The 61,652-nt window shown below is 45.8% G+C and overlaps 2 protein-coding genes and 2 long non-coding RNA genes across 4 annotated transcripts in view; 2 read left to right on the top strand and 2 right to left on the bottom strand.

Annotated features, from left to right (window-relative positions):
* Positions 1-1,024: 1,024 nt before the first annotated feature.
* Positions 1,025-40,892, bottom strand: LOC309686093 (alpha-2-macroglobulin-like; the record flags this gene model as incomplete). Its single annotated transcript, XM_082498633.1, has 36 exons — positions 1,025-1,566; positions 3,751-3,792; positions 4,648-4,750; positions 5,160-5,234; positions 5,803-5,893; positions 6,269-6,396; positions 6,753-6,971; positions 7,209-7,432; positions 8,434-8,599; positions 10,831-10,905; positions 11,207-11,363; positions 11,918-12,002; positions 12,895-13,071; positions 13,200-13,283; positions 13,893-13,944; positions 16,506-16,627; positions 17,231-17,357; positions 18,435-18,663; positions 18,949-19,075; positions 20,513-20,612; positions 21,321-21,491; positions 21,713-21,862; positions 22,184-22,326; positions 23,593-23,656; positions 25,188-25,415; positions 25,690-25,851; positions 26,732-26,841; positions 26,966-27,080; positions 27,677-27,800; positions 28,517-28,601; positions 29,818-29,986; positions 32,939-32,959; positions 33,668-33,720; positions 34,281-34,437; positions 35,301-35,484; positions 40,633-40,892. 36 exons carry the CDS (start codon positions 40,890-40,892, stop codon positions 1,541-1,543), a joined length of 4,605 nt encoding a protein of 1,534 aa, XP_082354759.1. The 3' UTR covers positions 1,025-1,540.
* Positions 40,225-44,378, top strand: LOC309686094. Its single transcript, XR_014270518.1, has 3 exons — positions 40,225-40,267; positions 43,598-43,630; positions 44,305-44,378. It is a non-coding gene; the product is annotated as an uncharacterized lncRNA (long non-coding RNA).
* Positions 44,379-49,140: 4,762 nt separating this feature from the next.
* Positions 49,141-49,545, top strand: LOC309686095. The gene is made up of 3 exons (XR_014270519.1): positions 49,141-49,262; positions 49,360-49,440; positions 49,525-49,545. It is a non-coding gene; the product is annotated as an uncharacterized lncRNA (long non-coding RNA).
* A 4,248-nt stretch (positions 49,546-53,793) lies between these two features.
* Positions 53,794-61,652, bottom strand: part of LOC309671776 (ovostatin-like) — a gene marked incomplete at both ends in the record, with an annotated part of 27,066 nt that continues 19,207 nt past the window's right edge. Inside the window, 12 exons of the mRNA XM_082483072.1 lie at positions 53,794-53,855; positions 54,209-54,314; positions 55,231-55,299; positions 55,879-55,969; positions 56,316-56,440; positions 56,886-57,101; positions 57,712-57,932; positions 58,204-58,369; positions 59,576-59,650; positions 60,066-60,222; positions 60,708-60,789; positions 61,293-61,469. Coding sequence (XP_082339198.1) covers positions 53,794-53,855; positions 54,209-54,314; positions 55,231-55,299; positions 55,879-55,969; positions 56,316-56,440; positions 56,886-57,101; positions 57,712-57,932; positions 58,204-58,369; positions 59,576-59,650; positions 60,066-60,222; positions 60,708-60,789; positions 61,293-61,469 — 1,547 coding nt within the window. The remainder of the gene's footprint in view (positions 53,856-54,208; positions 54,315-55,230; positions 55,300-55,878; positions 55,970-56,315; positions 56,441-56,885; positions 57,102-57,711; positions 57,933-58,203; positions 58,370-59,575; positions 59,651-60,065; positions 60,223-60,707; positions 60,790-61,292; positions 61,470-61,652) is intronic.

The raw sequence follows: 61,652 nt of genomic DNA, 5'->3' as shown, positions 1-61,652 counted from the left end.
AAACTTTAGCAAGGCTAAACTTAAGGCTGTACTTAAGGAAGTACAGGAATGTCTGAACATTGAATTTCTATCCACATAGAGCATGCATTGCATGCTTCGAAGGCAAATCACAATGGTCTAAAATCAAAACTGTTTCATTCATTTCGTTCATGTTGCTTTGAGAACTTGGAAAAGTAATTGGCTCATGGTAGGAAGTCAGAAGGGTTTACTATTTCTAAATCAAAACAAAATGCAATTAGTATTCATGCTTGATTAGAAATTTTGCTCAGCTTTCACTGAAGCCCGTTCATTCCATAGACTTCTCTGAATATGAGGTGTCAAAAAGGTCTTGAATAAATGCCAAACACCACAGGAGACAAAGTGACATAATATTAATATCTAGCAAAATAGATGAAGAACTTTATTTGTTCTCAATAACACTGTTTGGATAGGCACATTAAAAAAATTGGATGGAACAACTAGCTGTGCATACTTTGGACACACAGTAAGCCATGATACCTAGCAATAAGCATTTCATGAGAATAAACAGCCACATAAGAAGATCTTTCTGCCATTCAAAAGTTAAACCCAGAAATGAATGGGACAAAACCAAGAAAAAGGGAGCATTCCTGGAGGTATCTAAGAGGAGTAGGACAGTTTCACCAAAGCAACTCTATGATTTAAATAAATGTGCCATTTAAACTAGACTTAGGTAGGTAGGTTACTGCCAAGTGCCATTAGCTTCTAGGCTTGGCCGAAAGAGTGTTTACCCACAACTCCTTGGGAATCTCCCAGAAGCAGCAGGCACAAGATATGGAAGTTTCCACAAGAAGGCCCAAGCTTCAACTGGAGAACAGGCCATTATAAGTTAGCAGCTGCAGGCATAATGCATGCACACATCCCTCCTGCCCCCCCTCCCCCCCCGCACACTCTAACCTTAGAAGAAGGCAGACTGTGTATCTCCTCCCGCTGTTCTACAAACAAGAAACAATCCTGGAAGAGGTGTCTACGAGGCACATCACAGAGGTTGAATTTCATGTAACATTAGCTGACCATCCAGGCTGCCTACCTGTAGGAGGCATGGATAGGCACCTGCAGAGACCAATTCAATCAAGGTTATGGTTTCTAAGTCAGGAGAGAGAATTGTTCTCAGGAAGTACCTGTCTTTCTCCATTTATTAGAGAGGATCTCAGATGACAACTTCAGAGTATATAACACTGAAAGGGCTACATTAAAAAGGCTGACCCCGATTTATATCATGCTGTCCTATTTTTTTTTTTTTTCCATCACTTGTCAGCCTTATTTGCCCTGCACACAGACATGGCCGGATGGGATGCTCTTCAACCTAAGAAGCCAAGGAGATTAAAGCTGTGACTGGAGGCTGAGCAGAAAAAAACAGAATTGGGAATAATCTGTTCAGAAATCATTGGTGAGTGCAGTTAATTTATTTTTAAAGTTCATTTCCCGTTACTTGCAGGCACTATTCATCTGTCACTCCATCCTCTCCATAGGTGGTGGTGGTGATAGGGAGGCAGGCAGGTTCCAGCAGCTTGGAGTATTTTCATGCATTGCCCTGGTCTACTTCCTCTGCAAGGATGAAAGAAGATGGGAGGGTACAGGAGTTAAGAGAGATATGCCAGTTCCCTCTCTTGGGCTGAGAGACAGAGAGAGCAAGATGTGGGTTTGGGAAGCCAGGTTGTGTACGAAGCACGATACAGGAGACTGAGTTGCTGTTTGACCAGGGTTGAGGGTTGTCCATGGCACTCAACACTCACATCACCTTCAAAGCCATGTGAGGTTGAGAGAGGGCTGAGACTTTCTGACCCACTGGGAGAGATAAGCAGAATGGAATTTGTTACAACTGGAATGGACACAGGAGCACAGTGCAAACGGGCAGCAAGGATGTTCACTGCACCAAGGAATCTGCTGCATCAGTACTATTCAGGGCAGGGAAGGAAGCTTTCTGCTTTGCAACTGAGATCTGCCTTTTAGTCAGCGCAGACCACCTTTGGGCACCTAGACCAGTGGATGGACCTCTTGACTAGCAATGTCCCATCATCCTTTCCAAGGAAGATAAAATCTCTACCTTTTAATGGACAAGAGGAAGAGTAGCCTGAAATCTAAAGCCTCCCCACTAGTCTCAGACTGGATAACCCGATCACACCAATATAACCTTGGAAATGTTTTACTGTCCACTCAGTGTCTGTCTTAGGACTTATGCACTTTTTTTCATGAAGGGAGGCTGTTGACCCAGAATCAGCAGAACACAGCTGCACCTATGGACACAGCCTAGGTTAGCAAGCAGTATGGAGTAAAAGTATGGGAGCTTGGGCTCTTTTCCAACACACCAGATAAGAACACAAAAGGAGATACATTTCACCAGTTATTACCAGCAAGAGGCAAAACTTTTGCCTTCCTCAAGTCCGAATCACCTTTTCTCTGTTCTCAGATGCCACAGTCAGGCCCTGTGAAAAATCACTTCCCAGGGTCTCAGTGCTTTCCAGAAGCCTCCATATTCCAAACACCTGAAACTGGGCAACTGATGGGAAGCCAGACCTGCCAGTCTTCATATTGGAAGACTCCATATAAGACAGGAGAAGTATTGCCTTCCACAGAAGCTCCTATATTACCTGTGCTCCTAAGCCAACCACACATGGCCCTGCACTGCAGAGAACCCCCCAAAGATCATAGCCTCTCTGTCCCACTAGCTCAGACTCCAAACAAAGACCGAGAGCTGGCTGCCTAGGGTTATGAGGAATAAATACCTGCCTCCTGAGAGCCCCCCTCCTGTTTGGGCAGCAGAGTAGGTGAGCAGGAGGCAGCTCTTCCTCCAGATAGTAGATACCAAAGGCAAACTTGCCATCTCTCGGGATCCAAGGAGAATGGCCTTACATAAAGGCATGTTGCAATGTGCCAGCACTGTGGGATTTGCCATATACAGTTGCTAAGCAGGCTAGGGTGCCATATTGGACAACTATGACCCCCACACAGATGAGTGATGTGGCTGTGTGTACAGGTGGGGGTCTACCACCAGGGCAGTTTTCTGTCACCGTACCTGACAGGCAAGCCCAAGTTCCTATAAGAGCCAAAAACTCACCTCTTCAATAGCAAGGGTTGGGAGGGAGTCCTCTGTAATGAGGACTCCCTGCTGCAGGTATGGCTCCATGCTCAGAGTAGGAAGCGAGGGGCTAAGAGCAGCACTGCATTACAGCTTTAGTGAAAAGGTATGCCAAGCTACGGCAGGAGGTTCTGGAGCATGGCATGAAATCATGGTAGGTCAGACCATGTGCTGCTTTATGGGATATCTTTTGCTGGCCTTGATTTGCTCTATTGCTCTAGACAGAGTGCTTTTGGGGAGGAGTGTGCTAGGTGGTTTGAAAGTGCCAAGTCCCTTCAGCATGGTCCCAACAGCTACATTAGCTGGAGCTCTCAGGAAGGACCAGAAGATGCCTCAAATCTGAGTCAACAAGAATGATGTAAGAAACTTGAACTCAAAGAAAAAGTCCAAGGGGCAGTAACAGAACAATAGGGACACAACCTTCATTCAAGCCAGGAGAAGCTGACAATGGAAACCGGTATGAGGATTCAGGGATAGTAGATTTTGAATAAGTCAACAATATTATGCCTCCTGTTCTCTCAGTTTTGCATACAAAATCTGTGTCTCTGAGTTGGGCTAATCTCATCCAAATTACCCATCAAGCAGAAGGAGACAAGCGCCAGCTGGAAAACAAAAAACACAATGAAGAAAGGCAAAGGTTCCCAGTACCCTACCTGTGGTGCAGGGAGCGCCGTACTCCTGCGTGGCAAATTCATCTGGAAAAGAGAAGGGAAGGGAGAGCGCGGGCTGTCAGGGCCCCTCGGCACTGCTGACAGGGGGACGGGAACCAGAGGGACGCTGCCCCCAGGCCCCACAGCAGCCCACTTCCACCCCCCCGGCTCCCCCCCAGAGATCCCCGTTGGGTGGGGGCAGCCCCAGGCAGGGCCCCGTCTGGAGGCTGCAGCAACAGCCAGGCAGAGCCACCCGGCTCGGGCAGCCCCAGCAGCTCTCCACCCCCGTTGTGCCCCGGGGCTGCTCAGGCACCTCCTTCCCCCAGCACACAGGAGCGGGGTGGCGGGACGGGACGGCACGCCAGACACGGCTGCGCCGTCGCTGCCACCCTGGCGCAGCAGCCGGGACAGCAGAGGCACAGGGAGCGGCGGGTCCGCCTGGAAGCGCGGCGCGGCCGTGCTCCGGGGCCGGGCCTGACCTCGGGACCCCCAGCGCCCGCGGCTCTGCCCCGCGGGACGGCTCCTCTCCCCGGGCAGGCGGGCCCGGCCCTGCGGGCGCCGCGCTCGGAGGGCTGTGGGGGTGGCCTCCTCCGCCCGCTCCCTCAGGGCAGGACGGCTGCGCGGCAGCTGCCGGTGAGCGGGGCGGCCGTGCGGGGATGCCGCACCGTCGCCGCCGCCCGCCTCGTTCCCTGGGGCCCGCCCGGCCGGAGCAGGAGGGAGCGGGGCCGGGTGGCGGCCTGCAGCGCTCCGAGCCCCCCCTGCGCTGAGAGGGCTGAGGCAGCGCGGGGGCGAGGAAGGGCCCAGGTCGGGGGCAGCCGCGGGGTCCCGCAGCTCCCCCGGCCCTCCCTGCGTCCCGCCGCCCGCCCCCGCTGCCGCGGGCGCCCCCCGCGCCGCACTCACCGGTCTCGTAGTAGTCGTAGACCTTCACCTGGGCTGGCTTCAGGCCCCGCACGGGGACGTCCCGCTCCACCGCGAAGGAGAAGCTGAGGGTGTCGCTGCTCAGCTGGGGAAGGGAAGCGTCGGAGGCTGAGGGGCGGCTCGGCGCTGCCCCGCGCTGCCCGGTGCCTCCTGGGCGCTGCCCGCGGGCGGCCCCGCTGTCCCCTGCCACCCGTGCCCGGGCCCCGGGGGGTGCGGGGGCTGCAGGCCGGGCTGAGGGAGGAGGGGCAACGCCGGGGGCTTTCCCCAGGCCTGGGGAGCCTCTGGCTGGTGGGGATGTGCGTGGGGCGGAAGAAAGGATGCTGAGGGCTGGGACAGAGGTGTCTCCTATGAGACAGAGACAACGTCCGTGTCAGAGAGGTTTATGTTTTGTGTTTACAAGCCCAGAGATGCTCAGCATTGCTCTCCATCTCGGTGCATGCTATTGCCAGTGTGCTGCAGAGCTCACTGTGTCCCCCATGGCAGTCTGCCCTTACCTGCTCAATGTACAGCAGAACATGGTTTGTGCTCACTTCTGTCCGTTGGATCTGGTGAAACCAAGGGTTTGAGAGCTGGAAAGAGGAGATATGGAAGAGGTTGCTGATCTGAAGGGAAGTTAGTCAACCATCCTTCAACTCATCAAAGCTTCCTCCCATCCCTAGAATCTCAGCAGGTGGATGCTGTGCTGAGAAGTTAAGCACAGGGCAAATACTTCTGAGGGGACTCAGAAAACCCTCTTGTGAGAAGCCCCGCACAGCAGGGCTTCCCCCCAGTTGCCACCATCTAACGTTCTTGCACCTCCTTGAAACAAAAATGGAGTTGTCACAGCTGTCGTATGTCTCCAAAGACACCTGTGTCCCCTAAATTAGACCTAATGGTCTTCTTCCAGCTCTCGGTATCAGGGACAAAGTGTGCATACATTTGAGCTACTGCAAACTACCACAAGGGTGGGAAGGGAGTGCTGCTGCTGGTATCCCTTGTTCACCTCTCCTCGTCAGCTGAGGGGTAGAAGAACTGGAGGAAAAGAGGGACAAGTCTAACAGTGGAGAAGGTACCAGGAGGAGAATTAGATGCCCTTTTAAATAAGGAAATTGATGTAGAGCAGACATACTGAAAGATGTCCTTCACACAGGCTCCTACCTTCCTCACGGAGGACTTCACAGGGATGAATCCCGACAGCATCTTCACATCAACAATCACCATGTTGGAGCCGTTGCGGTCCCCAGTGTAACTAAGGAGCCAACCAACAAAGATTCAGTGCACCTCAAGTCAAAGTTGGGGGCACTTCCACTTTTTCCATAAAGCTTGGTACCCCACCACATCCTGGCAGTCCAGCACCTTCTTCTCCAGCTATGCCAGGGGCTTCTAGTCATGTATGCAGCCTCTCACTAGCCCAGCCCTGGGTGGCCCACACAGTTCCATCACTGCAGGACTTGTCCTTCCTCCACAGCCTCTCCTCACAGCCCGACTGCTTCCTGCCCACTTTTCCAGGGGATGCACTGCCCTTCCAGGCCTTCCAGACTGGCTCCCCCTGGACCACCAGACCTCCTCCAGCTCCCAGCTCCCATGGCTTCTCAGGAAGGCTCAGACCCAAACGCAGACTCACCTGACATTTATGCCTATGTCAAAGCCCCTGTGAGCCTTGGAGTCTGCACATGTCTCTGGGATCGTGTACACGTGGAGCATGAAGGGTGCATCCTCCTGCGTGGGCTGCACGTTGTACCTCAGGCTTGTCTAGGGGAGAGCCAGCAGCTCTGGGTGAGTGTGTGTGCATGCATGCTCAGTACGTGAGAGAGACCATCCTCTCCCCATCCAGCCTCTCCACTTCTCCCATTCTCATAGCTCCTCCACACTGCTGGATCCTTCCCTCTTTTCCTCACACTCTTTCTCCTCCACATTGCTGGATCCTACACTCCTTTCCTCCCACTCTTTTTCCTCCACATAGCTCTGCTCTTCTTCTCCTCCTTGTCCCCCTCCCAGAGCCTTCCCTCCCACTCTTCCCCTCTCCGCTGTCCCTTCTGCGCTCTCCCTGGCTCCTGCCTGGCAAGGGGCTCCCTTCCCAGGGTGCCCCCTGCCCCCATCACCCTCACCTGCAGGTAGACGCATCCTTCGCCAGACACCTCCGTGCTGTACTCCCCCGGCACCTGGGGCAGGGGCACGCGCTGGAGCAGCAGCCGGTTTGTGGGATCCACTTGGAAGTCTTGCTGGAAGTCCCCTCCAGATCGCAGGGTCACTTTGGAAGCTGCACCGCTCTTGGCATAGGTGATGGCCCCATACAGGGACAGGGCTTGGAGAGCCACCACTGTGTCCTGCAAGAGACGGGCCCCGGCAGCCAGGGGGATACAGTCAGTCTTTCCACAGCCTGTCCTCCCCCAGCCTCCTCTTTGCAGGCACGCTGCCCTCCACTCTGTTGGGAACTTGGCAACCGTGGTAGACACTGCGGGCATGCACTGCCCTGGCAAACCTTCCTGTGCTCCCACCTGGGTCTCTGACACTTGCCATCTTGTGACATTGATGTGTGAGGTGGCAGGAGGGAAGCGGCTCACCTGGGTGGAGGAGAAGCCTCCATTGGGGTTCTGCTGAGCGCTGATCCACTTTGCAATAAGAGATGCGAATGACAGCTCCTCCTGGGAAGGTGCCGGCTGCGTGGTGAGGTGAGCAAGGAGCACGTAGGCCGTCATCTCCACTTCAGCAGAGGGAGCTCGGTAGCGATAGTATGGGAGATCAACCTCTGGCTCTTTCCCCGGCCGCTGCCAATGAACAGACCCCTCTTCACAGGAGGCAGAGAGAGTGGAGACAAGCACACAAGCCATTATTAGTCGTTATTGCACGGCGGTTCTTGACCTGCTGCTGGTGCAGTTGAGAGGACAGAGCCTCCACAACGCATGTGTCATGTAGGATGAAGTGGAAGGGCGAGGTTTACACTTGCTGCAGGTTTACAACGGGTCTGAGACTGCTGAGGCTCAGTCCTCAGGCCTGGGTACCACTTTGGCCTAGACCCCAGGTTCACAGAGACATTTATGGGCTTGAGCCCCAGCAGAGCAGCAGGCTGGCCCTCCTTCCCTTGGTGAGTAGAGATGCGGGGTTGGGCAGTGACAAGCTCTGTGAGGCAAAATGACCCACAGAAAGTGACCCGGGCTTGATCGTCACCCGCAGGTGGAAAAGGCAAAAGGTGCTGGGGACACTTCCTTCACAACCCTGCTGCCTAATGCTTGGGCAAAGCCACTGTCCAGCCTGACTTTACCAGAATGCTTCCGAGCCGTTACGCGATATCCTGGAAGGCTCAGAGCGTATGCTGTGGCCTCTGAAATGACCTGTATGTTCGTTTTCTCTCTCGGCACATCCAGCTCTTCTCTGATTTATCCTCCCTTGTGCTGTGCAAGGTCAGCTTTGTTCTATGTTGCGCACGTGCACTGGGAGGAAGGAGTGGCCATAAACATCGCTAAGCCTTTGCTAAGCTGTGCCTGCTGTGGCAAGAGGAGCGGACTGAGGAGAGACACTGGCAGAGCTACCCTTTGGCTCAGCACCGACAGGGATGGTGCGTGCTGCTCCCTGACAAACGCCCTCGGAGCAGAGAAGTAGGACCGGGCACTGAGAGGGAGTTCTCAAAAATGCACCCCCTTTGCACAAGCCCTTCCTCTCCCTCCACCTTTCCCCACCCACAGAAGCCATTTCCTGCAGTCATTGCCCCACCAACAAAAGGCATTTTATCAAGGGAAGATGTAAGGCCAGTGGGTTGGAAGACAGACGTGTCCCACCAGGAGCACTCACCCTTTTTCACAGCTTCCTTTTCAAGTGAGGCAAGCAATGCCTTCCGCTTGTCTTGCTTCCCTGCCAGGGCGAAGGCGTACGCCATCAGTGCCTTGGTGTACACATGGTTTTCTTTCTCATTTGCTGCTGTTTCCAGGCAGAACAGAGCATTGCGCACCACTGAGTGCTGGGAGGATAAAGAGACTGAGCTGGAGCAGCCAGAGATCACACTGAGGTTCATCTTAGAACAACAGAAATCAGATGGTACCTATGCACCCTTGACATCCCCACTGTCCTGTCTGACAAAGATTGTACTATTGTGTATCCCTTCCCCTCCAGGTCCAATACTGCCTGTAACGAATGAGCAGCCAGAGCCTGTTCCTTATCTTGTATATGCTTTTCTGTAATACGTCTTGTTGCAATGTTTATTTTCCCAGGTTGATTTAAAGACTGTGAAGCAAGGCCTTGAGAAGAATTACTGTCCTGATTATGTCTCAGGGCAAGGGGAGTTCTCTGACCTACTTCCTCTCTGTAGATGTAGTAGATACTTACTTTCCTCCTCTAGCGATCACCCTGAGTCTGTTCTGTGCTTTCACCCACTGCTCTAGCCTTTTCTTTTTATTGTTTAATTCCCCTTTTCCAGGGCCTTCTGGAATGATTTCATTTTGCAGAAACTTGATAACATAGCTTCTAGCTTGGATGTAAAGTCTGTCTCTGCACAAGAAAGAATAGCTTTTTTCTATTTTCTGGAGCATTTTTCGTGATGTGTTAACATCAACAATGCATGCTTTTTTGAAGCCAGAATCTCAAGGATGGCTTAAGAGCACAATCCCTACAGCAAAACAAGATGTAGCTACTTTACATAGTGTTAAGTAACAGACGCTGTGACCCCATGACCTTTCAGCAAGACACATGACTATTCCTCATCTGTGATGGAAAAACTGGTATAAAATTGAAGCAATAACACTGCAGGGGGGCATGCCATGATCTGAAGCCTAACAGCACATTTACAGCTTAATCAGTGGTCTAGAGGGAAAAGCCTTTTTTTTTTTTCAGTGTCTTTTTACTTTGTAGTTTGCCTTCACTGGGTGTGTACTGGAAGATTAAATCTTTTGTGGTCACTTTTGGAGAAGCAATTCAGCTGCTTTTGAGAAAGCAAAGAATAAAAATAAAATTGGTTGGGTCTGTGCCTCAACTAAGATTTCCTACGCTTACTGCTATGTATAAGGTAAGTGTTGGGGAGGAGTTCAGTCAAATGACAGGATGTGGCAGTAGATACACGTGCTCAGGACAGTGCTAGTAAGTTTTTTATGAGGGGTCTAATATGGCTTATTTTACTCACAGTAATACTCCGTATACCTAAGGGCTGTGCTATGCTCATGAGTTCATGCAGCTTAACTTGAAATGCACCCATATCCCCATCAGATTCTGACAAATCCCTCCACATTCAGTGGCACTTTTAGGCTCAGACAGATAAATGAAAAACGTCCTTGCTATCCAACACAGTTCTGCCTGAGAACTTGCCTTCTAAACACAAAACATACCAAAGAAATAATACGCTTCTGTTGAATTTAATGTCATCCATGTCCACCCTACTGACAAAATAATTCCTTCTGCTGGTTCTCACTATACAGGAAAAAACTTTCAACACAAAGTAGTCTCTACTACACCTGGAGCAGAGGGATTATAGCAGCCCAGCAACCATGCTGGTTCACCAATCCTTCTACCGCAATTCACACCCCAATTTTACCTGCACCAGAGGCTTGTCTCACAGTGAGGGGATCACAGACTCAGCGATCAGAATGACTAAACCCACATTGCTTTTAAATAGGCTGCAGGTTTTTCACAGACTACTGTTGATGGTATTCCCTATAGGTATACTTTATTACCTATAGGTAGACCTTATTCCCCAAGCCTTAAGGATGGGGATTTCCCATAAAACAATCTAGAAGAGGCAGAGAAAATGAGAATGAATCACTGAGTATGCCACCTTTTTTTTACAGACCTGTGCTGTTGTGTCAACACAATGGGCCCATACAAGTGGTTCAACAGAAATGTACTATTCCAACAAACAAAAGGAGATTTTTTTGTGGGTGTAGAAACCCTATTTGGCTCATTTCAGAGATTTAAATATTATTTAACTCACTGTTAATCCAAGCTGTACTCTTTTAAAGGAGCAAAAGCTTGATTCTCCACAAAAGAACTCAGGAAAAGATTAAGTGAAATGTGTATATGGGAGACAGGATTGAACAGGGGAGGAAAATGGAGGACAAAATGTTATTCCAGTCTAGGTTGAATAGAAACAATATTCAGACAGGATTTCTTCTTTCAAAAGGTAAAGGGACCTGATAATCTGGGGGGCCACTAGTAGGGCAGGTTAGTACCATCTGTGGCTCGGGTTGGGGTGCAGACACATACGGTTACAGGTAGAGGAATCTCCAGCAATGCGATACTGATGTAGGCTGTCAGCGTGACCTCGTCATTCACTCCACCCTGCAGGGAACCACAAAAGTAGATGTTGATCCCACACAGCACCACTACCTTCTCCACTGTCTTCTCCCTGTGCTACACATCTACATCCTCCGGGGACAAATTCTTCCTAGCCTTCTTCTCATGCTAAGTCCTTCAGAAGCTGCTGTTGGCTTCTTCCTGGTTCTGTGATAGCTCACATATTTAACCCCCCCTCCATCCCAGCCCCCAAGGGTGGGAATACTTCTTTTGGTCTCAGAGTGACTCATGGTCGAGACATGAGCCTGACAAAACCCATGTGGAGCCAACCAGGCAGATATATTACCTTAATGGCATTGTTCAGGAGTGTCCCAGAACTGCGGAAACAGCCGTTCTCCTTCTGCTTTTGAGTAAGCCAGACCAAAGCATCCTGGATGTGCTTCTCATCTATGAAGATATGAGACCGGGCCCGGGCAAAGGACTTGAGGACAAAGGCTGTGAGCCTGAAAGTGACAGAGGGAACTGAGACATCCTGAGCAGGCCCTGTATCCGCCATAGGCCATAGGGCCCACGTGGGCATTACTGTTCTGGAGGAAAGCAGTAGAAGCTACAGAACTGGATCACGGGGGGCTGGTTGGATACTGTGAACTGGCTTAGTGACTTGGTGAGATAGGGACCAATGGTAAATGAAGCCTGCCATTCATTGCCCTGAGGGCTGCGGGTAGGTGGGCAATGGTGCTCTGGGGATTCATCTGCATTCATAGCATCTTCGGCTAACAAGAACTAGCCAGGGCATCCTGCAGGTCACTCTCACTTGAGCTGAAGAAGGGTGGCAAGGGAGGTAAGTAGCTATCAGTGCAGCACTCCAAACCTAAAAGGCGTCTCCCTTAGCATCCTTCTCTGTTGCATTATCCCACATGACTGTCCTATGATGCCATGATGATCATTTTGTCTCCACCTCCATTTCAACCTCCACAGTGATGAAACACAAGAAAACACTGAGGAAAGAGGGGGCATGAAAAGCAGAAATGAAAGGCCAGTGGCACTGAAGTCTTACCAGGTATTCCCAACTTGCCCATAACGGGGCCCAAAGGTGCTATAAGAACCGTCCCAGTGTTTGTAGTTCAATTGCCTTTGATACCCTGAAATAGAGAGTGGAAGAATATTTTAGTTGTCACAGTACTTTTCAAGGAGCCGTGCAAAGGAAATGTAGCAGACATGGGACACAGCGTCCCCCTTCTAATGGCACAAGCATGAGCTACACTACTTGGTGTTACAATGGAAGATGAGGCAAACCCACAGCTCTGACGACCTCCATCCTTGTACTCTTCCTCTCCTAAAAGACCTAGAAACTGGGTATCTGCAGTCATTGCCACTCTCTGCCCTAGACTTGATGAGGAGAAGTAAATGTATCTTGGACTTCAAAGAAATGGGAAAACAGTTCCCAGAGGAGAACTGAATACAAAGGTGAGCCCCACATAGGATAAGGATGCAGCAAACAGGATAGTTTTCATTGGAGGAAATGCAGTTTTTCTGCAAAATAACTGAGTAAAACCAATCCCTCGTTAGTCAGCAGATATCCACCATCTCCACGTGTACCGGTGTTATGTCTGCCAACATGTCCTAGCTAGTGTGTTAAAATTCTGGCCTAGTTGAAGGTGTGTGACACTATCTAAATCTTAATCTTAAGGAGGGTCCAAGATCTACATAAGCAGCTGCCATGATTAATGGTTACAGCCCGATTTATGGATTTCATATATCCCTTTTCTTATGAAGAGAACTCTTGAGTTATTGCCAGTCCTGGACTTTTTCTGTGTTCCTGTTTGGATGTTGTCCTCTCTCACCCTGCACCTCCACCTGAGTGCAGGATTCTCTCTTACAGCTATTGTGTTATATACTCCTGACCCACCACATGTTCCCATAATGCACCAGGACAACTTCCCCCAGATCATACATGCCAGTGGCCAATAGTGTCCTTATCCAGAAGTCAAGGGAAGGAATAAACTGAGAAGCAAAAGCCATGTCCCAGCTCACCGCTCACTAAGTATCCGATGGCCTTGGATTTGACCTCCTCACTCAGCTGCCCTGTCTTGTTCAGATAGTCCAGGACGTAGATGTTGGGTGCAAAGAGGACCATGTTCTGCTCCCCACAGCCGAATGGCATCTGGAGGAGCTGGTGCAGGTTCTGCATGGCAGTGCCCATGATGTCGCCTGGGGAACGGGACAGTTTCCAGTGTAAATTAGTGCAGTTCAGGGCTTGCCAGTAGACTGAGCACAGCCTGAAGAAACATGGCAGTGTTTCAAAATGGCATTTGACACTTCAAGAATGCTTCACTTACCTAGCACTGAGAAATATGCTCTGGCTGAGCCATCCACCACAGTTTCTGGGAGAATCAGGGAGACTGGCTCTGACATTGACTTTTCTGGGATAAAAACCAGATCAATTTGGTTACAATTCCAGATATATCTACATGTATGGGTAGCAGCTAAGAGGTACCATTCCCTGCACAGGGCTTTCCTCTCTTCACCAAATCCATTTATCTGTAATTGTGTTGTGGAAGCTTCCCATCTTGCAGATTTTGTGTTGGGCCTGCAATACCTTCACCCAGAGACTGTCATGGACTTCTTCATGGGACTAGCAGCTGACCTTGACTGAAAAATACACTTTCCAGCCTATTTTTCTGGCCTCATGCTTTGGTAGGCAGACCTGGCTTACTGCAGAGTCAAGTTTGTGATTTTACACCTATTGTATGAAAGACGTTAGAGAGAACCCTATTAAATCCCAGATATTCTCTCCCTACAGGGACCTGGCCAGCCTAAGTTCCTAAGGCTTCTGCCTCTGTAATTGCAGGGACTATTACAGTCTCAGCTGTTCTCCTTTAGGAAGAATTAGTTTCTCTACCAGATTGTTCAATTTTATCTGACCCCTACACCTTTCTTCTCAGAGTGAAGCATTCACAAACATTGTCTTCTCAATGGTTGAGGTTGTCGTCTCAACCTCATCAAAGTCTTAGAAAGCAAAAGGCTCTTACCAGATGCACAGAGCACAGAGTTGTAGGTAGTTTCCACCTCAGTCCCTTCCGGCTTGGGGAAAATAGCAGGAAAAAAAAGCAAAAAATGAGAAAAAACAACAACAAAAAAGAAAAGGAAGACATATTAAGAAGGAAACTGAAAGGGATTCTGAGAAAATTATATACTTATAAATTGTCTTGTGGTAATAACTTCATTATACTGAAAAGTTTAGAAATTGCTTACAAAGTTTTTTTCCTCTGTGTGCTAAACTGAGGATAATTGAGGACTATAATATACTGGCTAATTACAAACATGAAATTTAATACATGTTCTTTCCTTTTTTATTACTGAAAGAAGCCCTACATCGTCACAGCTTATTGTGCAGGTAACATGCAAGATGATGTTACTGACAGTGCACAGGGCTCTGTCTTCCGAGGTGCTACCCACCTTGGCCCAGTGTAGCACAACTCTTCAGGCTGTGATGACAGCTGAGGGCTCGGGACACCAGTAGGATATGTACGCAAGAGCTGTGACAGGTGGCAACTAGAGCACTCCAATGCACCCATGAGTGAAACGTTACAACACCCAAAATTTAAATACATGCCACAGTCAACTGGTGATTGCATCCCTCTGTTTCAAAAACTTCTATCCTAATTTTTGAAGTCAGCAAAGGAGTCCTGTTTTCTGTTGAGCTAGTTGAAAACATTCTGCATAAAACTCGGGAATCAAATCTTTACTAGAAAAAATATTTTGTTGGAGTTTATTTCAGTGGGATCCCTGCACCATTTTTCTTTTAACTTCCGAATAGAAGAGTTCCCATTGCTTCATTACTGATTCCCAACTTTTGCCATCTGAAATTTTTTTCTGGCATGTAAACAACGGTATTACCTTCACTTTCTCACACAGTTAAAATACATTGTCTCTCATTGTTCAGTATGAAAAGACAGAGAAAGATTAAAGGCGGGGGGGGGGGGGTGGTGGAGAAAACCCTTTTAGGATAAACCATGAGAGAGCTAAATGCTTCTGTTTGAAAAAGCATTTTCTTATTTGTTTCAGTATGTCATTCTGAAATGGAACTAAATGAGAAATCCATTGTTTTGTTTTATTTTGAACATTTCAACAGGAAATTAAAACATACAAACTGTAACAATTTGAAAGATTTTCCTTTCCAGCTGAGAAATTCCTGGGTGAAAAAACATCCTGTTTCCCAACCACCTCTCAGCAAGGCTTGGTTTCCCAAGGGGCGAGAAGGCACCCCAGGGGCTCTGGCACGCTCCCTTCTCTCTCCCTTGGATGCAGTGCCAGTTGCAGGGGCTATTGACATCCATGCGCTTGGGACAATGCAGCTCCACCCCAAGCAAGTTACACTGTATCCACCCCTGCTAATTAATTGTTCAGCCTTGGATACTAATCTCTGATTCTATCCAGTCAGGGCTTGCTGTAGATTTATTACCTCATTACAATAACAGGATAAGACCAGTAATCTCTCAGACACCCTGACAGAAGTCATTTTAGTGCTCATTCAGTCATTTTCACTTCCCTGCCATCTGGGAGAAAAGACTTTACAGTTCTGATCTTCCAGTATCTTCAAAGAACAAAATAAACACTTTTTCCTGAAGGCATATATGAAACTGGGGAGTTTTCCTGAAAGGTTAAACAGTTATTTGTGCCCTGATACAAGAACTGCACTATACAATCAATACAGACTATACAATCATTTGTAAATAAGTGAAAAAAAAAAGAAAGAAAAAAAAGAAGCCTAACAGATACGAATGTTAGCAAAACATTTTCTGAAGTTACATATTACATAAGTCCTAGCTCTGCCTTACTGAAAATTGCAATGTCTGCAATGTAAGGAGGAGTTGCAATGTTGTATATTACTCCTGACTTAATTTTGTTAAATAGAATTATTCCTTCCTGTCACGATTGACGATATTATGAAATGTGATATTACATAGATTTCACTATACAACAAGCTAGTACTCTTTGTTTGCTATTAATATCACAGGGAGTCTTATACTGTGGATTAATTTTATGACTGGCTATTTATCATAGGGAAAGCTGTGGTTTTATCATTGCAAAACACTGCTTAAGAAAAAAAATGTACAAAAGAGTGCAAAAATAAAAAGTCATACTGTTTTGAACTTTAAAAGCATAATAAAAACAATGATGGCAGTTTTGTTTGGAAATATTTGTAGATTGTGGTGACTGTTCTATATTTCAGAGTACTGGCCATGTGCTGGAGGAGATGCATAAGGTTTCTGGCAAGTCTTCCATTTGCAATATATCCCTGTGATTTATATTACAGGTAAAACGAAGTAGTTCTCATTTATCTCCCTGATGATGTGTCTGGGACAAAACTGTCGTTATTGCCTGCCTTATTATTTCTGTCCTGCTGTGTAATGTAATACCCTGCTTTTACTATGATGTGGCAACATTATGAGTTACGGGCTCTATTGGCCTGTGTGAGATTTATCAATGCTACTTTTATAAAAGCGTGCAGAGCAAGAGTCACACAAGCCATTATTGCTGCTATCACGGCTAAAGCAGGAAACCTTTATCATACAGCAACTGTTGCTGTGGAGCATGAAATTATTAAATTTCTATGCCACCAAACTCAGCAGCCCACATACCTCCACCAGCAGCTGTCTGATGACCGTGTCCTTCCGCCCTTTCTCAGGGGTCTCCACAATGGCGTTCCCACAGGGCTCCTGGTTCTGCAGGGCCTCAGTGCTCACCGAGAACTCCACCTGCCCTGGAGGAAACAAGGGTCAGCCAGCCCTGCCAGGCAGTGCCAGGGAAATGTGGGTTTGTGTTTGTGCTGGGTACTCTCCAGTGTGTTACAGAGAAGCTATTCTGAAAGGAGAACTAAACTAGAGACAGTGTTGTGTCTTGATCCAGCTGCAGCCTTCCAGGCCACCTCCTTTGTGATGGCCACCTGAGCAGGTGTTAGTCCATCAGCAAGAGCAGTGGAGGGGCAGGTCTTGTAAATCAGTCTTGTTCTGGGAGGCTTCAGAGAAAGCAAGCTTTAATTAAAATATTTCGGACACAGTCACATTAAGCTAGGACATTCTCAGCTCCACAGCAGGAATGTCTGAGTGCTTTGCATGCATTAAGGGAATTTGTGATTTCTATTCAAATGTTAAGAAAACAATAGCCCGTAACACTTAAATAGTTTGTTTGGGACTTGGAAACTGCATCCCAGTGTAGTGTCTCAACCTCAGGGTTGGACTTCTCACTTCTGGCCTAGACAAGATCCTTCCAGACAGGTTTGGAGTCACCTAGCTCCTCACACCAAAGATCTGATGTCATCCACAGATACCTGATCCCAGTATTTTCTTGTTGTCCGGCCTCTTACCTAGAGATCTTGGTGTTACCGCCCAAGCCACAGTTTTCCTTTCATTCATGCAGATGCAGTAGGATTCTTCCCGTTTCTCTAGCGGTGCAGCCAGAAAATGAGTAGATTCAGCTAGAGACACACTGACCTGCCGGTTGTACAGAGAGGCATTTTGAGGGTTGGAATTGCAGAGAAGCTGGGGTACCTGGAGATGGTACACTACATGGAGATGGGTAGTGGAGCTGGTTATACTGTGAGATCGAGAAGCTTATGGATATTGCAGAGCAAGAACTGGGTGATAAAGTGGGAAAAGACTGAGATATGTACAACTGTAAGAGATTGGGGAGGTAAGTGTAGAGAACAGGACGTGTATCCTTAGAAAGGAAAATGGAGAGTGTGGACCAGTTATGTGAGTAAAGGCAAAGTGATGACTGCAAACTTATCCATGAATTAAAGACCCCCCTCATGATTAGTTAGGTGAAGATGCAAAACATTAGCTGTGGGAAAGCTAATAAGGGAACAAGGGAGAGTGGAATAAGGAACCTGAAAATAGCAAACAAAGCAGTAAAGACTGGGAAATAAATGACAATGCTTTGGAATGGCTGGATCAGTGCCCCTCCTTGTTTTGGCTTCATTCCTTTTAGAATAAAAATCTGTATTTATAAAAAACTGAGAAAAGGTGTTTGGAATTTTGTTTGAATCACCTCTCAAATTCTCTTGTCTTTTTTGTTGGTGAAAGAATACGGATAAGATTGGTGAAGTATATAGCTCTGCTCATTGTCTCAGGGGCAGATGCAATAAATCACAAAAAGGCTGCATATTCCAGCAAATCTGGCATGATAATTTGTGAGATGTTGATAAGAGATGAGACTAAAGGCTGAACACCGGTATCCACCCCGGTGAACCTAGAGTTTCCATGTGGGTATGCAATAATGTGGTGGTCTGCGCATAACCCAGGTTTCACAGGACAATGACATAAATCTGTCATGACAAGGCTGGGGGCCTGAGCAGCAGAGCTGTAGGTTCTGAATCAAACACAGCTTTCAAAACTTTGTTGGGAAAACATGTTTCCCCTTCATTAAATACACCAAGAATTCATACATCTGTACACATGTATGAAATTATAGTCAGAGATCAGTCATCTGGCTTGGGAAACTATGTATAAGTGGCCCATTGTAGACTTCCCTTAGCTGTCAAACTGAGCAAAGTTGTGAATGTCTCTTACCCTGATGCAGGTGGTCAGGTAGTTGAAAACGGTGGCTTTCAGCGTGAAGGACTCACCACGCACTACAGAGTAGGGCATGGTGAGCTCTACAAAGAAGGGCTGGAAGGCTCTGAGGGACACTGTCGGGGACAAGCCAAAGCCCGTGTCTGCTGAAGTGCAGAACGCATTAGCTTTCCACTCGGTGATGGTGTCAGGGATGGTCACATCTAGATCAGCGTTTCCCTCAGAGCTGGCGAGGGACAGGGAACAAGATTTCAGTTATATTCTGGTGATCATCTATGTTTTTCTCAGCCTACTGAACAACACCTGCTGACAGCAAACTCCTGAGCAGTTGGGATATGGGCACTGGCTTTTGCACATCCTCCCAAAGCATCCTATACTTGGTGACCTTGAAAAATCTCTCTGTCTACTAGAAATACCCCTCTCGTGGAAATACTGATACTTCCATTGAGGCATAAATGTCTTTGGAGGTTTTGCCCCAGTGACCGCACTCGACATTCCCATGTACACTTACTTCACTGAAACTATGTCCCAGATCCATGTCTCAGGGAAGTACTTCCGGATGGTCTCCACAGGATTACCAGCAACCATATGTTCTGTTATTTCATAGTCGAAATCATCAAGCAGATTCAATGCAGTGACTAGCAAATTTGTTCAAGGACAGGAAGAAAGGAAAAGATGTGTCAAACTCCACTGCAAATCAGGAAGATACTTTCCTTCCAGGTAGTGGTTATTCTTAGCTAAAATTTTGAAATTGAAAAAACAGCTTTGAAACCTTGACACTGGAAACAAATGTATTTCTCTGTTGTCATCTCAATACTTCATTTTTCCTAACATTACTGTTCTTCTTACAGAGAATGGATGGAGTTGAGCATTCTTCCCCCACTGCCAGCAAACCCAGCAGTGCCAGAAGAGCCACGTATGATGTTATTGAGGATACATTTCTATTGCAATACAGAGTCAAATGTGGAATTTACTGCCTCCAGATATTGTAGTTGCACATAGTTTATTAGATTTTGTTGAAGAATTGATTGTGTTTGTAGATGACCAGAAACAGAAGCCACACTTAGCCCTCCTCTCCTCTATCTAAGACTCTTTTGAGATGAATATGGGTCTTTACGTCTCTGGCCATTAGCAAATGAGTGGTTCCAGAAGAGAGAGATGCTTTCTAACAGTGTTGCATAGTGGTGTGCCTTATGAAATGTTTTACACCAGCCTTAGAAGACTTTTTATCTTCTCAAAGCAGCCATCTGACTCAGGCCATGCTCTGAAGACAAATCCTGCATTTCAAAACCAAAGATCTGATCTGTTATGAATAGAAGGCTAGAAGCTATCACAAGACCAAAAGCTACAATTTTTTAATAGGAGCTGGGAACTGCACCAGGAGAGCCAGTGACTGGAAGGGATATAGGTGAGAGTGTTTTATATAGCCTTTCTAATCTCAGAACTATTTAGAAAGAAAAAAAAAATGTTATATCATTATTCTATCTTCACAGTCACTGAAGCTGCAGAGAAGTGACATGACCTACCCAACCTTTTATAGTCATGTGAGCGGGAGAGCTGCGAACAAACCCAAATTTCTCATCCCCCTGTGGTAAAATATCTACCCACACAATTGTACCACCTTCTCATTTATCTTGGCCCACTTTTGCCCTAATTGTTCCTCTAGTTATTGCTAGAATGTGACTACCTAGCAGTAAAAATCCCTTTTTTAGGTTTCCACGGCTGGACTCAGATCTGATGGAAAAAAGCCTCTACTTTGTGCTGGCACAGTCCATCCAATGCAGGCAGACTGTCTTAGTGCCTACAGGATCCCTGCCGTAGGGGCTGGCATGGGAGTCACTGAGCACACACAGTTCTAGCCGGGCACATCTGTCTAGCTAGGGATAAGCAGGCAGAGATGTATCAGTTTCATATTTCAGGACTGAGACCAGAAGGGAGTGATCTTGAATTAGGACAGTGTTATGAAGAAAATCTGCTCTGCGTCATGTAATTAATATTGAAAAGAAGTAGAGGGAAGGAAAGAAGCAGGGTGGTAAATTTTAGGTAGTTGTATGTGAGGAAGCATGTATTCTTACTAGAACTAGTGTAACTCCTTTCCATCATGTGTCCCGGGTAATGCTGGCAGATTTCAGGCTTATGGATCTTGCTACTAGTGAAGACTTTTAAGCCCAATTCCTAGTAAACAAGGAGAAAGAAGAGCAAAAAATAAGCAAACGCAGTTTTGAAAATAAACTATTTTTAGTATGTCAAGAATAGATGTACTTAGGTCTGGTATTGATCAGAATAACAAAGGCTTGTATATAAGTGCCAGATAGACTGGTTCAACCCAGATGTTGAGGCTTTATCGTGTTATACTCATCCTAAGGCTAAATCTTGGCATGATCAGATGGAAAGCCAAGGGCACAGGTCTACCTTCGGGACGTCTGCCTGGGTGAAAATGACATACGTGAAAAGCTTTAGAAAAAGTCTTGCGCAGGACTCTCTAGATGGGTATAGGTATGTTTGTGGGTTATCAAAGTAACTGGCACTTTATTAAAGAACTATCTAAACCAGATAGAGAGAGAACATGCATGACCAAGGAAGGGTTTCTAATATTATGGTACCAGGGGTCACTTCTCAGGACTCTTTCCTTACTAAGCCCATTCACAGGTATCTCTACTAGCAATGAGGAGAACCTGAAAAGTTTTAATGGTTCAGAGAAGCACTCAGGTGCCAATGATGGGCTACATAGATGCAGGGCCTGGGCCTGGCTATAGTCTTACATACAAAAGTTAGCAAGCTCAAAGCAAGGTTCACTAAAAACCCCTTCAGGACACGGAGAAGAGGAGACGAGACCATATTCCAAAAACGAATAACAAATTAAAACAGAAGGCTGGAGCTTACTTTGAGAATGTCATAGGCATCACCTTCGTCGTCAGGAGAAATGGGTATGTAGACAAACCCATTTAATAATATGTTGTCAAGTGACACACAAGGGTTTATGTTGTCTTCCTCCAGGTAGTAGTCCTTGAAGCTATAACCCCGGATTTCCTTCAGTGGGAGAAGATCATACACCTGGCGACATGCAAACAACCAGGGAAAAATGTGTCAGATCAGCACTTACAGGGACTCAGACAGTACTTAACACTTCTTTGATAAAAGCCAGCTTCTAAAAACCAAGTGTAGTGAATGCAGCTATAAAAATACATGACCCCATGTCCATAGTGGTGTTAACTGTAGTTGAAGAATTGGCTCATTCTTATACTTGCTCATTACCAGAAATAACCAAGACTTACAGAGCTGGGAGAGAGCTCATTTTCAGGCTTCATGAGGAGAACACTCTTGTCCACAGCACGGAGGGCACACAGGGACCTTGGCGAGGCATGGAGTTGCAGGCGTGTGTTGGAGGCAGGAAGACCTTCCGTGGGTACAAAACTGAGTCTGACCTGCAACCCCAAAAGGAAGTTAGAGCAGCCGCTTTTCCAGACACTGTTACATGCTATTATATTGAAGCATCTAGCTTTGTGAACTGAGCTCTGCTAGTGCCTTGCGGCTCTTCTAATATATATTCAGCTTTGACCAATGTAATTAATTATGACCAGTGATTCTCCTTCTTATTCTGTCTTGCTCCACTTTTTATAATTATGGCTTTGTAACTTATTCTGGAGTTTCAGTCACTAATCCACAGTCAACATCTGGTCTGATCATTTCATGAACATGTGAATTTTGCCTCCATATGGGTTGCATAAATCCTGACTTATACTCACTTTATTGGGGAGGCAACTTTCAACCTGGAAATCTGCTGAACTGGCAATGACTTCTCCACTGGGTGAAGTGGTATACACAAGCATCCGTGCCAGGGGAGCAACTGCCGTCTCAACAGGGAAGGTTAACTGAAATGTCCCATAAGCTAAAAGAGAGAAAAAAAGCTAAGCAACATACAAAAAGTTCCAGTATATGCATTCATCTTCCCCATATAAAAACGTCAAGTTCACTCATGCTGAACATTTTTTGTTAGCAGGGGCAGGAGTACTGATATGTGTATGACTATGTCTATGACTGTTGCTGAAGTCTATGTTGCTGAAGACATCTGCATTCAAACAGTGATCATCTAATGGCCAAATGCGATGAGTTTGGTGGGCCTCAACATGTCAACTAGATTCTCCCCCATTAACATCTGGCATAATTTCTTGATATTCCCAACACTTTTCTTCCTCAAGCTCCAAGATATTTTGTGGTCTACAAAAAATAGATGAGGGAAAAAAATGTAGAAATAAGGGACTGTTGTAATGGGTGGCAGCAGTCAAGGTTGCAGAGGGGTTGAAAGAATAAATTTGCAAAGTTACTGCTAAGCAAGCATTTAGCTGAAACACCAAGCTATCGCTCCAACCACAGTGGAAAATGCCCCTCTATGTTGAAAGACTCTTCCTAGCTGGGCCTGAGCTTCATGTCACAACCTGGACAAAGGTGATAGAACACATCTAGTTATGAGCTAGGGTGTTAGTTTAGTCACTACTACTAGTGGGGATGCAGAACCTTCTGTGAACATGCAGAATGCAAGATCTTTTACTTCCATATACTGTTTATACCCACTGCAGTGTAACTCCTTCTCATAGACTTCCAAAACGTCTCCCTGGTCTCACTGTCGAAAGACTTTTAAAGATGTATCATAGCCAGCCTCAGTTACTGAAATGTGTCATCCTTGGACATTTATACAAGTAAAATTAAATGCATCGGTTGGAATATGGGTATGTGTGTGTTTGCATGCTTATAAGGGAGAAACAATACTCCAAAAATCAAGGAAAGTAAAAGAGAGAAAGAAGAGGAGGCATGTTCTTCCTGCTCACCTAACATGTGAGTTTCACAACACTGGCAAGCATCCATAATCTGAATAGGGTAGAGTGGTCAGTAGAAAGTGATGGTTTAAGGAAAAAATGATCAAAACGTTATGCATATTTTTTGTTGAATTTTCTAAAATTTTCTGGTAAAAAAAAAATAGCACCTGACAGAACTCAGAGAAAACAAAACTAACCCAAGCAACTTCATTTAAAAAGATTTAATTTTGAAAGCACATCTCAATTCAAACATTAAATGTTTGAATTGAAATAATTTCTTTACAACCCCCTGCCCCCCCCACTTATCATCAGAGATGCTAAAAATTCATAGTTCTGCTCACCATCTCCAGGATTCACAGTGAGATCATGGGTGTCTGCTAATATAATGCCGCCCTTGGCCATCACCTGTGTGACAGAGAAACCTTCCTGTAATTGCTGCTACCAGTGTTGAAAGGCAGGAGAATGGACATTCACTGGGTTAACTGTAAAGTGTATGAATAGCACTGCCAACCGTGAGCAAAACCAAGAAGATACTGAGCAAGTGCCAGACTGAAATTTACTGTGTCTTTGAAGACAGAAATAGTCACTCCTAGGAGGACAATGTTTCCTCATTGGTCAGAACTGGCTTCCCTTTTGTACATATTGTATATATAGATCAGGTTCAAATGCACTTTGCCTCTGAGCACACATAAGTTTGGGGGTCATATGCACATTTCTAAAAATTTAGAACAGACTGATGATTGAAAGTTCTCCTCAGTCCATTCTCAGTCGCATTGTGAAACAGTCTGGAGAAAAATTTAATCAGCATTAGTTCCATAACTCACACAGTGTTGGAGTAGGACAGCACAGGCTGCAAATAAGAAGAGCTTGAATAAGGTACCTGAAGTCAGGCAGTAAGCAGCAGCCTGCATGCTAGCTCTAATTTCCTCATTTCTAGAAAAAATTTCCTAGTTTCCTTTTTCACAACCAAAAGGCCTTTTATACAAGTACTTTCCATGTAGGGTATCTATTCCATAGCACCGTATTTTAATTTTAAGATGTATAATGTAAGTCCCTTCACTGTTTGATTACCTGCTGTATACTCAAGACCAGCTTTCCCAGGCTACCGGGATAAACAGGAATCTTGTGCTTCAATTTATTGTTAGCAGTCTTGAGAATAAGCACATGGACATCTCTACCACAGGTTTCTATTGTCTTTTTTGTAATCTCAGTCTAAGTCCCCTGATGTTCTGTACCATCCGTCAGAACAGGAGTGTCTGTTCCACTGATTTCTTCTAGCTCTCTAAGGCTACCCTCATCTCTTCTGCTAGTATCACTAAATGAGAAAACCAGAAAAACAAATTTAGGGCGAAAGAAGTTCTGCTTGAATATTCACCTGATTCTTCCTGTTCTTCCAAACTCTCCATCATTGCCTGATATATGACTTAAGATCTAAGCTTATTGGGCTTTTCTGGTGCTGAAGTTAGGGATGTTGCTTCAGTTTCAGTGGTCAGTTGACTACCACTGGACAAAACTGAGTAGGAGGCTGCTTTCCCCCTCATCTTTCATCTTCTTGTTGTAGGATGCTGGTTTCTGAGCTGTGACCATATACGAACATGAATTTGGAATGAGGGGACTGGGAGTGGAGTGTTGTGAAATGAGAGTCTTGGATGGCTGCACGCGAGACAATGCTCTCTCCATCAACATTTTATCTCTCTTCTGTTCTTAATAAAACATGTACACCCTACCCATGTTTGCATGTATAAGACAACATGAGAAACATTACAGAAATGCATTTAAACCCCACTGCCACAGGCCACATTTTCAGTTTCAAACTCTCTTTATCATTACTGGCTAAGGACTGACCAGTGCTGTGTTTGCTCGTCACGGAAAGTAGCTATATGTGCCACAGTGCTCTCTGTGGCCATAGATCAAAGTAACCACAAATAATTCTTACCAAATAGTAAATGACAATTTTCTTCTGCTCTCCTATTGCCTCTGGTGTGAAGATATAGTGCACCTGGATCTCCGTGGGGGAGCCACAACTTAACGTCTCAGGCTTTGGCTCAATTTTGAGGTAACTCTTGCTGGGGGAGTAGAACCGACTTATTCTACGCATGGCGTGCTCATATGAAGGTGTGATCCAGTCGCTGTCATAACAGTTCAGTTCAGGTTTATGATCAGCCTGATAAAGAAGAATAAATAGTTGACAGCTGACCAAAACCAGGCAACAAGTCACATGAAGGTCTGGGAAACTCTGGGTATGTTCTGTATCTCCCACACTTAGAAGAAGGTAGAGAACACGCACAGGAGACACAGAGAAGAGAGGTGACCTGCCAAGAAACCTGCTTTATCTTCTGATTGGCAGAAAGACTGTTAACCCATGGATAGATATTTCCCCTGCTGATCAGAAAGACAGAGGCTTACTCCAGTCCCTCTGCCCTGTCTCTGCCACTCACTCGGATTTCCAGGGAGGCTTGTGTGAAGGTGGTAGTGTCTATGGAAAACCAGGATTGTCCCTGTTCATCTGTAGTGTAATTCCCTTTGTATCTGTCTCCATCCACAGAAATCGTGATAGTTTCATTGGTGATTGGAGCATCAGTGCCATCTACCAGCGTCACCTAGCAAAGCAAAAACAAATTTCAGGTTTTAGACTAGAAACAGAAAACAATTTGCGAGTCTTAAAGCCTCTTCCTCCTTTTCCTCCTTGCCAGGCAGGATGTTTCTTATGGAGAATAACAAGAGACATGAATGTGGAAATGTGTGGGGTGCATCCGGAGTTGTCTGAGGCAGCAACTGAGTAAATTTTCAGCAAACCAATCTGATTAGCCCAGGAAAATTATCTGTCAGAGCCCTAAGTTCTTCAGTAGGTTTTAATTCCCCTTGACAGCTTCATCTGGGACCTCCCCCCCATATCATCTGCCTCACGGTTCAGGAACTCTAAGTTCAGGCTTGTGCCTTGCCCCAGTCCTTGACTAAAGCTATATTGGAGGTATACGGACACCCAGCTCTTTCTCCTGCTGTTCCCATCTGGTTGATTGGACTTCCTTGGCTGAGCTCATCCCTGACTCATTGCCTCACATTGTCTGGTGATTGCTGGAGTGTTGGTGGAACCTGTTACTGTCACCACCCCTACTCTGCTCAGTCTGGTTGGGTGGTGCAGGACTGTGTGCTTGTTGATGAGGCCACTATGCCTACCTGTGTTGTGGTCACCCTTTGCACTTGGATAACATTCCCTTGTGGAATAGCCCACACTTGCTGCTCCCTGATGTTACTCTAACGTGTCAGAACAATGGGCCTTCCATTCTGCACTGGGCTGACTGTCAGGAGGTTCAGGGCCGTGTGTTGTTAAAGTGCCCCAACTGACAGTAATTTGTCTGCCTATGCAAAGGCAGAGGAACATGGACCATGTCATCTGCACACTGCTATTCCATCTGATGGGAATATGCACTTGTGAATTTGCTATGCCATTCATTGTCCAGGGTCTCAGAAGTTCCCTACCCTCCCAAAGAGTGGAATCCCTGGTCTGTACTGAGAGTCCAGCAGGTCAAAGCTGATTTTGCTCATGACGGATGTGATTCCACAGGACCCTGTTCCAGTGATCTCTATTCCTGAGAGAGAGCACAGTAAAGAGGAATTATTAATGAATGGAAGCATTTCTAGACATGTATCTCAGCTTTCCTCGTTTTTGCCAGGTCCTCCTGTCATGGCCTGCCATCGCTATGTGATACATACCTGTGCCATCTTCTGTGATCTTGCCATGTACCTCAATGCTCATCTCATATCCCCTGCGCTGGAGCTGAAATATCTTGGTCCTTACTACACCAGAAACACACCCACGAGCGTCTGCCTGAGCAGGGAAATGGAGAAAAAATTGGAATTCTGTGAACAAATCTGGTGCTTTGTGGGACAGGAATAGATACCCCAAACCCAACATGCTTAACTTCTGTCACAAAATCCCAGCCTTACGTTCTAGGGCTGTCTTCAAGACCAGAACTTGTTTACAGCCTGTTTCCTAGTGTTTCATCCACACATTTTCTGTGTTCTGTGTAGTACTTGACACTCAGTTCTCCAAGGCACGCACTGTTTTCCTTGTTAACTCCCTCCTACTTTAGCTCTGTTTTTCTTCCTTCACAAAATTCTTTCACAGATTCTTTTCTCAGTTCGGGGATCAATATCAGGGACCTCACAGCTGCTAACTGGAGATTTGTCACTAGTTTCAATGGGGTCAGGATTTCAGATGTGGGGTTTTCTTCATCAGTTCCGTTTCCAGTTTAATGACCCACCTCTTAAAAATGCCTTCCTCTGAGAACATCTGCTTTTCCCCAGACAGAGTGCCATCTCTGGTGTCCTGCTATGTCCCAATAGTCACAGATTTGGCCTCCTTTAGATAATGTTGCCCGCTACCCATAAAAAAGACCACTACATTTTAATCTTGGGGCTTACCTGCCTAGTGAATTCTTCACACACAGCTTCTGCTTCTTTTCCGTAACAATTTGAAGCAGAATGGGAAAATTTCCGGCACACTTGGACATTCACCAAACCAGGAACAGGTTTTCCATAGGTGTACCTATAATCACAAAGTGTTAAACAATAGATGATGAGACAGTCAGAGAGTCACAATCAGACACATCTCCTTAAACATCTCTGTGGATGACTTCCTAATATTTCTTCTTAAAGTCTGACTAATCTGATATTTTAATGATTCTAGCGATTACATCTCCATCATTTCCATAGTGAGATTCTTCCGTCATCCATTAGAAACTGTTCTAGGTGGGAGGTCTCTTCAGGCATGCAGTAAAAGATTGTCTGTAGAAAATTATTCAGCCAGGTATAGCCCTGTATCACAAACTCCTGAGGTTTCAATGAAGCAGTAGAAAGACAACCAGGGGTTCAGGAGGAGCAATTTATGAGTTAAAAATGACAAAACTGGGTTCGCACCACCTGTTTAAGTGATGTCTGATCTGACGTCTCTCAGTATTTGAGGGTTCAAGATTGACAGTGAAGCTATAACTGAAGAAATGTAAAGACAGAAAGAGATAACATGCAGTAAACAGGGAGGAGAGAACTGCAGATTGGTTTGGCAGAATCTTTTTAGGAACATAGAAAAGACCCTTCACTTTGACTTTTCAGGCCAAGTAGCAGGCTCAGGTTTGATAGGGTGGAACAAGCCTGCACTAGATATCTGGGAAAAGTATGAAAAGCCTTCTCCAAGTCTTCTTTCAGCCCTCAGCAAAAAGGAGTGAAGAATGAGCGAGAGAGATTTACTCCAGCTCTGTGACTCACAGACCGCAGACGGACACTGGTAGTTCCATGTCCTTAATAGTTATCATCTTGGGCAGCTTCACCAGGACCTCATACTTGGGCAGCACTAGATGGGAGAAAGAAAGTCTAATATGAGAAGAGCGAAGGATAGCAGTATAGTATAGCAACCCAAAGACAGAGCCAGGATCATTTTAATAGGAACCATCAGTTCTCTGTGGTCTGCAACACAGCTCTGCCAGCCCTTCCCTAGCTCTTCTCAGCCTTCACCGCCATTTTGGGTTTAAAGGGAATTTAAGGAGGGTTGTGTCCCTTACCTTCCCTCATTTGCAGCACATGCTCATGCGATCCCATTGGCACCAGACAGCTGTGTAGAACCCTTTCATATGCTTGTTCAGAAGGACACGCTGGCCCTGTGTGTTGTGTTCTGTGTTTCGCAATACGTAATTTGTGACTAAGACTTGGACTAGCACATGCACCACCTGTGTCATTTACCACATTGAAATGGCTGGAATCATTGATTTTGTCTGTCTATTTCTTACTGCTCTGGAGATACCAAGCTGCTGTTAGGCTCGCTAATATGTAGCATGTGAAACTGTCTTGCATGTCCAGACAGTTCTAGGGAATCTAGCCCAGGAGTGCGGAGCGCAGGCCAAGCAGCCTCCTCAAACACACACAGCCTGGCCAGAATCTACACGTCTACAAACACCTGAGAAGTTTTATTACAGAACTGGAGGTTAGAGTGCTCCCTGGGACAGCACATTTCTCCTTAATCGGTCTCTACTACCAGACTGTTTGCACCTGCTTGTAACATTTGTGGAGTGGTCTTCTTCAAACTCAGGTTTTCTACCAAACATATTTTCTAAGTTTTTGCAGTAGCAAGGAAGAAGAGGAAAACCAGAGAGGACTACAAGTGGACAAATGGAACTGATGCAGATGATGAGAGAGGCAAAATAGGATCACCAAAATATTGCCACATCTAACTCTGTATCTTGTGCTACTTGCAACATGCTGCTGGACTGAAAAGTGACTAAAACAAAGTCAGCTGAAATTGGTGCCACAAGCCATGCCCAGGAAGCCAGTCAGACCCTGTAACACCCAGAGGATTATGAGCAAATACAAGCTCAGGCAGCTTGCAGAGATGCTGTAAAGTGAGCAACCACCTCTGATACTCAGCACTTTCTGGGTCAGCCTCTCTGAACCCCATTGCCTTTGTATTCAGTCCCTCTCTTCTCCATCCCATTCCCAGAAAATCCCAAATCGAGAGATCACAGTAAAAGGCATTGCTGTCAGCCCAACTTGCAGCCCGTACCTCCTCTCCTTACCATATTCCTCCACGCTGAAGGAGTGTTCCACATGAGACGAGAAGCTCTTCTGCACAACTATTTTATAGGAGCCTTGGATGGGGTCTGAGGTGAGGGGGAAGGAGAGCTGTGTGAGGCCGGTCTCTAGTTCCACCCCTTGCCATTGGTACACACGGTTCCTCTGGGGATCCTGCAGGTGAGGATAACTCAAAGTCACAAGACAGTACAGGAGGCTCCCAGGGACAGAGTAGCAGAGTAGCCCAGTATATATACATCCTGTCTGGGAAATGCCTAGCTGTAATTATTCAATAATCTGTGAGGATCTGTGAGCACTTACCTGTCGATTCTGCATAACTAGCATGCAAGAAAGCTTTTTAACCCTGGGGGTTCTGTGCTGTCTCCCCCTCAGCTCTACAAGCATGCTTATGAAGGATGGGGCCAGGAAGCTGGGAAAGACAGACTGGCAAGGTAACAAGACAAAGAAATGGGTAGCAAGAGTAAGTGGAACAGGAGAGAAAGGAGGGAAATTTCTGTCTCCTTCACTTGCTATACAGCCTGCTAAAACTTTTTTTTTTCCATGCCTGGAATAGAGACTGTCTGAGTACCAGTGCATAATCTGCTGAGGAATAAGACACCCGATCTATCTATGGGACTGAGAAATGTACATGTGCAAGAGTCCAAAGCTTGTGGTAGGGTGGGGGAGTTGGGACAGGAACAGAGGAAAGTGTATCCCACATACATACATCCAGGGGAGACCTCTCCCTTCTTGCCTCTCCTCACTCCTAATGCTGGAGCTGAAATCTCGTCACTACTACAGCTGAGTATTGCTCATTATGAGCTGACTGTCAGTAAGCTGTGCTCCAAACTCATCAGCTCAGCCCCAAATGTTTTGTAAAAGTCACTGAACCAATGCAGCAGTGCTGCATAGTTTGATGCACTCTTTCCAGGCTCCTCAGCAGGATGGTTAATGTTTACAGTCTTTGATTTTCTGCCTGCTCTTTGCATTGTACCTTGGCTGTCACCAAAAGTCTATTTACTCTAGATAGGTATGTGACTCAAGGTATGGGACTGTATGCATTTACTTCACTGAGATTTTATCTTAGGGCTTAGGGAAAAGGGGATGTGAATGACATCCCTCAGTCGGTGGTCACTGGTCAGAGGGCAGAATAGTGGGTCTTTTTCCCAAGCAGCGCCCTGAGAATAAGGCACAGTCAGTAAAACACATCCCACAAGTCTGACCAATTTCTCTTCATCATCACACTTCAGCTCCACTGAAAAGCCCACCAGTTATTGTGAGGGACACCACTGGGCTTCCTTGGAGGAGGAATTCAAGGAAATGTTTACAGCTGGGCTTGTGAACTTGTTGACATTTCTGTAGGTAAGACCTGAAAGTCAGTTTGTTTGTTTTTCCTCAGAAAGGTTTTTGGTTTTGTTTTGGTTTTCTTTTTTGTTTTTCTTTAATGAGAGAAACAATAGCTCAGGATAACAGTTCAGAAATAACAGGCTCATACTAACTTCTGCCTTTGTGGCTGACTACCATCAGTTAGTGACATTAAGGGTGTAGACTGATGAATATTTATTTCCTTAGCGCTGCTGACTTTAAGCTGTCACCTTTCTTCACTCCTGTCACCCTTTCCTTTGGGTCAGTCCAAATTTCATGCAAGCATGTGGTAAACTGCACTGGCTGGTCTGACCTGGCCAAAAAAACCAAAAATACCCTAGGGAAAAATGGTGAGTTTGCTGCCAGATGAGTTTCCCAGCCTACCAGACTGCCTTGTAGACATCTATGAAAGCCAAACAAAGGGCAGTGCTGGACTGAGAATGAGCATTGAGGAAGAGAGATGAGATGGTGGGGATGGTGGACAAGGCCTACATAAGCTGGCTTAAACAGCACGGACAAACACCATGTCTCACAGGCTGGAGCTGAAAAGAGAGGGTGGCCTTCCTCGTGATTTAAAATTGAAGCCTTTCATGGTACGGACACAAAAAAGGTTATGAAATTATCAGCTTGTTAGGCAAAGGCATATAGGATTTCTGGAGGCAGTGGGTAGGATTTATTTCTTCTTGTTCCTTTCATGAAATTCCTGAAATTCCTCAGTCAGGTATCACCATATCATCAACAGGGAAGGGGCCTGTTCTACAACCCCATGGGAGAGCCTCAGCAGAGGGTAGTTCTGAGATGCTCTCCTCCACCTGCTATCCCACACCACACGCTCTCTTACTCTTCTTTCTTCAAATATTCACAGACTGTCAGTGGCCCACCAGCTCTGCAGCTCTGTTCTGGAAATTAGCTGAGGGGAAGAGAGAGTGACAGCACTCTGATAGGAGGGTAGAAAAGAGGAGCATAGCCATTTCTGGCTCAGCTTCTGCCTTGCCTGTTGTGGCAACACTCCCAGCTCTAGAGAGAAATGGGACAGAATGAAGACTGCAACCCCAAGCAGCAAGGAGCAATGCAAGGACTGACTACATAGGACCCATAATCATGCAAACCAACTTAAGATCTGTGCACACTAATTTCAGCATTGTTTGTGCTGCTATCATGGCTTGAGTGTCCACTGCTGGGTCCTTCCCATCAGTTTTTCACTAGAAGATGTCCCAGATAATAATTGTAAATTCTGGTTTCTCAGCTGAAAAAGTGGGTACTCGAATCATTGACAGAAACATTCTTCCTATTAACTTTTCTCTGTCACTGAAGTTCAACTGTTTAAAAAAAAAGCAGACAAAAAGGGCATGACTGGGAAGATAGGGGATGTCTACTTACATAATTTTGTTTCTTTAGGTTTCCTAGTTTGTTTAATGCAGTTCTGTGGTTTCAGCCACACTTGGCAGACAGAAAATCTTAATTCTGCTTGGGAAGAGGAATAAGCCATTCTGATATGATCTCTAGGCAAGTGTAATTCTGTTCACAGCATGGCTTGCACTGATTAACTATTTTGGTCCTACATCACATTTCCCAATCAAAGAACCATTGTCAGAACTTATTTTGGTGCCCAACTACTCAGCTTTCCTTTACACAAAGGAAAAAGGTCACGCACCCATGTTTTTTCTCTTGCACCTCAGCCCGAAAAAACCACCGCTGCAGACTACTGCCTCTGTGCCTGCACGTTCTGATGAAATAATATACATGTAGTTATCCACTCACCTGAATGTAGACAAATGGAAACTGTGGGGAAAGAACAAAGGAAAATCAGAGTTAAAAATATGGGCCATATATGGATGGACGTAATTTCCAGATTTGGACTGAAGGGCAGAGAAACAACCTTCTAAGAAGTCCTTTGGGTTCCCCCTTTTCTGTGCTTGCTTTATTTCCTTAGTTTGTGATGGTTAAGGGAAACTATTCTATTAATATTTTAGAGACCAAACTTTCTGTCTTACCACAGTATGAAAATAGGATGAAGAGTTTTCAAAGAACTTGTCTGCATGAGGAACTGATTGCCAAATAAGCTAAAAGGTGGACTGACATCAATGACCAGTTCCTCAAAAACAAGTCCTTGTCATGTTGTGCTCTCTCCCTCTAAGCATGTGGTTGCACCTGCTCCCAGAAACATCTACACATCTGCCGCTTTCAATGGAAACTTGTCCCACCCATTTTTTCAGTAATGAGATTCCTGCCTACATGCTTAGTCACACACATTCCTTTGCTAGTCTGGTTTTAAATACCTATATGCCTTTGAAAAAGGGGATAGGTTTCTCAGTCAATAGAGACAGGTGAAGTGTGTCCCAGGACAGGATATGTAATGGGTCAAGGATGGTGTGAGTAAGAAAGGATCATATGCTTTGAAGGCCATCTTCAGTGGTTCTGAATGATGACAGTGATACTGTTAACTGGGAATTGAGCCTCCTGGTTAACAACAAAGAATTATGGCTCTACCTTCTCATTCAGCGGGTAGAAGTCTTTGTCCAGAGAGACGATCCGAAACAGAACTGAAGGGTGTAAGGGAAAAGAAGGAAATTCCACTGTTAAAATCGTAGCCATTACCAGGAAATGTCAGTGTTTCAATAATTTATAACTCAGATTCATTCCACGGATCAACAGGCTCTGAATTGAGATCTCTAAGTTATGGAAGCAATTACTTCAGGCTCTTTCTCTTGCAGATGGTGAGAGGCAGATAAATTTAGAAGGATAATCAGGTCTTGGCTGAACTGAATTGTCCCTTGGGAGTGCCTGTCTTACTTTGTTGATTCAGATGCAGCCAAGGGAGACTATGCTTTGAAGTCATCCCAGATTCATGCCTCTAGTGGAGCAGAATGAATCTGAGCCTGTGCCTACGTCTGGCTGCGATGCTGTGCCTGGAGGATGGAGAATAGGAGTGATGAAGGTACCACGTGCCCTCGATCTCAGCTGACAGAAATAAGATTTACTGAGCACTTTAACTCCTCCCATGAAGAAGTCTGAAAACTTTAATAAAATTATGGGACCTCTGGGGAATGAAGCCCATAGGATTTTCTGCTGTCAGAGTCAAAACCAACCCAGTTCCCTGTACCTGTCTGTCCAGGCTTGTAGATGGGTTTGTCTGTCTGGACGAAGACCAAGCTCTCAGAATCCTTGACCAGCACCGACTTGCGGCTCCTGAAATGCAGGGTCGCCCCCTTCACCATCACAGTGAGAAATGCCACTGATGTGCTATTGGATTTTGGAAGCTAAGGAAAATGAAGAGGATAACTGCTTTACTGATTCACCCCATTGCAGTAAGCCTTTGAAGGACGGAGTATTAGCGAGGTCCAAAAGTTGCCTAAAAGGACACCAAAGACTCAGTGCTGGAAGGAAGAGAAAAAACATGATTTTCTGATATGAACTTGGAGGGCTTCTCTCCTCTGTCTCAAGAAAATCTTCTTTTTCTTTCAGGAATAGTTGCAATGATAGATCTGCTCCATTTCCTCAAGTTTTCTCCATGCTTCCTCTCCTTCCAATACTGAAAGTCTTTTCCCTTCCTTCATTAATACACTTTCCTTAGAGAAATACTGAATCTGATCTTGTTCCATCCTATGATTTATCCAAAAGGGAAATTAACCCAGATATTAATTATTTAGGGGGTGGGACCAGTTGCTTACATTCCTCACCAACCAACCTTCTGCAGGAAACAATCATGAATAAGCTCCAGAAGGAGACAGATGACTTCCTGGACCTCACTGTCTTTAACCATTCCCCAGCTTCTGTACTTCTCATTCCACTTCCCTATTTTCCCTCTGAGATTTACACAGATCAAACAAACATGGGGTATGTTCTGCTTTAGTCAAAGTTCTAGGATGAAGGATCCCAGAAGAGTTCTGCAATCCCTGCATCCACAGAAATATCGCATGGGACACAGAATTGATAATGATGGAAAATCACTCCTCATAAGGCTACTACGGTCAATTTTCTACATCAAATTACTTTTTTGTTTGGCTTAGCTTAGAAGTCTCTGTTTGCAATGTGTCTTATTTCTCATTTCTGGACTTTTTAGATCTACTACACCACATCAATAAACACAAGGGATGAGCCCGCACAAGGATGAGATACTCACAGAGAAAGGGATGCAGGTGAACACGTCCTTCTCCGACACCACGTCATCAATCAAGCTCCTGTTTTCCCCTTGATACTCGAGTGTGGTGCTCAGTGTCACAGACTCATTCAGGTGGGTCAGCTGAACACAGACTTTCTCAGAAGAATCAGTGTGTATCAGAAAGGGCAGTAGCACCATGTACTGCCTTAGGAAGAGAGGGAAGCAAGGATCAGAAGGATCAGAAATGTGAAACCGTTTTAAGGAAAGAGTATTAAGTGAAAGGAAATTAACAAATCAGCATGCCTAATCCATTACTGTCCCTGTGAATTGCAGTGCACATACACATGAGCATTCATTTTATTTTGGTTCTATACATATTAAATCGCCTAACTAATTAGCCTAAAAGCAGGAAAATGCTTGCTGTAGAAGGAACAATTTCTATGCTAATAGAGTCCTTTACAAAGGATGTTTTGTTCTGCTTCACAGAAGGGAATAAGGATGGTGTGAAAGGTTCCAGGCTGTTAATTGATTTTTGTATATCCCACAATCTCCTGTTGAGACTCAACGGCATTAGCTAAAAAAGGTTGGAAATTCAGCAGTTTTAGTGTTGGAAAAACCACCCACTTGTCTGGCTGCTCCTGTCTTTGCCTGTCCAGGTTTCCAAACCCTTCTCATGCTGAGCAAAAATGTGAGTGCTTGCAGTTTGGGATCTTATTAAGATGAGCAAACAAAGGATTTCAGAGAGTAGTGGTTTACTGCAACACAAGCGTACTCGCATCTTCAAAGAGCTTTTGAGAAAGGTCCCTCACAAAAGACCCTTAAACTAAGCTGCTATCCAATTAAAGGGATCATTTTACTAATTTTTTACTAATAAATCAAATTATTAATTCTGAACTGGTTTAATAGTTTAAAAGATAGGACACAAAGGGTAAGAACCAGTGAAAATCTCTGGAGTCTGTGTCGGGACCCCTGTTGTTCAGTACATTTCTAAATGGTCTTGCAAGTACCATTTTCTGATAATTGTCCAGGGTAAGAAAATACCTAAAACTGACTTAACATTTTTTGCGGAAAACTTTTGTCGTATGGTGAGACTGTGTAGCAAAAATGGCAAACGAATGGTTCATAAGGGAAAAACAATCAATAGAGGAAAGAAAAATTACCCCAATGGTATATAAGCTATCATATAAATCCTGTGTCACTTAGTGGGCTGTTACCACTCAGACATGAGCGCTATTCATTCTTGGCAAATCCTCATTCAGTCATAAGTAACAAATGGACCATAAGGAACGTTTCAGAAAGGAACAGAGGACAAATCCGAACACATCGTTTTGCCATTGTTAAATTGCAAGGTACTTCCACATCTCCCATATGGCATGCATTTTAAAAAAAGCATTTAGCAGAAAAAATTCAGTGAAAGATAGCAGAGATGATCTGAAATCTGGAATGATTTCTGTAGGAGGAGACACTACATAGATTAAGACTCTTCAGCTTGGAAAAAGTCAGGACAGACAGCTGTAAAGTCATGATGCGCATAAAAGAAACTATGGTTTGTTCATCACCTGTGATAATGCATGTAGTAAACAATGCCAGGTGAAAATATTAAGCAGCTGGCTTAAAAATAGAAGGAAGCAGAAACTTTTTCACTAACATACAAGATTAAGCTGAGGAACTTAGCGCTACTAGGTGCTGTAAAATCCAAATGTACGATTCTTGTATGGCCAGCTTGTGTGCTCTCAAGCAGCCCAAGAAGGGCACATATAGCCAGGCTGCATCAAATGATAAACAGCAGCCGACTGTCCTTACCTGTGTGAGAAACAAAAGGTGCCAGCAGGTGCCACTGAGTTGGATAATTAGTGCTTTACCTGCTTGTCCAGCCAAGTGTCCAAGCCCTTAAAAGAAGCTCTTACTTCCCACCACCAAGTAAGTCTCCCAGGCATACCGTGTGTGCCCTGTGGCACCAGCTACATAAAATTTGGTATGAGGCTCATAAGGGCAAGATGATCAGCTACTCCTGATATTATCAAAAATGTCTTGGGTAAATTCATTGCCCAGAAACGGCTAGAAAACACAGCAGCACAGGCGTAATCCCTGCTGCTTTAAGACCTTGAACCTCTGGTTGATAGAAGCTCCATAAGGCTACAGCAGATGAGAAATTAATTTCCACACTACTTGCCTTGCTCTTCTACTCTCTTCTTCAGCACCACTGACTGGCCACCAACACAGACAGAAGACAGAGCTAATGCAGTCCCATGGTCTGATGCTGGACCACTTTTATGGACCTGGTATTCCTTTTTCCCTGCGCACGTTCAAGCTATCCAGATGCAGCAGCAGGAGGTTCTGGTGGCAATTCAATCTACAGGGTATATTAATCACTACATGCATGGGAGGAAACCTGTGGTCAGGACTGCTCACGCCACTTTTCCATGGGCCCTCCTCTGGGGAAGGCTAATGTGCACCTTGCCAAGACAGTGCCAGCCCTGGAGACAGCTGGGCCCATCCAGAGCTACATTATTGCCTGGGCTTTGAGCTTTTGGGCAGTCCTAAAGCTACTGTGGAGGCAGTGGGACCCAGGCAGTGCCTCTGTTTCCCTCACCACCAGGATAAAGCATGGCAAGGAGCCAGGCGGCAGCTCTGGTCAGTGCATGTTGCTGCAGAAGCAGGGAAAGGAGGGAGCTCAAGCCACCCAAGGAGTGACTTACAGCTTGTGACTGTCTGCTTGCTCCAATGTTCCCCTTCCTCCACAACCTTCTCACCACAGCTTCACCCTGTGCCTGCTTGCCCTAAGCTCATTTCCCCTGCCCCCTGTCAGTGGCACTGGCAATCTGACTGTAACATCCAGTCTACCGAAGGGACAGCGTGACCTAGTTTGTGGAGAATTTGGCCTCATTCCTCTTCCTGTTCACTGTTCTGCTGAAATTTTGGCCAATGTGCAGAACTTCCCCCTACACTGGCTTCCCTGCCTTTGAAACGAGGATACAAAATACACTGTTTATAGACCTCCCTTTAGCTGTTTTGGGATGTGTTGGTGAAAAGAGCTAGAGGAGTTGAATTACTATGAGGGTTTTAAACAGTTTGGGTCACAAAGTCCATGTATAGACATTCCAGGACGAAAAGCATCTGGGCTGCCAAAAGGGACCTCAGCAGCCTCTCTGCACGCAACAAAGTGTTTCGAAAACAGAGGCAGAAGCAGGCAACAAGGGAGGGATAGAAGACCCTACAGAAAAGGGCTGAGGCAAAAATGATGAGTTTGTTTACATACAGAAGGTAACACTCTAGCTTAAGATGGAATAACATCTGTGTATTTACTCTCAGCTACCTCCTGGAACAAACACCCAACCAAAGAAACCAGTGAATTTCATCAGCTCCATCAGTCCAAACCCACACCTGCCAATTCATGTGCCGTGATGACTTCGCATTTCTGACTACATGCAGCATATTCCCAGGCATGTACACTGCACTGTAAAGTAGCTGGCATGCACAGCTACATATCAGGATAAGAGAACAATACCTCCTATTGAACAATACCTCCTATTGAATTCTTCCAGAACAGATCCAGAGCAAGAAAAAAGTTTCTTGCTGACAGTATCTTACAGAATCATAAAACTTTTGGTTGCAAGGGACCTCTGGACATCTCAAGCCCAGCTTCTCTCCTGCAAGAGGAGTATTGCAAAGGACTCCACAGGTGGAGTTCCCACCATCTTTCTGGTTCACCTGTTCCAGTGCTGCACTAACTTGGTGAATAAGTCTGTTTCTAGTATATAGTCTGTACCTTAATTGTGTCTCCTGTGCAGCTGGACACATCTGAAACAGAAATAACAGCAACTGCTGGTGCTTGAAGAAGCTATCTCTCTACTTGTGCTGGGCACAGGAAGTAAGCCTTGGTTGGAAGCTTCATTTTGTCTTCACTTCAAGGGTGGCTTCCCTTCTGTGTTACACACAGCCCCTGATCTACCCTGTAGCACTTAAAACAGAACCACACGTTCCCAGCAGTTCACTGCTCAGACTCCACTGCCTCCCTGCTCCCCAACTGTTTACTGGGCTCCCATCTCCATTCTGTAGATCCCAACTACACCCCTCTCTCCCCCACCTCTCTCAGCCCTTTCTCCTTCTCCTTTCCCAGAATGGTGCTCAAGACAGGGATAAAGAGCAGCATGTTACTCGCAGGAGAGGACTGAACAGTAGGGATTCATTCCCTTTCACCCTGATCGTGGGCAGGGATGAACTAAAATTACTTAATCTTAATTACTTAGTTACATCAGATTACTGAGAGGGAGGGAGACCAGAGAGCTTAGCCTGACCCCAGAGCAGACTTGGCTGGCTGATCTGCCCCAGAAGCACCCAAAGAGGGCAGATGCATGGGAGGGTGATGGCACAGTGTGAGTCAAAGGTCCTTCAGCCTGAGCCAGTCACTGCTTTACCTCTGACCGCACAGTAGGCAGCAGCAGTAGCACTGCACCTTCTGCTGCTGCTGCTGGCACCGCTGCGGTGCTGGTGGGCATGGAATCTCTGTAGCAGGAATTAGGAGACCCGTGGCGGTGAGAACTGCGCTTCTGCCAGCGCGGCAAGACGGCTGCATGTGACAGCAGCCGGGGTCCGAAGAGGGAGGCTGCTCCCATCCAGACTAGAGACGGCAGAGCAATCCTCTCTGTTAGGTGAGGCTGGGGTGGGGATGCCAGCCTCCAGCCTGCTGGTGCCGTCCCAGGCTGCTCCTCTCCTTGGGGCTCTCAGCAGAGTGGGCGCTGCAGCCATGCTGCTGGTCTGCGGAGCCCTGGGGTGGATGCCCCAGAGGAGGGTGCCAGCGCCGGGCTCCGCGCCAGAGGAAGAGAATCTAGGTCACAGATCCTCTCTGGGAACAAGTACATCTGATGCTGCCAAGGGAAACAAACGGGCTTGAAAGAAACAGGAGAAAGGGGAGCAAACCGGCTTGAAAGCAGCGGGAGAGTGGGGAGAAATAACTCGGTGATCGAAACAAGGATGCTACAGGAAAGGTAAGTACATAGATTCTGGCATCATGCCTACAAAACCCCAGGCACCTGAAGGTTTCTAGGAAGGCATATACTTAGGCAAAGGTGTTGTGAGGATCCAGGGCTGGACTAGCAGGCAGCTGCAGGGCAGGAGTGTGGGCACTGGCAGAGCTGTGGGGGGATCCCAGGGCTGGACATCCAGGGGGCTGCCGGGAGAAAGTGGGGACAGGCAGAGCTGTGCAGGAAGCTCAGGGCTTGGCTAGTAGTGGGATGCAGGTCAGGAGTGGAAGAAACTGGCACAAATGTCAGAAGAATGACAGAAAGGAAGAAAATTGAAGGAAAAAAAGTAGCACTAAGGCCACCCTCCCCCTTTCACACGCATAGCTTACGGTTCTGTGGTGGGAGAGGTATTTCCAGGAAGGAAGAAGAGGAGAAGGAGGAAGATGTTTGGTTTGCTGGGCAGCCCGTCCTTCCCCATGGTGCAGAGCAGGTCGTGGTGAGTCAAGCAGACACCCAGCCTGGTCCGGTGCTGCTGTTTTCCTGCACCTTGTAATTCCCCTCCACTCTCTGCTGGGTCAGCCTCTTTATAACTGCTCTCTGTAAACAGCCCAGGGGCTGGAGGAGATAAGGGCTGGGGGCCAGGACCCATCCGGAAACTGGGAGAGGCGTGTAAGGAGGAGCTGGAACAGTATTTGGCCAGAGAGTTTCCATGTGGGGGAAGGGTATTTATTGGGTAGGGCTTATATTAGCAATCTTGAAACGATTCATACCCTGCTTTCTTTAACCCATCAGAAATACACAGTGTTGGGGAAATGAACTATGTTCAACACAGGGTAATATTCCCTGTGGGCAGCATCTAATCACAGCATTCTAATGTGGGGTACTGTGATATTTTGAAACCAAAAGCCAATTTTATAAGTATTTTAAGAACAAAAGGAAACCCATAGGCAGAAACATTGACGACATTATATTAACAGAACACTGCAGTAGTTTGCTGACACAGTTGCTAACAGTGGTACTATGGGTTAGACAATTAATCTGTCAGGAATATAACCCAAAATGAGGTGGGGTACTGGTCTAGGTATGGAAGTAAGTTCTCTTTCCACTGTGAATATGTACAAATATTACACAACGCTGTTGGGAGATATCCTTGCCTCCCCAGCATGGTGGTCATCCTCTGTCATTCGATGTCACCTGGAGCGTGTATGTTCCAGGTGTTCAAGGTGACTTCTCCTTTCCTTTGCCAGATTCAGATCTGTGCTGCTGTGAGTCACGTTTGTAACAAAAGTCACTCAGAAATAGCGCTGCTCACTTGACTTGGTTTTCTGCAAACCTCTGGTTGTAGCAGCTTATCCAGAAGTTGAATCTAGTAAGAAAAAAGTTTGCTGAATTCCAGCAGGTCATTGAACAGAAATATTCAGTCCAAAAGATGAGCACTCCCTGAGAAGCCCAACTAGGTGGGGTGTTTGCACCAGTCCACGGAAAACTGCAAAATTGCAGCTGTAGGGCTGTCAGCCCTACAGTGCCTGTGCAGTGAAAGGATTCAGAAACACTCTTTATGGAGATTCATGATCCCTGAGAAGAGTTCTGTTGTGTATGAACAACCCAGCACAGAAAATGCTTCAGCGCAAACCACCTTGAATGTTTCTATGGGAAGCCGCATTAATGGCAGAAGTTCTCTGGTCTGTGCAAGGGAGCTCATTAGATCACAACAGCACAGGCAGCCGTATTTGCTCTTTGCCTGAAGATTAAGCTTTGAAGAAAAGTGAATGTTAAGACTGAATGTTAGCTATACAGTGTGTCTCGCCTCTGATGTAGTAGCCAGAAAACTGCAGGGAAGAGCTGTGCAAAGGACCAGGAGAAATGTCTGGGGAGGAAAGGGAACTTAAGAACAGTGTTAAAAAATGAGGCACAGTCTCTCATAGAATAAAATTTAACACCTTTTATAAACCGCAAAGGTTAGCAAAACAATCGGGAGGCAGCCAGTGTCTGCTGGGGGGAAGTGTTATATAAATGTCATATGGAGAAGGAATGATCGCATTCTCACACAAACCAAAAGATTTAGCAGATTATCAGTTAGAGATGGAAATGCTGATAAAAAAGTGGTTGTGTAACTACCAAGTAATAGAAACCATACAGACCTTTCTACAGAAATGCCCCCTATTGTCTGTCCTCTCACTCCCATCTTTGACTTCTCCAGTAAATAACTCATTCAAAATAGCAGTTTTCAAAGCAATAGCATCCTGGGCATTTGCTGGAAAACATGACTCACCCCAGCTTGCCTGTTGTCCTTCAGGCTGCTGTAAACTGAAAAAAATAATCCAATGGACACATGCAAAGTATGCTTTAAGGATGAGCATGTAAAACTAAAATTCATAGCTCTGCAGACCATCAAAACCAGCGATTCAATTAAGATCTGCTCACTATAGTCTTCTTAGTTCTACTAACCAATTTACCATCCACAAGGCATAAAATATCTGCTTCTCAGTCCCCCAGGAACCACTGACCAGCTGTATGACACCCTAATGCCCACTTTGCTCCATAGGCTCCAACTGCCCTTGAGCTCAGGCAGTTGGTGCTTGAGCTTGTTGCCGTCTCACAAAGCTCAGAACAAGTGGTCTGAACTTGTCCTTAGCTTGAAAGCCTTGTGTTGCTTTTTCAGACCTGAAGGAGACATTCTATGTCTGAAAGACTGGCTACTTCTTCCAAGGCTAGCTGGTCTAATAAAAGACACCTCTGCTGGAAAAGGCATGCAACACCTTTGCCATGCATGGCAATGGCTTCAGTGGCTGTCACGATTTGAACGACCAGAAAGAGATTTCCTCTTATGATAATGCTTCGTACATGTCTGACGTCACTGCACACCTCAGGTCAAGAAGCAATCTGTACGTAGCTAATATCTTCAGCAAATAGCCCCCTATTAAGCTGGTACAAAAACCTAAGTGGATCATTGTACCCAGCTGTTGATCACAAAGAATTTAGATTAGGCCACGTCACAGTAAATGGTTGATACAGCCAAAATGCCTAAATCGAATTTCTTATTACACTCCAAGCAGGGTGGATTTCTATACTGAACTATAATAATGGACTTTGGTTCAGGCTGCTTGAAAAGGAATGATTACATACATTTACTCTCACTTTTAAGCGTAGTCCATCTTTTGACTGTTCCATAGAAAGTTTTTGAAACTTCTTATTTATTTCCTCTGCTAAATTAAAAATATAACATTATTGTAAAATTTTATTTTGTTCCAAACAGATTTTGGGAAAATTAGGTTAATACTAGATAATTATCAGAGAAGTTACAGTGATATACTGGTAAATTACATGTGCTGACATGTTGGATTTCCTTTCCAGGTAATATCTTACTGAAATGGAGCAAGATACCAGGTCAGTAAGAAAAGGATGCCATGGCAGCACTTCTGCTTTGCCTGACTGTATTTACTATTTTTTTTATTTTCTAGAGCATTTCATACTCCACAATATTTCCTTTACAAGTTCCTTTCCACTGTCACTTTAAAATATATTATTTTGCATAGGACTGACTGACACAAAAGATGCAATTAATAAGTTAACACAGGCCATCATAGATATTGATAAAGTCCAATCATAGCAAACCTTGTTCTGCAGATTCCTATAAGCCATACAGTCTTCACTGAATTGCCTACCAAAGATGAACAGAAAAATGCGACGTCTTACACCTCCAAGTTTATAATCATTGTAGAAAGCAAGTATAATTTTTCGATGTGCACTTTTAGTCAATCAATTTTATCAGTTTTAATTACCTTAACCCAATTCTGGTATATTTTCCTCTGACTTCTTTTCTGTTTCTATTGTTTAGCTTTGTAGATGACATCCAATAACAGAGCGGGTCACTGGTCACTGCAATTGCAGGAAGAAAAGGTGTCTGTGGGTGGGTGTAAATAACCTTAGCACTATTAGGTGCAGGAATCCTTGTCTGCCCCAGCAGTCATAAGCCATTTTGGAACCACTGTCACCAAAGGTAAATAAGTCCAAGAAGGACACCTGCTGCTTTACTATGTTCCTGTTCTCCCCCCTAACAGTGCTCAGTCTTCGAAGCCAAACCCAATCTATAAACGGAAAGTCAACCTTTGGCTTTCAAGAAGAGGCATGTGTTAAAAGAAAAAGCTGAGGAAACGGGTCTTGGTAACACTGATATTGTGCCTAAGATGTTCCGTGCACTTTCACATGAGAACCTCTGGTGGAAACTGGTAGCTCTAGCAAAGGAATTCAATGCCAACATCAGCTTTGCTCGAGGACAGGTGAGAAAGCGGTCGCTGTGAAACCTGAGACTTATATTAGCAGCTCTGATTAACAAAATTGTGTTAACTGTTCAGCTAAAGGCTGAAAAAAATCACTCAGAAAAAAAAAAAAGGATTCAATATTTTTATTTTAAAGGAAATCCAAATAATTATATTAGTTTCCCCTGCCTATGTATCTAAAACAGAGAAACCCAAAGCAATTTATTTCAAATGACAAAAAAGCATTACAAGAAAAAGTACTTGTATAAATTAGTAGGAGTAACAACAATACCCAGAAAGATAAAAAAGGGTTTATTATTGTGTGGGAGAAAACATATGAGGTAGTGAATGGAGTTAAATCCAGTTGGTGTCCGGTCACAGGCGGTGTCCCCCAGGGCTCGGTGCTGGGGCCTGTTCTGTTTAATGTCTTTATCAATGATCTGAATGAAGGGATTGAACGCACCCTCAGTAAGTTCGTAGATGACACTAAGCTAGGCAGGCGTGTTGATCTGCTTGAGGGTAGGATGGCTCTGCAGAGGGATCTGGACAGGCTGGACCGATGGGCCGAGGCCAATGGTATGAGGTTCAACAAGGCCAAGTGCCGGTCCTGCACTTGGGTCACAACAACCCCATGCAGCGCTACAGACTGGGGGCGGAGTGGCTGGAAAGCTGCCTGGCAGAAAAGGACCTGGGGGTGTTGGTGGACAGCTGGATGAATATGAACTGTCAGTGTGCCCAGGTGGCCAAGAAGGCCAACAGCATCCTGGCCTCTATCAGGAATAGTGTGGTGAGCCGGACTAGGGAAGTGATCATCCCCCCTGTACTCAGCACTGGTGAGACCCTACCTTGAATACTGTGTTCAGTTTTGGGCCCCTCACTACAAGAAGGACATTGAGGGGTTGGAGCGTGTCCGGAGAAGGGCCACAAAGCTGGTGAGGGGTCTGGAGGACAAGTCTTTATGAGGAACGACTGAGGGAACTGGGGTTGTTTAGCCTGGAGAAGAGGAGGCTGAGGGGAGACATCACTCTCTACAACTACCTGAAAGGAGGTTGTAGAGAGGTGGGGGCTAACCTCTTCTCCCTGGTGACACATGATAGGACGAGAAGAAATGGGTTCAAGTTATGTCAGATGAGGTTTAGATTAGATATTAGGAAAATTTTTTTCACTGAAAAGATTATTAAACATTGGAATAAGCTGCCCAGGGAGGTGGTGGATTCACCATCCCTGGAGGTGTTTAAAAAAAGGGTAGATGTGGTACTTGAGGACATGGTTTAGAAGTGGTTTTTGTCAGGGTAGGTTAATGGTTGGACTTGATGATCTTAAAGGGCCCTTCCTACCTCAGTGATTCTACAATTCCATGATTCTATGATTCAATATTTCAGACCATAGTGAAGAGAAGATCCTTTATCAGAAAATCTCAGACAATATGAACATTATACACGTTGTAACATGCGGATAAAGGAAGATCTGCAATATAGTGAAACACCGTGAAAAGGCTTCATCAGCTAAACTTCAAATTAAACTAAAAATATCAGAGCAAATAAAGATTATCCACTTTAGTGGCCTGTTGAATATCTTAACCTGAGAGAAGGGCCTGGTGGCAGATTAACTGCCTTTCCCAGGTGCAGATAGCTGTGCTGCCAAATATAACTCATATTTCTGTGGCATCGTATGAACTAATGAGTAAATACAGGCATGGCAAAGGCATCAATAAATTACTTTCATTTTAGTGCATTTTGTAGATTAAATTGCAAATCAAATCTGTATCTGGGTTTGATAAGTAGTCCTGTGACTACAGTTTGAGTGATGTAAGGCTAGCCCAGTTGTAGGGTAAGTGCTATACAAAGTAGGGTTTATCCACCTTTTCCAGCTATATTATAACAAATGTTACCTCTATGTATAAACTTTGTCTTGCCTTAGAAGAAACCTATACTGTATGTTGCAAAAAAGGCTGCAACCAAAGTTGTTCACCCTCTGGCATGAGAAATCTGCAGTGTGTCTGTTTAATACTTACAGTGCACAGTACACACAGAGTAAGACCAGTTGTTGAAACCCCACTATTATATTCATTAAAGGTAATTAGTGAACAGTATATAATAATTTTAAAATATATAAACAAGAAACTAGCTATTTGTATGTTCACAGATTTTTTTTTATATTACAGTGAAATGAAGATAATCCCTGATGTAGTAAAGAATGAAAAGGTATTTTCATTTATACATTTCTATTGCTCAGACTGTTGCCAAGGAAGGGGAAAGAAAAAGCCAAAATGTTTGCAAATGTGTCTGAAAACAGCACTTGGAAAAATTAACTATACCCTTTTTGAGTCATGTGACTCCTCTTTTCAGATAAAGCTTTACCATACAAAAGGACATTCAAAATGCATACAGACTTTGTGTTTATCTTTAGATTTGGTTGTGATGTTATTGTCTGGGCTCCCTCTCTCCTCAGGTTAGGTACAGGCATCACATGACAGTCCTTCTGCTGGCCCAGAGGTTGATGTTCAAGGCAGATGGAGTGAAGTTGGGGCCAAGCTCTTCTCAGAGGTGCACAGTGGCAGGAGCAGAGGCAATGGGCCAAGCTGTGTACAGAGAAATGCTAAGCAGACGGAAGGAAAAAAACGCTTCCCTGAGGGTGATGCAACAATGGAACAGGTGCCATGGGATAGCCATCCCCAGAGACCATCCAAACTTCATGGCACAAGGCCATGAGCAAGAGTGCCAGTAGAGAAAAGGACTTTATTTACATGGCATAGGCATTTCAAGGATTTTTCCCATTTATATTTGATGTTCATTCAGCTACAAAAAAGTGAAACCCCCAATCACTGCCCCCCACTTTGAATAACTTTGCTAGAAGGTGGTGGCAGAGGGCTGTGCCAATGCCACCTGCCGGGTGGACCACGCTGTACTTGCCCAGTGCAACGCTTGCTTGCTGCAGTGGCTGTGCAAGGGCTCACTCCTCTGGCCGTATTGGGGGGACTGGTGGCCTTGCACTGCGGGGGCCTAGGGCCCAGAGCCTGCTGGCTGAGCTGCAGCAGGAGGGACGGGCTTTATGCTCAGTGACTGACTTTTTGGGTGACACCGGGCAAGACCAGGCCTCTCTCTGTGCCACAGCTAAGCTAGATGTCATTTGGTGCTGAGGACGTGGGTCTTTCCCCAGTGCAGAGAGGAGCTGGGAGTTGGCTGATGTGTTTGTCCAGACTTTTGAGATAGAAGAAGCTACAGGAAAGCAAGACAAGAAGTCCTAATGGAGTACAAGGCAAGGAAATCAGATATTCTCATGTTTAACCCTTTCCCTTGCACCTCTGCTTTGTTCTGTTGCACCGTGTTAGAGCAGAGCTGGTCATGTTTGGCCCTTCAGGTGAGGGAAGGGGGTATGAGCCATGGTGCTGTCACACAGATGGAGAACATTACGTTTATTGGGACTCTTTTGAACATGGTGTCCTGCTACGGAGCCTGCCCTGGCTGCACATCCTTCCTGTTTCGGGATACCCTGCACTGGACACAAGTGGTGGGAAGGGAACGGGACAAGACCTTGCCTAAGCAGCCAGGGGCTGTGAGGAGAGAGCCAGCCGTGCATCCTGCTCTTATCACACAGGACTTCCCAGATGAGCTTTGCCATGGCACAGAGCTCAGTCACTGAGTGAGCGTGGACACACCTTGCCTTGACAGGAGGGACAGCAAAGGGAACCCGTGGGGCCTAGAGCTAGTCACTTCCAGTAAAGTGAAGTAGAAAACATGTGGCATGGTTATGCAATTGCCTCTGGTAATAACCCAGCCTTCACCTCACTGTGGGTACTGAGCCAAAGAACGGGAGGCTGAAAAAAATGTGCAAGGTTAGCACTTTAGTAGCATGCACGTAGAGCCCTGTCAATACACAGTTAGGTGATTTTTATTCCCTCCACCTCTGCCTGCCTCGTTCATATTTACCCTCCTTTCACTCTCAAATAAGACTTTTTTAATCTCCCAGCTGTGAGGTTATATACACAGTGTGACAACGTGGGGTCCAGGAGCCCTGCTGAAGTCACGTTCTTAAGGGAGGTAATGGTTTGCCCTGCCAGAACAGTGGTGTGGCACGAAGGGGGAGCAGAGGACTCCAGGGCAGGATCACAAGGCAGGAGATCAGTGTGTTGAGCTTGCAAGAGGATCAGAAAGGGGAACAGTGAAATGTTTCCTTGAAGGATGCTTGTAGGTCCTGTATTCAATGTAATGCTTTGCTTTTAAGATTTTCTTGGCCCTCAAAAGATCACTGTTTAGGAAGTTGAGCAGAAAGAAGCTTTCTTTTGCTGTTGAGCTACAGGACTAGCTGGCACAGTGTTGCTTCTCCACTTGAAAAATTTTTAAGAAAAATTTTCATTGTAAGCCTGAATAAAAAATTAAAATGTACATGAATGATGTTCCTCAGGAAGCCCTTCTCTGATGCTGCGCATTTCACAGCCAGTGGTGCCAGAGATGTGACCATGCTTTTATGTTACCTGTCTGATGAATCAGGTGGTGGGGGTCATTTGACTGCAGACATGACCCTACCTCCCTAATTGCCCACTGGGTAGGTGGCAAATGAACTCAACAAAGAAATGATCAGAGAGCAAAACTGAGTTGTTTCTTCAGAGCATTTTGACACATCATCATTTCTTGATTGAAGGTTTCTCTGGCACGTTTCTGCATTTCTGGTCTTCTCTGATCAGTGAATTGGTTGATCATCACTTACACTTCGTATTTGACAGAGGGAGGGTGGTGAGGAAAAGACCCGAACATCAACAAGTAGGTAACAAGATCTGGAAAATAAAAGAAGTCATATGGCTGATGTCTTGCTGTGCCATTGTTTGACATCTTGGCACTATTACCTGTGACACTGCAGGAAACACAGAGGATTTGAACCAAAAGATGGAGAAGACAAATTCCCTGGACCAAGGACTCCTTTTTCTAATGAGAGTGCTAGGTAAGCAATTGAGGGGCCTAAGCAAGAGAATGCTGCTACGATGGAGCTCATCTTTCCATGGAGGTCCATTTGTTTTTTCTCTAGATCTTGCATCCTGCTGCCCACATTGTAGATGAAAGTCATCATCTACAGTAAAAAAGTTTACTTTCAGTTTTCAGAACAAGTGTGGTCATTATAAGTCCCCTTCTTCTTAATTAGGCCATGACATCAGTCTTCAGCAGATCCTTCAGTGTGAACTCCCCATGAGCAGCAAAGCAATTCCCATGGCACAAATAAACTTTACAAAGAAGGATTTAACACAAAGGGAAGTAAGCTTGACAGAGCATTTTAATCAAAGACATTCTTATGTGATTATACTCTTTTTTATCTCATTTTTATTCATAAGAACAGCTGCATTTCAGAACAGCTTTTACTGTACTTCTAACAGAGCCATGCACAGAACCATAGGAGATCCAGAAGCTGCAGAGCAGTCATGAGGGCACTGGCAGACAACCACAGTGAAGTTTTGAATTTTCAGTTTCTCATAGTGTTTCCGACTCAGTCCACGGACCTGCACAACAGTTGCAGTGGATACTTGTATCTGTCTCCATTCTCTGGTAGCTTTCTTAAACTGAAACGTGCAATACTGAGCACTGTGAACCAGCATCTGTGCCTTTGAGGAGGCAGAAGTAGGGTAGTTCAGAGCACCACTTGGGCCAGTGAGCCTGATTTTCGCACGCCAGGGGAAACAGAATTTGCCTAGCCTGTACATCTTGCCAAAATTAAAGTAGTTCTGACCTTCTGAGATCTAGAAGTCCCCGGGTCTCCAGGACTGAACCATATGATGCCTCAGGACTATCAGATTACAGAGGAAGAAATGACATTCAGTCTAATGGGTGTCCCTGTTTTGCTTAGTCAACAATTAATAAACTTGCTTCAGTTTCAGGTGTGTGCCACTAAACAAATAGCTGAGACAAGACAGCCAGGTTCCAGAAATCTGGGAGGTGTCAGACTGCATTTTAAGGAATATTGCTGTTCCCTGTGGGAGCAGGAGCCGGGGAGAACATGGTCTACATGTAAAAATCTGCAGAAAGGGTATGAGCATGGGAAGTTTATTAGATCTGGCTTAAACCGGCAACTAGCTGTTTGAGTCACAGGATAAAATCAGGTAACAAATATTACATCTTCAGTATCTAGAGGAAGAGTCTGCAGTGGGAAATATGCTCCTGATGTTTTAATAGTTCAGGTTTGGCCTAAGCGGAAAAGAAGGCTTCACAAGCATGATAAAAATGTGGCTTTTTTGTTTTTTTCAGGACTTTGTTCCTTCCCAGAAAATTATGTTTGGCTGAACAGAATAACATTTGGCCAGACCTGAGGGGGATTTTTATGGGTTCCATGTGGGATGCCGAAGCCTTGGCTTAACTGGCCTCAAATCCCTCAGAAAGATGCACATTCTGTATCGGCATCCACTCAGCCTGCTCTCCTTTTCGACCTTGTTACTGTAGCTATTGATTTCTCTTGCTTTAGTCCAGTCTGATGCTCATATAAACGGAGTCAGTTGCAACAGTTTGGGGTGTGTCAGGAAAGCAAAATTCACAGCCTTTCTTGCTTCCCTCCTACTGCCAGTGAAGTTTTAATTTTGGAACTTAGCATGGAAATCTGTGCTCTACCCAAAGCAATTTCATGCCCCACAAATTCCTTGTCTGTGAAACTTAATGAAATGGCTCTTTATAACATCAATATCATGCATATCCTGGATGGCCATCCCTGTGCAATTCTAAAATTCACACATGGCTGATGGATGCTGTGAGTATTCGGGTACCCTGCTGCCTGCAGAGACTCAGACATCTGGTTTGTTGAGGAGCCAGGCCTGAGTAACTCAGAAACACAAATCCCACTGACTCAAAATATTTAGTTCCTTTTGCAAAAAAAAAAAAAAAAAAAAAAAAAAGATTTGAGAAGAGAAATATTCTGTGTTGACATGATGATTTTCATTGAAAAAAAAATGCAAGTCCACAGGCAACTTTAGCAAATTGCCTGCTGAAACGGATCCTTTCAACACACATACCAGTCCTCAGCACTTGAACAGTTTGCATCGTCGCTTAAATTCTTGTTGGGGCTCTTGCATGGTGGGGCCCTTTTTCCCCCCCAATCCATGACAGATCCATCCTTTTTCCTCCTCGCTCCTGCGTGGCGGATGGTCGGTACCCGGTACACCGCAAGTAAGCCTGCGTGGGTCTGCATCCCACCGCCCGTGGAGCGGCGTGGGGCTGGATGTCATACCCCATGAGCTGCGTGGGGCTGGATGCCACCGCCGGTGAGCTGCGGCTGGGCCGCGCCGGCGCCCGGCGCCCCCGGCGCGGAGCAGGGGCGCCGCCTGGCGGGAGAGGGCGGGGCCGCCAGCACCGCCCCGCCCCAGCACCGCCCTCCCGCCCAGGCCCCGCCCCCTCCCCCTCCCCGCCCCAGCACCGCCCTCCCTCCCAGGCCCCGCCCCCTCCCCGCCCCGGCCCAGCACCGCCCTCCCGCCCAGGCCCCGCCCCCTCCCCGGCCCCGGCCCCGGCCCCGCGCCGCCCCCGGCCCCGGCCCCGCCCCCGGCTGCTCTCCCACCCCCCCGCCCGGCCGCGGCCGTGGGCGCCTGGCGGGGATGGGCGAGGGCTGCCGGCGCGGTTGTTGCTCCTGGGCAAGAGCAGCAGCATCCGTCTTTCTTTCCCGAGCCTCCCCCGCTGCTGCTCCGCTCCCTCGCCTCCAACCGCGCCCCCCTACCCCTTCGTCCCCGCTGCCATTGCTCCGGTAGTGCCTGCATCACGCTCTTCCCACCCATCCGCCCACACCGGGCACGCTGCAGCCCAAGAGTGTTTGCGTTTGCGGAAACCACCGTGGCTCCAAGCGTAACGAAGTGTGGGGTGACAAGAGGTGCCCGAAAACGGGGAAGGTTGCTGCTGGTGGCTGGGACAGGGCATCACGATCCAGGCTTGTCATCTCGTTTGGACGGACTCTTGCCAGTCTGGTGGACTGGTGGGCCTGGTCGGGTGAGATCCAGGATGTGGGGCCAGGCACTCCCCAGGCCTGGACTGAAACCAGCCCCTTTTTTCACCCTCTGCTCTACTAAACATAGTGCAGAGTCAGTCCATGATGTCCATACATAAACCCCCACTTCTATGCCACGGGGGCAGAGGCGGGGTGAGGGGCTGTTCAGCAGCCATGGGCCATGGGTCCTACACCCGGGAGGTGGGAGGGACCGAACATGCCGTGTATTACAGTAGTTGCCGGTGGTTATCAGCTGGAGCTGGGAGCGGAGGCTGAGTGCTGCAGGTGCAACAGGTAACATTTCTCTCCACCCTTCCCCAGCTAGCAGCCTGAACGTGCAGATTGTCATTAAACTGTTTGTTCTGCGAAACTGAAACAAAAACCCACAAACCCAAGGCCCAGTGTAAAAGGGAGGTTTATTGATGGAAAGATATACATGATTATGATACGGATGAGGAGAGAGGTGCCGTGAAGGGAAACAGAGAATCAGACACTAGCTCAAATGATGTCACAGACTCCCACTGTGATTAGTAAGGCGAAATGGCCCTTGCCAGCACTTAATGACAGAGGAAAATAGGGTGCTTGACCACTTGTTCAACATTTATGATGGTCCTGCAGGGGAAAATCCAAAAGAAAATAAACTCAATGAGAACAAACCAACAGCTACGGGGTATATAATAAGGTTTCAGGACTCAGGCTAGTCAGCCCCTTCTGTCCAAAACAAACAAATGCTGGACCAAGGTCTGGCAGCAAGCTGTGCCCTTATCTGTCGGGAGCTGCTCAGCAGATAATAGCCAGCATAACTGCTGTGCTGAGCAGGACACACCTGGATATCCCCTGCAGCAAGAGGGCGTCATACCTCTGACTAGTCAACACACCGCCTCTATGACCTCAAGACACCTCAGTGTGTTAACTGTCCAGGAAAGGGTTCCTGTAAGTCCATGTGAAGCACCTTGCCTGTACCCTTGATGCGTAGGCTTCAGAGGGGAGGCTTTCGAGGATGGCTGTAGGCAGATTATTCCTTGCTAAGTGTAGATGCTTTTGAGGAAACTCTGAAGGTATTTCCCAGCCTTTCCATTATTCTGTGCTTTCATCGTAGAGACTGAGCTCTTCCCATGAACAGCAACATGGTCTCCACTTGGAGTCCACTGAGCGTGTGTCATGGGACAGGATCTGGCCACTGTCTCTGGCTGCTCCCTGAGAAGCCTGGTGGAGACTGAAGTCTCTGTTTCTGCAAGAATAGTTATTGCTCTACTCTCCCTGCCTATCCCGCTGCTCATGCTGTTTTATACTTCACCTCCTTACCTGCTCGGTTTGTTTCTGGCTTTCACTTACCTTTTCTAATCATTAGTCCGTTTCTGCAACAGCCTCTTTGCAAGGTGATGTATACTGAGCAACAGCATACTCTTCTGGAGAAGAATGAAAGAAATATTTCCGTTAGCCTGGAGACCACTACCCGTGCCTTTCCCTGGAGGTGGATATACCCTACGCACGCTTAACCCATAGGTCCTTGAAATCTCTCTTGTTCTGGCACGTGCGTTTTTATAACTTTCCAGTCATGCCCACTTGTCACCTTGGGTGTGAGACCAAGCTCACTAAAGTGAAATGAGGCTCTCCCCTGGCACTAGATCCAGATCCTGACAGAGCTCAGAGGAGTGTTGGTTCCAGGAGGGCTAGTTCTGTGTCTCCCTTAATGCACACAGTGTTTCTGCTGTCCCTGTCCCTCCCCCAAACTTCATATTTGTTGAAATAAAAGACCTACCTGTTTCATAGTAGTCATAGATCTGCACAGGAGCTGGCTTAGGATGGGTCACTACAAAGTCCTGCTCAACTGAGAAAGTGATTTCTTTCCTTTTCTTCTGCAAGATCTGGGAACAGAGGCACAGGGATCACATAAGTCTTTTTATTTGTACAACGCCATCTGGAGCAGACCAGGGGGGTAACTGATAGACTGTATATTCCAAATCCCACTGATGCCACACATATAGATGTGGGACATGTGTTATCTGAAATATGTTTGGAAAGTCCAAAGTGAAACTGAAGTGAAGAGCTGTAGGTTTCCTGTCTTGCTTGTATTACCTGATTCTGTAGTGATAACACATCCTACTGCCAGAGAGGGAAAAAATGTCCCAAAGGACTGAGCTTAATTCTCCAGGACCTCCCAATGGTCAGGACAATAGTCTGGTGTTCCGACCCCTCCCATTTCAGACATGAACATTATGTGCCACCAAGAAACTGGGAATCAATGTACATCACTGGGATATTGTCTTCTGTTGATAGTGCTGCAGGGGCCCAAGCAAATGTACTTTTATTATGTAAATTCTGATCCAGGGATTAAATTACAGGTTAAATTTAGGAATGAACTAGCGTAAGAGCAGGAATGGAAATCTCTCCAGAGGAGATCAGAGCAGTGTTTCATGTCCTGTTGGAAGAACTGAGGTTTACGAGAAGGCCACCAAGGGGACACACACACACCAGAACCCCTTTTCTGGTGTTTATCTGCTATTGGCTGAAAGGAGAAAGAATTTTGATTAGTTTCTGTGTGCTTTTTTTGATTAACTTATTTCTAGTTGCTAGTAGGGCAGGTGTCAGTTTGAACCTGTTTGGGCAGTAGGGATGTTACATGCAGTTCGAGGATTAAGTATCTTCGTGAATACAGGAAAAACTGATGAGGAAGGGAACATGATAAATGCACATTACAGAGTATATCCATGCTGTACGTGCATCTATTATGTGCTGTTTGCATCCTTAGTGAAAATCAAATAGACAGTGATCAGAACTTACATTTTCCAGATAAAGGAGAACGTGGTTTTTCTTGTTTTCCACTTGCATCACTGTATGACTGTCAATGAGCTTCAAAATAAGGAAATGGAGATAATTATATTTATAAACCGCTAAAAAACAAGGGCTACCTCAGACCCTACCACTGCATGGCTATGGGATTAATTCTGTTCCTAGCCAGGTATCAAGGGCTGTCAGCTGATTTTTGCAGTCCAAATGTTGCTGAACGGATGGAGAGGACTGAGCAAACCCTGCCACTTGACTGAGTGGGGGGTATGAGCACTTCCCAAGTGCGGGAGAGGCACTGCAGTTCATTTGGGGAACACTGCCTGATTCTGGTGTTGTATAGTTTTCAGAACTAGTCTGGCAGATTTCTCCCTCTTTCCCCACCTGGGCAGTGCCAGCTCCCAGTTGCAGCTGCCAACAGGTCAGGCTCTAGCTGGAGCCCTTCCTGGTCTTTCATGTGGGAAGGTCTGTGTGCTCACAGCTCCCTGTAGGGGATTCCCTCCACCCAGTAATGAAGATGGTGCAGCCGTGCAAACACCTCCCAGGGTTTGTGGGCAAATGATTCATAACCAGGCCTCTGTTTTCATCATGACCAATCTTCTCTGTCCCTGGGGTGACTCATTTAATCTTGGTCCTATAGTTTACCTTATCCAGGGAAGACTTAACAGGAACAAAGCCAGAGAGCATCTTCACGTCAATAATGACCATGTTGGAGCTGCTGCGCTTCCCTGTGTAGCTGAAACAACAGAAGCCCCTGTCAGTCTGGACCATGCCTGGGGAAGAAAACCTCAGCTCTCTGCTCCTGGCCTCATACAGCACGGGGGCACTGGAGGGAATCAAGTGCGCTTGCTGACAGGCTCAGGTGGGAGACACTGGAGAGGCCCCTAGTATGAAGGGGCAAAGTATGTGCTAACATCATCAGTTACTGTCACAAGGCCTTTTGCGATATTGTGTCTTACAGGCTGATATCACCAACACATTGATCAGCTCGTGGTTTTTGACTTTATAAGCAGAGCTGAAGACACACAGCAATCTTTGTGTGTCTTCTTGTCTGTGCAGCTGGTCTGTTGATGGCACATTACCTGCTTATGAGGACGATATCAAATTTTGCCGGTCGATCCGGTGGGCAGGAAGCATTTGATGTCTTTACTGAGAACAAAAATCCAAAGGCCCCCTCTGGAAGGTGAATGTTGTATCTCAGTGCTGTCTGGAAGAGGAAAAAAACCCTTTTGTTCAAGCATGCCAAGGGTTTCTCTTTGCATTCCAAAACTGTCAAACTTAGTGAAGTTTCCTGAAAATGTTGCTCTTGGTGTTATGTGGAAGATCCTTGCTTACGTCAATGACAACACACCAGACTTCTGCTCTTTAACAATGAAGGTGCTTGTACCCACAGACTTCTGCTCTTTAACAATGAAGGTGCTTGTACCCAGAGTAACCTCCCAGAGAGAAACCAGTTGCTGATCAGAACGGACTCTTTTTTTCATGCTGTGACTCCACTGGAGCCAGAATGTGGGATGGGGAAAAGAGTGTTTAAATAGTTCAGGGGAAAAAAATAATTAGGAAAAATAAAAAGAAGTTGGATGGAGAATCATCAAAAACATGACTGTATTGTATGCAGAATGTGACACACAAAGAGGAGAGCAGACACCTACTTGCATAAGTACACATCTGCTGCCATTCACTGTTAGGCTGTATTTCCCAGGGACCTCAGGAAGGGGAGTCTCTTGCATCAGGAGCCTGTTTGCGCTGTTGACAATAAATACCTTCTCAAAAGGCTTTTTGGAAGTGATCTTGACTACATTTTGTGTAACAGCATTGTAGGTGGCCTCACCATAAGCAGCGAGGGCTTGAAGAGCAATGACTGTGTCCTGAAGGAAAAGAAAATCATAGAAGACAATTAGCTACATGGCGTGACTGGTGCAGAGGAGGTCCAAGTCACTGTTCCAGTACAAAGCACAGTCATTTCATCCTGTCTAAAGAAATCCTGAATTTGTGTATAGTTCCAGGGTTCCCATATATAAGGAGCCATTTCATTCGGGCATGCATGTTTTAGGGTGGAAGAAATCTCTCTACTCATAGGAAGGTCTCAGAACATAGAATCTGAGCACTAGAGCACACTTCTAGAGTTTTTCATAGTGTTGAAGCATGTGTTTTCTAGGGAACTACAGAACACTTCCTGATCATACAACAGCTGGGACTTGGTCTTTTCTATACTCATTCCTGTCTTTTCTATACTCATTCCTGACACAAATATCTGTATTTGTTTCTAGTCAAATTACCCTTGTATGGCTTTAACCTTTCCATAGTTAAGAAGAAAAGGAAAAAAAAGTATTTTCGTCTCTCTAAGAGAAAGGCTTGGTATCTGTGTGTTTAAGACAGCAGATGCAAAAGAGAAATAAGACTAGTCTTATTTCTGGCACCTTGAACCAGTACCCCAATTCCTAGGACTGGCTGGGGAGCAGAAGGGAGTTGCAGCACCTGGGTGGAAGAGAAACCTCCATAGGGATTCTGCTGCTTGATGATCCACTGCACAACCCTTGAGGCCTTTGTGAGATCCTCTTGATTTCGGTTGGGTTTGTAGAGCAATGCCAACAGCACATAACTGGTGATCTCAACTTCAGCTGATGGAGCATGGTCAAGGAAGGAGGGGGAGTTTTCTGATGGAGACCTCTCTTTCTGCTTCCAGTGCTGTGAGCCACCTGAATAAAGACAGGGAAGGTGAGGAGCAACCAGAATGGATTATGAGTGTCACTGCTTTACACTGACTCAGAGGCATACTGTGTCCTGCCCTCTTTCACACAAGTACTCTCTACAAAGCAACAGATATGCTGTAAATCAACTCCACAGATTACTTGTGAAAGTTGGTTTGTGTGCCTATACTCTTGATATTGTCAAGGTTATACCACATATCATTGGTAACATCTGTTCCTTCTTCCCACTTCCCAAATTCCCCAAATGGCTGAAACTCACCAACTTCCTTTGCTGACTTCTGTAACTCTCTAAGGACTGATTCACATTTTTCTGCCTTGCCAGCTAAGCAGAAAGCATAGGCCATGAGTGCCTGAGTGTAAACATCACTGATATTCTTCTCAGATGCAGTCTCCAGGCAAAAAAAGGCATTTCGGACTACAGGGTACTTAAAAAAAAAAAAAAAAAGAGAAAAGGTAACACATGGGCACATGGGTCTAATTCAGGACAGTAGTCTTTACCTGGCCAAACATTTATTTTCTTTAAATGTCTTCTTCATCCTGTCACTATTACAGCAATGAGAATGGGACTTCAGTTTGTACAGTGACTTCAGGAGAGAGAATACGGAATTCTTTAAGGAGGGATTTCAGACTGAAACATCATACAAATCAAGTAGCTTTTCAGTGTGTTCTTGAAGATGTTGGTGTATAAGCAGAAGACTGTTCTTTTTCTTTCACAGCTTATTCCTTCTGCTTACCTCCATGATAACAATTCACTCTGGACTTCTATGACTATAAAGTCTGTTGTCTTGAACAAATCGAACCTAGCAGCCTCTATCCTTGATGACTCTGGTGTAATTTTAATTTAATTCTGTGGGGTTGTAATAGGTTTTCACCAGGTAAAATACGTTTGATTCTGTGTCCTTGCTAATGCATTAACTAATCAGGAAGCACCTCAAAAAGGATATGACAAATTGGAGGCAGAGAAAGTCATATATTGAAGTCTAACATCTCTGCTGTAGTCTCCATTGTACTAGCCACTTTTAAAAAAAGGACAAATTGGCTTTTCACTCTGGTGGACCTTTGTTTTTCCAACATAGCTTTTAGTTCCATTTGTAGACTTCATGGATTTACCTGCAATAACTTACATTCTTGACTGAGCCACATTTGAAGTTAAGCCATAGCATGTGGGTTACTACTTGTCAGGGTTTTTTTTTTTATTGAAGACTAAAAGGTGTCACTTAATGTCTTGGGTCTTTCAAACTGAAGATCTAATCCCACTGAGGTCTGTACAGTTTCTACTTGAACGCTGGTGGTTGAAGAGGTGCAGATATTTGTTCTATGGTGGTAGGGCACTGGAACAGGTTGCCCAGAGAAGTTGTGGAAGCTCCATCCCTGGAGGTGTTCAAGGCCAGGCTGGTCTAGTGGGAGGTGCCCCTGCCTATGGCAGGGGGGTTGGACTAGATGATCTTCAAGGTCCCTTCCAACCTAAACCATTCTATGATTCTATGATACAGAGCAGGCTCACATTCCCCAGGAGCTCTCTCTCCCTCTATCTCTCTTTACTACCTGGACAGTTTGTAGCAGACATTGGAGCCAAGTCAACAACTGGGGACCAATTCCAGCTGAATATCAGCAGCTGAAGGTTTCCTTACCGAGCCAGAGTGCCCAGCTTCTAGCATGGCAATGGTGATGTAGGCAGAAAGTGACAGTTCGTCATCTACTCCTCCCTGAAAAGGACACAGAGAGAGGAATTTTCAGCGAACAGCAGGAGTTAGAAGCCTTTAAATATGAATTGCCATATTCCAGCTGGGAAAGTGTGGCCAGCTCTGGAGGCAATCCACAAGGAAAGAGAGCATACGCATAGAAAGGATGGCTCTTAAATCAAGAGAAGCCCGCTGCTATCACCTCAAAAAACATCACTTCCTCAAGCTTTCAGTCCTGTAACCCTATCTATCTCAGTTGCTCATTAAATGTGAAATACAGTGTGGGGAAGCTGACTGAGCTGAAAATAGTCATTGTAAGGTGTGGAGAGTTAGCCCTTGGCAGAAGACAGGCATTTGGAGTATAGTTTCTGACAGTAATGGGACAGCATGTTCTGAATGATAAGAGCATAAATTTGACCAAGAGGTATTTCTCTGTCACCTTCAAGGCATTGTTGAAGAGTGTCCCAACACTTCGGAAGCAGCCATCTGCCTTCTGTTTGCTTGCCAGCCACATCAGGGATTGAGCCTGGACATTGTCATCAATATAGATGAAGTGACTAGCTTGTGCAAATGATTTGTACACAAAGGCAGTGAGCCTGCAAGGGAAAGATGAAGCTGTGAGATGAGCATTGGAAACAGGAACACAAAAAGTCATTCACCTTCCATTCACACTAGGCATAAGTATGAAGCGTTACAGCCAACATGTTGGAGGCTTGCTTTGCCTCTGCATGCTCCTCCAGGAGAGGATAGTTAAAGGAATAGATGGGACACAGGAAGGGTGTCCAACACACTCTGGGGATGGTCCTGGGGCTGATCCTGACTACAGAGCACTGCAGTGCATTGGGTTTCATGGGAGACAGCAGCAGTTCAAATCAAAAAGTCAGCTGGGTCTTTAGGGATCACCTTCTATCTTTGCACCCCCACCTGGCAGGGGCTGGAGAGCCATTTTTCTTAGTACTTAGAGTGTCCCAGTCTATACAGCTCTATACATCTGATTTAGCTAGTAAAGATACCTCTTACCTGCATCGTGTGAATTCAATGCAAATTAATCTCTGAGCCATTTCTGCTCCCGGTCACTCACCAGGTGTTCCCTTCTTTATCTCTGGTGCCAAAGATGCTGTAGGACCCGTCGGGATGTTTGTATGACAGCTGCTTCTGGTAGCCTGCAAAAACAGGGAAGAGGAAGTGCTTTCTAATTTAAAAACAAAACCCTATTCTGTTTGCCGTTAGATTTCTCTGAAACAACAGTAGGAAAGCATGGAAAGGCAATATATATCCACCAAGCAGTGGGGGAGCCCTGGGGAAGCTTAGGTGGAAGCATGGAATATCTTGTCCTGCAGAAAAACTGAGTCACAAAATAGAGCTGTACCAGCTCTGTGCTCCAACTAAGCTAACAGGATTAGGATACATGCTATGCCCGAGCGGAAAAGAAGAAAGGGAGTGAAAGACAGAACCTCAGAGGAAACATGACAGTTGAGTCTCAGCAAAATAGGATAAGGAAAGAAAGAAGATAAAGCAACTGTCTGGATCAGGGCAGTCCCTTGGGTCACGGCGCTGTGCTGCAGCAGCAGTGCCGTACTGCTAGGATAGACACGATGCTGCTTCTGCTCACTGGGCCTCAGTGGGAATTCCAGCACACATCGTACGGGAAGCACAAAGCTCTCACCGCTCACTAAGTATCCAATGGCCTTGGATTTGACCTCCTCACTCAGCTGCCCCGTCTTGTTCAGATAGTCCAGGACGTAGATGTTGGGTGCAAAGAGGACCATGTTCTGCTCCCCACAGCCGAACGGCATCTGGAGGAGCTGGTGCACATTCTGCATGGCAGTGCCCATGATGTCACCTGGGGAAGAGGAGATGCCAGGGTGGATTAACACAACCGGTGGCCACTGAAATAAATGGTAATTTCCCTTCTGTAGGTAGAGTCAGGGAAAGCCTAGCTGGGGTTGCAAGCCTGTCTGGTACCACAGAGATATCCAACAAGCATGAAGCTCAACACTAACTGAGTGATTTGTTCTGTTCTGCT

Source organism: Vanellus vanellus, assembly GCF_965231255.1.
Source record: "Vanellus vanellus genome assembly, chromosome: 1".
Taxonomy (NCBI): domain Eukaryota; kingdom Metazoa; phylum Chordata; class Aves; order Charadriiformes; family Charadriidae; genus Vanellus; species Vanellus vanellus.
The sequence above is the reverse complement of the archived record's forward strand: the minus strand, read 5'-3'. Positions and strand labels throughout refer to the sequence as shown.